This window comes from Coregonus lavaretus (assembly GCF_964263955.1).
Source record: "Coregonus lavaretus genome assembly, contig: HAP1_SCAFFOLD_1103, whole genome shotgun sequence".
Classification (NCBI taxonomy): domain Eukaryota; kingdom Metazoa; phylum Chordata; class Actinopteri; order Salmoniformes; family Salmonidae; genus Coregonus; species Coregonus lavaretus.
This window is the reverse complement of record NW_028158594.1, coordinates 1-72,089: the sequence shown is the minus strand read 5'-3', so window position 1 is coordinate 72,089 and position 72,089 is coordinate 1. Positions and strand designations below refer to the sequence as shown.

General features: G+C 44.9%; 2 protein-coding genes across 2 annotated transcripts; both read right to left on the bottom strand.

Annotated features, from left to right (window-relative positions):
- Positions 1–24,118: 24,118 nt before the first annotated feature.
- Positions 24,119–44,895, bottom strand: LOC311123785 (uncharacterized protein). Its single transcript, XM_084198017.1, has 10 exons — positions 44,799–44,895; positions 37,327–37,513; positions 36,215–36,693; positions 35,953–36,115; positions 28,419–28,712; positions 27,777–28,310; positions 27,313–27,723; positions 26,796–26,941; positions 25,950–26,124; positions 24,119–25,741 (listed from the first exon to the last, which is right to left on the bottom strand). The coding sequence occupies exons 2-10, from the start codon at positions 37,484–37,486 to the stop codon at positions 25,458–25,460; spliced, it is 2,646 nt and encodes an 881-aa protein (XP_084054143.1). The 5' UTR covers positions 37,487–37,513; positions 44,799–44,895; the 3' UTR covers positions 24,119–25,457.
- Positions 44,896–47,678: 2,783 nt separating this feature from the next.
- LOC311123787 (NACHT, LRR and PYD domains-containing protein 3-like) lies at positions 47,679–68,521 on the bottom strand. The gene is made up of 6 exons (XM_084198019.1): positions 68,349–68,521; positions 53,254–53,564; positions 51,106–52,963; positions 49,182–49,352; positions 48,669–48,842; positions 47,679–48,214 (listed from the first exon to the last, which is right to left on the bottom strand). The coding sequence occupies exons 2-5, from the start codon at positions 53,546–53,548 to the stop codon at positions 48,686–48,688; spliced, it is 2,481 nt and encodes an 826-aa protein (XP_084054145.1). The 5' UTR covers positions 53,549–53,564; positions 68,349–68,521; the 3' UTR covers positions 47,679–48,214; positions 48,669–48,685.
- Between the last annotated feature and the right edge of the window lie 3,568 nt (positions 68,522–72,089).

Here is a 72,089-nt window from a genome sequence, read left to right as displayed (position 1 = left end):
CTATATAGTGCTCTATGTACCAAATGGCACCCTATTCCCTATATAGTGCTCTATGTACCAAATGGCACCATATTCCCTATATAGTGCTCTATGTACCAAATGGCACCCTATTCCCTATATAGTGCTCTATGTACCAAATGGCACCCTATTCCCTATATAGTGCTCTATGTACCAAATTGCACCCTATTCCCTATATAGTCCTCTATGTACCAAATGGCACCCTATTCCCTATATAGTGCTCTATGTACCAAATGGCACCCTATTCCCTATATAGTGCTCTATGTACCAAATGGCACCCTATTCCCTATATAGTGCTCTATGTACCAAATGGCACCCTATTCCCTATATAGTGCTCTATGTACCAAATGGCACCCTATTCCCTATATAGAGCTCTATGTACCAAATGGCACCATATCCCCTATATAGTGCACTATGTACCAAATGGCACCCTATTCCCTATATAGTCCTCTATGTACCAAATGGCACCCTATTCCCTATATAGTGCTCTATGTACCAAATGGCACCCTATTCCCTATATAGTGCTCTGTGTACCAAATGGCACCCTATTCCCTATATAGTGCTCTATGTACCAAATGGCACCCTATTCCCTATATAGTCCTCTATGTACCAAATGGCACCCTATTCCCTATATAGTGCTCTATGTACCAAATGGCACCCTTTTCCCTATATAGTCCTCTATGTACCAAATGACACCCTATTCCCTATATAGTGCTCTATGTACCAAATGGCACCCTATTCCCTATATAGTGCTCTATGTACCAAATGGCACCCTATTCCCTATATAGTGCTCTATGTACCAAATGGCACCCTTTTCCCTATATAGTGCTCTATGTACCAAATGGCACCCTATTCCCTATATAGTGCTCTATGTACCAAATGGCACCCTTTTCCCTATATAGGCCTCTATGTACCAAATGGCACCCTATTCCCTATATAGTGCTCTATGTACCAAATGGCACCCTATTCCCTATATAGTGCTCTATGTACCAAATGGCACCCTATTCCCTATATAGTGCTCTATGTACCAAATGGCACCCTATTCCCTATATAGAGCTCTATGTACCAAATGGCACCCTATTCCCTATATAGTGCTCTATGTACCAAATGGCACCCTATTCCCTATATAGAGCTCTATGTACCAAATGGCACCCTATTCCCTATATAGTGCTCTATGTACCAAATGGCACCCTATTCCCTATATAGTGCTCTGTGTACCAAATGGCACCCTATTCCCTATATAGTGCTCTATGTACCAAATGGCACCCTATTCCCTATATAATGCTCTATGTACCAAATGGCACCCTATTCCCTATATAGTGCTCTATGTACCAAATGGCACCCTATTCCCTATATAGTGCTCTATGTACCAAATGGCACCCTATTCCCTATATAGTACTCTATGTACCAAATGGCACCCTATTCCCTATATAGTGCTCTATGTACCAAATGGCACCCTATTCCCTATATAGTGCTCTATGTACCAAATGGCACCCTATTCCCTATATAGTGCTCTATGTACCAAATGGCACCCTATTCCCTATATAGTGCTCTATGTACCAAATGGCACCCTATTCCCTATATAGTGCTCTATGTACCAAATGGCACCCTATTCCCTATATAGTGCTCTATGTACCAAATGGCACCCTATTCCCTATATAGTACTCTATGTACTAAATGGCACCCTATTCCCTATATAGTGCTCTATGTACCAAATGGCACCCTATTCCCTATATAGTGCTCTATGTACCAAATGGCACCCTATTCCCTATATAGTGCTCTATGTACCAAATGGCACCCTATTCCCTATATAGTGCTCTATGTACCAAATGGCACCCTATTCCCTATATAGTGCTCTATGTACCAAATGGCACCCTATTCCCTATATAGTGCTCTATGTACCAAATGGCACCCTATTCCCTATATAGTGCTCTATGTACCAAATGGCACCCTATTCCCTATATAGTGCTCTATGTACCAAATGGCACCCTATTCCCTATATAGTGCTCTATGTACCAAATGGCACCCTATTCCCTATATAGTGCTCTATGTACCAAATGGCACCCTATTCCCTATATAGTGCTCTATGTACCAAATGGCACCCTATTCCCTATATAGTGCTCTATGTACCAAATGGCACCCTATTCCCTATATAGTGCTCTATGTACCAAATGGCACCCTATTCCCTATATAGTACTCTATGTACTAAATGGCACCCTATTCCCTATATAGTGCTCTATGTACCAAATGGCACCCTATTCCCTATATAGTGCTCTATGTACCAAATGGCACCCTATTCCCTATATAGTGCTCTATGTACCAAATGGCACCCTATTCCCTATATAGTGCTCTATGTACCAAATGGCACCCTATTCCCTATATAGTGCTCTATGTACCAAATGGCACCCTATTCCCTATATAGTCCTCTATGTACCAAATGGCACCCTATTCCCTATATAGTCCTCTATGTACCAAATGGCACCCTATTCCCTATATAGTCCTCTATGTACCAAATGGCACCCTATTACCTATATAGTGCTCTATGTACCAAATGGCACCCTTTTCCCTATATAGTGCTCTATGTACCAAATGGCACCCTATTCCCTATATAGTCCTCTATGTACCAAATGGCACCCTATTCCCTATATAGTGCTCTATGTACCAAATGGCACCCTATTCCCTATATAGTCCTCTATGTACCAAATGGCACCCTATTCCCTATATAGTGCTCTATGTACCAAATGGCACCCTATTCCCTATATAGTGCTCTATGTACCAAATGGCACCCTATTCCCTATATAGTGCTCTATGTACCAAATGGCACCCTATTCCCTATATAGTGCTCTATGTACCAAATGGCACCCTATTCCCTATATAGTGCTCTATGTACCAAATGGCACCCTATTCCCTATATAGTGCTCTATGTACCAAATGGCACCCTTTTCCCTATATAGTGCTCTATGTACCAAATGGCACCCTATTCCCTATATAGTGCTCTATGTACCAAATGGCACCCTATTCCCTATATAGTCCTCTATGTACAAATGGCACCCTATTCCCTATATAGTGCTCTATGTACCAAATGGCACCCTATTCCCTATATAGTGCTCTATGTACCAAATGGCACCCTATTCCCTATATAGTCCTCTATGTACCAAATGGCACCCTATTCCCTATATAGTGCTCTATGTACCAAATGGCACCCTATTCCCTATATAGTCCTCTATATAGCGTGAGGCAGCTTGATGAACAAGTGCTAATTTAGTGGGACTATCATTTGTTTTTCAACAGGACAATGACCCAACACACCTCCAGGCTGTGTAAGGGCTATTTGACCAAGAAGGAGAGTGATGGAGTGCTGCATCAGATGACCTGGCCTCCACAATACCCCGACCTCAACCCAAATGAGATTGTTTGGGATGAGTCGAATGGAACAGTGAAGGAAAAGCAGCCAACAAGTGCTCAGCATATGTGGGAACTCCTTCAAGACTGTTGGAAAAGCATTCCAGGTGAAGCTGGTTGAGAGAATGCCAAGATTGTGCAAAGCTGTCATCAAGGCAAAGGGTGGCTATTTGAAGAATCTCCAATATAAAATATATTTTGATATGTTTAAAAAAAAAAATATTACTACATGATTCCATATGTGTTATTTCATAGTCTTCACTATTATTCTACAATTTAGTTTGAAAATAAAGAAAAACCCTTGAATGAGTAGGTGTGTCCAAACTTTTGACTGGTAAGCGTCATCTAATATTTATTTATTTTTAAAAATCTGGACACTTTCTGTTTACATGGAATTGTTCCTTATTGTAGGCTACTACTTTTACCACTTTTAGTCTTCATTTTTACTACACTACTCACTCTGTTTAGCACATGACCTCACATGTGAATCCTTAAAGAGATGGGTGGGGCTAACGCTTAAGAGGGTGCGAACGATGATGAATGGGTTTAGACAAAGAAGAGCGTAGGTGTACCAGAACATTCCAGGGCCATTTTTACATTTACATTTTACTCATTTAGCAGACGCTCTTATCCAGAGCGACTTACAGTTAGTGAGTGCATACATTTTTCATACTGTCCCCCCCGTGGGAAACGAACCCACAGCCCTGGTGTTGCAAGCGCCATGCTCTACCAACTGAGCTACAGGGAAAATATTATTTTTTCTCAAAAGTGGGCTTACAGATTTATCAACTTTCAAAGCAGAATTACTTTCCCATTGTTCCTTAAATGCAGTGTATGATATCCTATTTTCTAGCTCTGTGTCTCTGCTTTTATCCAATGGAAGAAAAAAAACACAATTTCAAATGTTGCTACATAAGACTGAATCAAGGCGGTCGGTCTCATTTTAGAGTGAGGCTGTAACTTAACAAAATGTGGAAAAAGTCAAGGGGTCTGAATACTTTACGAATGCACTGTATTTCTCAATGGAGGAGTCTATAGATGTAGTAAAGAGATCAACATAATTTGACTAAAACTATGAAAACGCCACACTCACCCGGTTGGGAAAGATTCAGAATATAGTGATTGCCGGCCATCCAAATCAGACTACATCTAGGCTGTGTATTGCACACTGTGACATTTTTTTTTTTTTTATCATAGTATATGTATGGATGTCAACCCCAATATTCATCATCACCAATCAACTGCATTACACTTAAAAATGGCTTTAACTACCACCACCGATTTCTATACCAGCTTACAGTATGAGCATTTAGCAGAATTTTTTTCTCATCTTGAAAAAGGTACACTTCTAAATGTTATGCAGCGAAAACAGCCAAATATATCCAAATCGGATATTAGTTAACACTGTGGGCCTGTTAGAACACGTAAATCATGACGTATTTAACTGTTAGATCAGATTTTTCAAATGATTTTTCGAATGTTAAAATACACATACACTACCTGTTTATAACTGGTGCAATTGGTATTCCATCGGTCTGATAGGCCTGTTCATTGGGCTAGTCACAAAGCAACACTTTGGTTGTCGGGATAAAGCTCTGTTTCAATGTATCCATAAGTATCCATTAGCTACTGACTGTTCATACTTGTTCCAACAGTGGCAGTTCACTTGTTATGTGGGAAAGACACAGCCACAGGGCAATAACCGCTCTAACCTGTTTTAACACAGATTCTCATTTAGGTGTTTTGCGTTGCACATGTTTACCTGAGCTACAACACTTCCTGAACTAATAGAAACTGGGAAGGGAAAAAACAACGTTGGAGCAAAAATACCTCAACTGATGTACAGTTGTCACGCCCTGACTCAGGGGACTCGTATATGTTGAGTCAGGGTGTGTATGTTCTATGTTGTATATTTCTATGTTGAGATTCTAGTATGTCTATTTCTATGTTGGCCGGTGTGGTTCCCAATCAGAGGCAGCTGTCGCTCGTTGTCTCTGATTGGGGACCATACTTAGGCATCCTTTTGGCACTAGTTAGTTGTGGGATCTTGTTCTGTGAAAGGTATGTTGTTTGTGTCTACCTTGGACTTCACGTTTCGTTTCGTATGTTGTTTTGGCGTGGTGTTTATTCAATATAGATAAACATGTATGCATATCACGCTGCGCCTTGGTCCGTCCCGTCTGTAAGCGATCGTGACAACAGTACACCCCCTGGACAGGACACTAGTCTATATCCTGTTTCTGTAGTGAGACAGCTTGATGTACAGTACACCCCCTGGACAGGACACTAGTCTATCTCCTGTTTCTGTAGTGAGACAGCTTGATGTACAGTACACCCCCTGGACAGGACACTAGTCTATCGCAGGGCCTGTGAACAAAACAGAAGGTAACAGTACCTTCATTGAAGAAACAAGGACAGTGATATAAGCCAAGTATATTCATCCAGTAGGATAACCTAATGGGACTGTACCAAATGGCACCCTATTCCCTATATAGTGCACTATGTACCAAATGGCACCCTATTCCCTATATAGTCCTCTATGTACCAAATGGCACCCTATTCCCTATATAGTGCTCTATGTACCAAATGGCACCCTATTCCCTATATAGTGCTCTATGTACCAAATGGCACCCTATTCCCTATATAGTGCTCTATGTACCAAATGGCACCCTATTCCCTATATAGTGCTCTATGTACCAAATGGCACCCTATTCCCTATATAGTGCTCTATGTACCAAATTGCACCCTATTCCCTATATAGTCCTCTATGTACCAAATGGCACCCTATTCCCTATATAGTGCTCTATGTACCAAATGGCACCCTATTCCCTATATAGTGCTCTATGTACCAAATGGCACCCTATTCCCTATATAGTGCTCTATGTACCAAATGGCACCCTATTCCCTATATAGTGCTCTATGTACCAAATGGCACCCTATTCCCTATATAGAGCTCTATGTACCAAATGGCACCATATCCCCTATATAGTGCACTATGTACCAAATGGCACCCTATTCCCTATATAGTCCTCTATGTACCAAATGGCACCCTATTCCCTATATAGTGCTCTATGTACCAAATGGCACCCTATTCCCTATATAGTGCTCTGTGTACCAAATGGCACCCTATTCCCTATATAGTGCTCTATGTACCAAATGGCACCCTATTCCCTATATAGTCCTCTATGTACCAAATGGCACCCTATTCCCTATATAGTGCTCTATGTACCAAATGGCACCCTTTTCCCTATATAGTCCTCTATGTACCAAATGACACCCTATTCCCTATATAGTGCTCTATGTACCAAATGGCACCCTATTCCCTATATAGTGCTCTATGTACCAAATGGCACCCTATTCCCTATATAGTGCTCTATGTACCAAATGGCACCCTTTTCCCTATATAGTCCTCTATGTACCAAATGGCACCCTATTCACTATATAGTGCTCTATGTACCAAATGGCACCCTTTTCCCTATATAGGCCTCTATGTACCAAATGGCACCCTATTCCCTATATAGTGCTCTATGTACCAAATGGCACCCTATTCCCTATATAGTCCTCTATGTACAAATGGCACCCTATTCCCTATATAGTGCTCTATGTACCAAATGGCACCCTATTCCCTATATGGTGCTCTATGTACCAAATGGCACCCTATTCCCTATATAGTGCTCTATGTACCAAATGGCACCCTATTCCCTATATAGTGCTCTATGTACCAAATGGCACCCTATTCCCTATATAGTCCTCTATGTACCAAATGGCACCCTATTCCCTATATAGTGCTCTATGTACCAAATGGCACCCTATTCCCTATATAGTCCTCTATGTACCAAATGGCACCCTATTCCCTATATAGTCCTCTATGTACCAAATGGCACCCTATTCCCTATATAGTCCTCTATGTACGAAATGGCACCCTATTCCCAATATAGTCCTCTATGTACCAAATGGCACCCTATTACCTATATAGTGCTCTATGTACCAAATGGCACCCTATTCCCTATATAGTGCTCTATGTACCAAATGGCACCCTATTCCCTATATAGTCCTCTATGTACCAAATGGCACCCTATTCCCTATATAGTGCTCTATGTACCAAATGGCACCCTATTCCCTATATAGTCCTCTATGTACCAAATGGCACCCTATTCCCTATATAGTGCTCTATGTACCAAATGGCACCCTTTTCCCTATATAGTCCTCTATGTACCAAATGGCACCCTATTCCCTATATAGTGCTCTATGTACCAAATGGCACCCTATTCCCTATATAGTGCTCTATGTACAAATGGCACCCTATTCCCTATATAGTCCTCTATGTACCAAATGGCACCCTATTCCCTATATAGTGCTCTATGTACCAAATGGCACCCTATTCCCTATATAGTCCTCTATGTACAAATGGCACCCTATTCCCTATATAGTGCTCTATGTACCAAATGGTACCCTATTCCCTATATTGTGCTCTATGTACCAAATGGCACCCTATTCCCTATATAGTCCTCTATGTACCAAATGGCACCCTATTCCCTATATAGTGCTCTATGTACCAAATGGCACCCTATTCCCTATATAGTCCTCTATGTACAAATGGCACCCTATTCCCTATATAGTGCTCTATGTACCAAATGGCACCCTATTCCCTATATAGTGCTCTATGTACCAAATGGCACCCTATTCCCTATATAGTGCTCTATGTACCAAATGGCACCCTATTCCCTATATAGTCCTCTATGTACCAAATGGCACCCTATTCCCAATATAGTCCTCTATGTACCAAATGGCACCCTATTACCTATATAGTGCTCTATGTACCAAATGGCACCCTATTCCCTAGATAGTCCTCTATGTACCAAATGGCACCCTATTCCCTATATAGTGCTCTATGTACCAAATGGCACCCTATTCCCTATATAGTGCTCTATGTACCAAATGGCACCCTATTCCCTATATAGTCCTCTATGTACCAAATGGCACCCTATTCCCTATATAGTGCTCTATGTACCAAATGGCACCCTTTTCCCTATATAGTCCTCTATGTACCAAATGGCACCCTATTCCCTATATAGTGCTCTATGTACCAAATGGCACCCTATTCCCTATATAGTCCTCTATGTACCAAATGGCACCCTATTCCCTATATAGTCCTCTATGTACCAAATGGCACCCTATTCCCTATATAGTCCTCTATGTACCAAATGGCACCCTATTCCCAATATAGTCCTCTATGTACCAAATGGCACCCTATTACCTATATAGTGCTCTATGTACCAAATGGCACCCTATTCCCTAGATAGTCCTCTATGTACCAAATGGCACCCTATTCCCTATATAGTGCTCTATGTACCAAATGGCACCCTATTCCCTATATAGTGCTCTATGTACCAAATGGCACCCTATTCCCTATATAGTCCTCTATGTACCAAATGGCACCCTATTCCCTATATAGTGCTCTATGTACCAAATGGCACCCTTTTCCCTATATAGTCCTCTATGTACCAAATGGCACCCTATTCCCTATATAGTGCTCTATGTACCAAATGGCACCCTATTCCCTATATAGTGCTCTATGTACCAAATGGCACCCTATTCCCTATATAGTGCTCTATGTACCAAATGGCACCCTATTCCCTATATAGTGATCTATGTACCAAATGGCACCATATTCGCTATATAGTCCTCTATGCACCAAATGGCACCCTATTCCCTATATAGTCCTCTATGTACCAAATGGCACCCTATTCCCTATATAGTCCTCTATGTACCAAATGGCACCCTATTCCCTATATAGTCCTCTATGTACCAAATGGCACCCTATTCCCTATATAGTGCTCTATGTACCAAATGGCACCCTTTTCCCTATATAGTCCTCTATGTACCAAATGGCACCCTATTCCCTATATAGTGCTCTATGTACCAAATGGCACCCTATTCCCTATATAGTGCTCTATGTACCAAATGGCACCCTATTCCCTATATAGTGCTCTATGTACCAAATGGCACCCTATTCCCTATATAGTCCTCTATATAGCGTGAGGCAGCTTGATGAACAAGTGCTAATTTTAACCAATTCAAAAATGTATATTGGGGCCTCCCGAGTGGTGCAGCGGTCTAAGGTACTGCATCGGAGTTCTGGAGGCGTCACTACAGACCCGGGTTCAATCCCGGCCTGTATCACAACCGGCCGTGATCGGGATTCCCATAGGGTGGCCCAGCGTCGTCTGGGTTAGGGGAGGGTTTGGCTGGGGAGGGGCTTTACTTGGCTCTTCGCGCTCTAGCGACCCCTTGTGGCGGGCCGGGTGCATGCAGGCTGACCTCGTCGTCAGGTGAACGGTGTTTCCTCAGACACATTGGTGCGGCTGGTTTCTGGGTTAAGCGGGCGGGTGTTAAGAAGCGCGGTTTGGCGGGTCATGACTCGCATGACTCGACCTTTGCCTCCCGAGCGTGTTGCAGCGATGATTCAAGATCGAAATTGGGGAGAAAAAAAGGGGATACATAAAAAAAAAAAAAAAAAAAAAAATTGGTTTGCATGTCAGATCCACTTATGGTAGTGTGGACTGTGAGAGTGTGGACTCCTGTAGCCTAATAACAGAGCCTGGCTGTCCTCCTGTAGCATAATAACAGAGCCTGGCTGTCCTCCTGTAGCCTAATTGCAGAGCCTGGCTTTCCTCCTGTAGCCTAATAGCAGAGCCTGGCTGTCCTCCTGTAGCCTAATAGCAGAGTCTGGCTGTCCTCCTGTAGCCTAATAGCAGAGCCTGGCTGTCCTCCTGTAGCCTAATAGCAGAGTCTGGCTGTCCTCCTGTAGCCTAATAACAGAGCCTGGCTGTCCTCCTGTAGCCTAATAGCAGAGTCTGGCTGTCCTCCTGTAGCCTAATAACAGAGCCTGGCTGTCCTCCTGTAGCCTAATAACAGAGTCTGGCTGTCCTCCTGTAGCCTAATAACAGAGCCTGGCTGTCCTCCTGTAGCCTAATAACAGAGCCTGGCTGTCCTCCTGTAGCCTAATAGCAGAGTCTGGCTGTCCTCCTGTAGCCTAATAACAGAGCCTGGCTGTCCTCCTGTAGCCTAATAACAGAGTCTGGCTGTCCTCCTGTAGCCTAATAACAGAGCCTGGCTGTCCTCCTGTAGCCTAATAGCAGAGCCTGGCTGTCCTCCTGTAGCCTAATAGCAGAGCCTGGCTGTCCTCCTAAATCAGATCAGTCTAGACGCAGTTGTGAAGGCTGAGTTTCTGTTGTTGTTCAACACTTTTTATAAGAATTAATATAAAGTTGATGGATGAGAGAGAGGACATTCTCTCTCTCTCTCTCTCTCTATTCTCTGTCGCCCTCTCTTTCATTCTCTCTCTCTCTCTCTCTCTATTCTCTGTCGCCCTCTCTTTCATTCTCTCTCTCTCGCTCTCTCTCTATTCTCTGTCGCCCTCTCTTTCATTCTCTCTCTCTCTCTCTCTCTCTCTCTATTCTCTGTCGCCCTCTCTTTCATTCTCTCTCTCTCTCTCTCTCTATTCTCTGTCGCCCTCTCTTTCATTCTCTCTCTCTCTCTCTCTTTATTCTCTGTCGCCCTCTCTTTCATTCTCTCTCTCTCGCTCTCTAAATTCAATTTCAATTTAAGGGCTTTATTGGCATGGGAAACGTATGTTAACATTGCCAAAGCAAGTGAAGTAGATAGTAAACAAAAGTGAAATAAACAATAAATAATAACAGTAAACATTACACTCAGAAGTTTCAAAAGAATAAAGACATTTCAAATGTCATATTATGTCTATATACAGTGTTGGAACAATGTGCAAATAGTTAAAGTACAAATGGGAAAATAAATAAACATAAATATGGGTTGTATTTACAATGGTGTTTGTTCTTCACTGGTTGCCCTTTCTCTCTCTCTCTCTCTGTCCCTCTCTCTCTCTCTCTCTGTCTCTCCATCTCTCTCTCCATCCCTCCCTCTCTCTCCATCTCTCTCTCTCTCTCTCTCTCTCTCTCATTCTCTCTCTCTCTCTCTCATTCTCTCTCTCCATCTCTCTCTCTCTCTTTATTTTTCTCCAGTCTGCTATTCTACCCATCACAGGAGCGGTGGTATTCAGTGTCTGACTCTGCATTCAGCCACCATTTCTCCCCAAAGGACAATGTACCGATAAAGTTGGATTGAATCAATCTTTCAGGGCTGTCGAAGTTACTCTGAAGGGAGGGTGGGAACTCATTGTGTCAAATCATTGTGTGCTATAAAACATTGTTTCTTTCCAAATCAAGGCTCAGACGGTGGTGAAACCTTAATGACTGATAGTGCTGACATATTACTATGAGCCATCTAACACATTTCTCCTGCATCCCAAATGGTGCCCTGTTCCCTGTTTAGTGCACTACATTTTGATCAGGGACAATGTGCACAATATAGGGAATATGGTGCCATTTGGGATGCAACCAGAGCTGTGCCCCTCCAGGACAGGATGTAAATATTAATGATTACTCATATTGGAAATATGGAGAAAAAAAAGTCATCATTTTAATGAATAAAAGTGTAATTTAAACCATTTAAATTGTTTTTTTATTAGATTTTGTTTTCATATTAATGCTGTTTCATTCTCATCAATGGACGGTCTGGAGAACCCTGTCTATGAATGAGGACTGGGAGTGTGTGAAGTCATGTGGGTAATAATGATTAGATATTTACTAACGGTTTCATGCGTAGCTGACTGCTTGAATAAAAGTGATTGTGTAAATGAATCCATTGGCTGTTTAATTAAACCCTGAAACATTGTAATAAACTATATTGAACGTAACGGAGCGAGAACACATCAGATCTGGCCAATGAGATTCATGTAATATTTGTGCACAGCCTGTAGGAAGAAACTGGAGGAGAAGAATATATATTTTTTCATACTGTGGCGTTTGGGTCATGGTGGACCGAAAGAGCTCTGTCTGATGAAGATCCACCATGACTGAAACATCCCAGTATTTTAGATTCATTCATAATAAAGTAGAGTTTTTTTATGGAGAAGAGTGTCGTCCACCACTTTCTTGAGATTCTGTTAAGATTTAAAGATGGAGTCCGATTTGGGGAAACAGCCCCACTGTGGTAAAAAAAAAAAAGATTGCACGTGTAAAAAACTGTGTTCGTTGTTTTCAGTAACTTCTTTGTTGTTGTAATATCTCAAACGGACGAGGCAGTTTCACCGTGAAGAAACATTTCACCATTAAGGATTCCAGATTAAAGGTAGCACCTCTTCACTTGTTGTTCAAGCACAAACCCTTATTTATTCTACAACAGCCTGTAGGAAATCTAGTGTGGAATAAACAGTCCACCTTTAGTGAGGAAATGAAATGCACAGGGATGTTCTGGATAGGGACTGGAGATTATCCTGCTTAGGTCACCTGTTTAGGAGAAACTCAGGGCCCTGCAGACAGACCAACCAGACTTTTGGCTGTCTGCAGTAGATCATGGTCAGGAGAAACTCAGGGCCCTGAAGACTGACCAACCAGATCATTAGCTGTCTGCAGAAGATCATGGTCAGGAGAAACTCAGGGCCCTGCAGAGAGACCAACCAGACGTTTGGCTGTCTACAGTAGAATATCTCACCTGCTGGGTGTTGACGAACGGTGGTGATTAAACATGTAGAATCGTCGGGAAATGAATAGAAAATGAAGGCCGATGTTCTGTGGCCCACTAGCCTTAAAATCCTTCATCTGCAGTTATGGACCGCCCTCTTCAATTCAAACCACAGGTTTTCAATGGGTTTCAAGTCCGGAGACTGAGATGGCCATTGCAAAATGTTGAATTTGTGACCAATTAACCATTCCTTTGTGGATTTTGATGTATGCTTGGGGTTATTGTCTTGCTGGATGATCCACTTATGGCCAAGTTTCAGCCTCCAGGCAGAGGCAACCATGTTTTTGGCAAAAACATACTGGTACTTGGTAAAGTTCATGATGCTGTTGACCTTAACAAGGGCCCCAGGACCAGTGGAAGCAAAATAGCCCCATAACATCAAAGATCCACCACCATATTTTACAGTAACTATGGGGTTTTATTCTGCTCATGCATTCTCATTTTGACGCTAAACCCACCACTGGTGTGCATGGACAAAGAGCTCTATCTTCTTGTCATCTGGCCTTAGCACCGGTTCCAATCCAACGCCGTTTAGCAAAACTCCAGGGGCCTCATGTATCAACACGGCGTACGCCAGCTTTCACGTTCACGGTCAGATGTACTAACAGTGAAATTAACGTAAGAATGTGCGTTCTTCCACGTAAACTTCAGGCCTGGCGTACGTACATTTTTGTGATGTTTGTCCGTTGGCGACTCATAGAGGCAATAAAGTGAAGTGGCAAACATTACACTACGAACTGTTCTATCGCACCTGCCAGATATTGCTTATAATTTGTAATTGATAAATGATTTGCCATATTATTGTCACACGAGTCTTATTAGAATATTCTATTAATTATGCAATTAAGTAAGAACATATATAAAGGATGTGAAAATTGATACAACCCGTCTAGCAATGGCAGCTTTGGCTTTATTAGAAGACATTTTCAATGGACAAATCCGGAGAGAACGAGTTTTTAGGGACCACGGTGATTTTCTGGCCCACGACGATGACTGGCTCATCAGCCTTTTCAGATTTCCAAGGGCTATACTCTTGGAGCTCTGCGCTGAGTTGGGTCCGAATTTGGAAAGAGAGACAGTGAGGAGCCACGCATTACCCGTTCCTTTACAGGTGCTTACTACACTTGGTTTCCTAGCAACCGGTTCTTTCCAAAGAGAACTGGCAGACCGCTCAGGAATAAGCCAGTCGTGTTTGAGCCGTGCAATGCCACCTGTATGGGACGGCATCATCCGCTTGTCTACCAGGTATATAACGTTCCCATACGATGCAGGTGACCAGCCAAACATCAAAGCGCAATTTGCAGCGATAGCCGGTTTTCCTAATGTAATCGGAGCGATCGACTGCACACATATTGCTATAAAGGCGCCATCTGAAGACGAATTTGCATATGTGAATCGGAAACATTTCCATTCAATAAATGTGCAGATTATATGTGATGCACAAATGCGCCTAACAAATATTGTGGCAAGGTAGCCTGGGTCAACCCATGATTCATATATCCTTACAAACAGCATGGTTGGGATGAGACTCCAAGCTGGCAGGGTGCGCGATGGGTGGCTACTTGGTAAGTTATGCATTTAAATGTATGGTTCTATCTAAAAGTAAAATGTTTGTGTCTGTAATTATTATTACTGCCCATCAGGAGACAGTGGTTATCCACTAAAGACGTGGCTGTTAACCCCCCTCACCAACCCACAAACTGACCGAGAGCGCAGATACAATGATGCCCATTCCCGCACTCGGTCAGTTGTGGAGCAGGCGATTGGGCAGCTGAAATGTCGGTGGCGCTGCCTTGACAGGACCGGGGGGATGCTGTTATACCGCCCTGACAAGGTTTGCCGCATCATACTGGCCTGTGGAGGGCTGCACAATGTCGCGCACAGGCATGGCATACCCCTTGGTGAGGTGGGGGCACCGCCAGATGACCCTGACCCAGGACCAGTATATGTGCAGCACAATCAACAAGCCATTCAGGCCCGTCAACGTGTAATTGCGACAATATAAATGGTACTCAGACACAAAGTTCATTTTTTGACCAATTCTTTTAATGAATGGCTTATTTCTGTGAGTGCGTCAGTGACATTTTTAAGGTGACTGTTCATTTCTTCAATGGCCCTAACAATTTGTTGTTGTGACTCCAGAACAGCATGCGTCAAGACACGGCCAGATGGACGGGCTTCAGCACTGGGGGGAACATTAGAGACACGGGAGACGCTGGACTGAATGGGCTCTGGCTGCTCAGGTGGTGCGGACTCTGAGTGCGTGCCAGTGGACGTTCCTGCGGTTCCTAAGTCCAATTAAACACAGGCACATCTTAACAGTAATTTGAGTCTGTTCCTTATTAATGGGTACACGCATTTGCAATAAAAGCAGTGGATACGTGAAATCTCTGGTGTACCTTTTGCTATATTGCATGCATTTTAAAATTAAACGGTGGCTGGCTATGTATATCAAAGTTAAGGAAATAAATCTGAGTCACCTTGCTGGCAGTCCTGTAGTATATCCGAGTCTCCTACATCAGCGGATACGATTCCAGAGATTAACGTGTCTCCTACAATAGAGGCAACTCTCTGATCAAAGGGTGCAAGTTCATCGGTCCCTGTACCACCGCCTGTTCTGCCCACACTTTGTCGGTGCGCAGCAGTTCTCCGCTTAACTTCCACCTTTATGTCTGACCATTTCTTCTTCAGTTCATTTACGGTGTGACTCTCAGATCCCACCGCGTTGACGGCATCAGACAAACTCGCCCACTCTTTTTTCTTTCTTTTGTTATTAATTCCAGAGGACAGATTTCCAAATAAAATATTTTTTCTTGTTTCTACCTCTGATAGTAGCACCTCTAATTCGTTTTCAGTGAAATTTCGTTTCTTGCTTGCTTTAGCCATGTTCTTGCAGGTTTCTTTTGCCAAATTGGACTAATTACCATATTTAAATTGATTTAATTGAGGGAGGAGACAGGGTGTGGTGTGGTGCTCGTGCATGTGCGCTCAATTTCGCGTTGATTGGGATGTACAAAGAGAATGTATGTGGAATGCTGCGTACGCAGAGATTCATACATCAGATTTTTTTGGTGCGTACGCACATTTATGGCTTTGTCCGTACGCAATGTTTTAGTATGAATTCAACGCAAGTCTTTGTACATGAGGCCCCAGGCGTTTACATTTGTTGGATGACATGAAGATAAAGCTCTTTGTCCATGCACACCAGTGGTGGGTTTGCATAAGCAGAAAATACCCTAACCCAGAATATTCAGCAACATCACAATCTTACCCCGAGTTAGGATGATGTCACTGTCTCGTCTACGGACATCGATCTAAGGTCAGTTTTGTGCTTCCCCACCGATGGATAAGGTTAGGATTTGGGGAGAATAAACTGACCCTAGATCTGTGCAACTTGTACTCAGAGCCTCTGACCCTGTCACGATCGTTGAGAGACGGGTCAGACCAAGGTGCAGCGTGGTATGTGAACATGTTTATTAAACTCAATAAACAAAACAAGAAACAACATAACGTGACGTGACGTCCTCAGGCTATACACATACAAGCCTAAACACAGAACAAGATCCCACAAACATAGTAGGCAACTGGGCTACCTAAGTATGATCCCCAATCAGAGACAACGAGCGACAGCTGCCTCTGATTGGGAATCACACCCGGCCAAACCTAGAAATACAATTCTAGAATCTAAACATAGAAAACATCACATAGATTCACACACCCTGACTCCACAAACAAGAGTTCCATACGTCAGGGCGTGACAGTACCCCCCCCCCAAAGGTGCGGACTCCGACCGCACAAACCTGACCTAACCGGGGTGGGTCCGGGTGGGCTTTCAACCTCGGAGGCGGATCCGACTCCGGTCGTGACGACCTCTCCCTCCCCGTTGCGCCCCTGGTCTGGTCCTCGACGCGATGCTTCCCCTCTCCTTCCTCCCACGATGCACCAAGCCCTGTCTGGACCCTGGTGGAGACCCCGAACCTGGAGAGGGGCTGACGTCTGGGTCTGGACTGGAGCCGCTGACCGGAGCTGAACTGGACCCCGGTGGAGCGGACTGCTCTGGCTCCGGAGTGGAACCGCTGACCGGAGCTGGACTGGAAACCGGTGGAGCGGACTGCTCTGGCTCCGGAACGGATCCGCTGACCAGGGCTGGACTAGAAACTGGTGGAGCGGACTGCTCTGGCTCCGGAATGGATCCGCTGACCGGGTGTGGATTGGGCACTGGTGGAGTGGACTGCTCTGCTCCGGAGTGGAGCCGCTGACCGGAGCCGAACTAGACCCCGGTGGAGCGGACTGCTCTGGCTCCGGAGTGGAGCAGCTGACCGGAGCTGGACTGGACCCCGGTGGAGTGGACTGCTCTGGCTCCGGAGTGGAGCAGCTGACCGGTGTTGGACCAGGCACCGGTGGAACGGGCATGGGCCGTGCCGGACTGGGAACACGCACCATTGGCTTGGTGTGAGGAGCAGGCACGGGCCGGACTGGGAACACGCACCACAAGTCTGGTGCGAGGAGCAGGAACGGGCCGGGCCGGACTGGGGACGCGCACCACTGGTCTGGTGCGAGGAGCAGGCACGGGCCATACCGGACTGGGAACACGTACCGGGCTGGCAACACGCACCACTGGTTTGGTGCGAGGAGTAAGGGATGGGCCGTACTGGACTGGGAACACGCACCACTGTTCTGGTGCGGGGAGCAGGTATGGGGCGTACCGGGCTGGCGACACGTACCACTGGTTTGGTGCGAGGAGCAGGCACGAGGCGTACCGGACTGGGAACCGGCACCGGAGGTCTACGACTGTACCAGTCCTTTACTCTCCGCGCCCGGTCCTCCTCCAGTGAGGACCCCTCCTTGAGCCGCCACGAGTTCAGTGGTCGGGGCTCTTCTCTATCGATCCCCGACCACCCTTTTAGCCCCCCAAAAATGTTTTATTGGGGCTGTCTCTCGGGCTTCCTCCTTGGGCCGACGCCTTCTGTGATCCTCTCCTGCCTGGGCCTCCTCCTTCGCCCAGGGTCCTTTTCCTGCCGAAAATCTCCTCCCATGTCCAAAAACTCTTCCCCACCTGTGTCCAGGGTGTCTGCTGCTCCTGGGCACGCTGCTTGGTCCTCGTTTGGTGGGATCTTCTGTCACGATCGTTGAGAGACGGGTCAGACCAAGGTGCAGCGTGGTATGCGAACATGTTTATTAAACTCAATAAACAAAACAAGAACCAACATAACGTGACGTGACGTCCTCAGGCTATACACATACAAGCCGAAACACGGAACAAGATCCCACAAACATAGTAGGCAACTGGGCTACCTAAGTATGATCCCTAATCAGAGACAACGAGCGACAGCTGCCTCTGATTGGGAATCACACCCGGCCAAACCTAGAAATACAATTCTAGATTCTAAACATAGAAAACATCACATAGATTCACACACCCTGACTCCTCAAACAAGAGTTCCATACGTCAGGGCGTGACAGACCCACTCTCAAGATTCGAGATTCAAGTTTATTAGAAACATCATTGCATGGAAATATAAAATGAAATGTCAAGTAGAGTAGAAGAAAATATATATATATCACAAAAATAATCCACTCTCTGTGGGAAGCCAACTCCCTGCCTCTTCCAGGCTGATTTGGGATCAGTCGTTACAACCCCGTCTAATATTAATGATGGAGAGCAGACCATTAAACTGACTCTGGAACATGGGTTAATAGCTTTGCTTTACAGCGCGCACACACAAGCACACACACACACACAAGCACACACACACACACACACAAGCACACACACACACAGAAGCACACACAAGCACACACACACAATGACACACACACACTCTTAAAGCACCTGACTGTCGATGGCCTTGTTGACTCAAGGTGAAAGCTGTAATGTTGAGTTACTACCTTTAACCGTAGCCCTGACAGGTGTGTGTGCGTGTGTGTGCGTGTGTGTGTGTGCGTGTGTGTGCGTCTGTGCGTGTGTGTGCGCGTGTATGTGTGCATGTGCGTGCGTGCATGTGCATGTATGTGTGTGTGTGCGTGTGTGTGTGTGTAGTTTAGAGTGGAGGTTGTTCTGCTGACGAGAGTGAGATGCCCCCATAAACCCGGATTGCGTCACAAACAGCACCCTAATTCAACCCAGGTTGCACCTTATTCCCTATAGTGCACTACACTTGACCTTTGACTTGACGGATGTGTTGGACAATAACAGTGTTTAACATAATTTTTTTATGACTACCCCATCTTTGTACTCCACACATACAATTATCTGTAAGGTCCCACAGTAGAACAGTGCATTTCAAGTACAGATTCAACCACAAAGACCAGGGAGGTTTTCCAATGCCTCGCAAAGAAGGGTACCTTTTGGTAGATTAGTGTCCTGTTCAGGGAATAAGGCCCTGTGGTAGACTAGTGTCCTATTCAGGGGATAAGGCCCTGTGGTAGACTAGTGTCCTGTTCAGGGGATAAGGCCCTGTGGTAGACTAGTGTCCTGTTCAGGGGATAAGGCCCTGTGGTAGACTAGTGTCCTGTTCAGGGGATAAGGCACTGTGGTAGACTAGTGCCCTGTTCAGGGGATAAGGCACTGTGGTAGACTAGTGTCCTGTTCAGGGGATAAGGCCCTGTGGTAGACTAGTGCCTTGTTCAGGGGATAAGGCCCTGTGGTAGACTAGTGTCCTGTTCAGGGGATAAGGCCCTGTGGTAGACTAGTGCCTTGCTCAGGGGATAAGGCCCTGTGGTAGACTAGTGTCCTGTTCAGGGGATAAGGCCCTGTGGTAGACTAGTGCCCTGTTCAGTGGATAAAGCCCTGTGGTAGACTAGTGTCCTGTTCAGGGGATAAGGCCCTGTGGTAGACTAGTGTCCTGTTCAGGGGATAAGGCCCTGTGGTAGACTAGTGTCCTGTTCAGGGGATAAGGCCCTGTGGTAGACTAGTGCCTTGTTCAGGGGATAAGGCCCTGTGGTAGACTAGTGTCCTGTTCAGGGGATAAGGCCCTGTGGTAGACTAGTGCCCTGTTCAGGGGATAAGGCCCTGTGGTAGACTAGTGTCCTGTTCAGGGGATAAGGCCCTGTGGTAGACTAGTGTCCTGTTCAGGGGATAAGGCCCTGTGGTAGACTAGTGCCCTGTTCAGGGGATAAAGCCCTGTGGTAGACTAGTGTCCTGTTCAGGGGATAAAGCCCTGTGGTAGACTAGTGTCCTGTTCAGGGGATAAGGCCCTGTGGTAGACTAGTGTCCTGTTCAGGGGATAAGGCCCTGTGGTAGACTAGTGTCCTGTTCAGGGGATAAGGCCCTGTAGTAGACTAGTGCCTTGTTCAGGGGATAAGGCCCTGTGGTAGACTAGTGTCCTGTTCAGGGGATAAGGCCCTGTGGTAGACTAGTGCCCTGTTCAGGGGATAAAGCCCTGTGGTAGACTAGTGTCCTGTTCAGGGGATAAGGCCCTGTGGTAGACTAGTGCCCTGTTCAGGGGATAAGGCCCTGTGGTAGACTAGTGTCCTGTTCAGGGGATAAGGCCCTGTGGTAGACCACAGCCAATCGCATGAAAGAAACAACACTAGTCTAGTTGGCTTGTCTAGCCAAGTTAGCGGCGTTGTTCCTTGCATGCGATTGGCTGTGGTCTTGTGGGCGGCACACAGCCTGGGAGACAGCACTGCCTGTCAGGCATCATTCAGGGCTTAATACCCCACGAGCGCGCAGCAAGCCTGTTTCCTCCTCGTTGCTTGGCAGAGATCTCAGAAAAGGCCAAATTGTGAACACGTGACCAAAATGTATCACATACAATGTATATGTTATATCTCACAATTGATTGGGCTTCCCGAATTTAGCATGTTCGCTGTGACAGAATGTTTATTTTTTTGTTTGATTTGCTGTATTCCACAAAGTTCTATCTAGCGCTGCATAGAGGGGCAGTGAGGGGCAGTGAGGGGCAGTGAGGGGCAGTGAGGGGCAGTGAGAGGCAGTGAGGGGGAGTGAGGGGCAGTGAGAGGCAGTGAGGGGCAGTGAGGGGCAGTGAGAGGCAGTGAGGGGCAGTGAGAGGCAGTGAGGGGCAGTGAGAGGCAGTGAGGGGCAGTGAGGGGCAGTGAGGGGCAGTGAGAGGCAGTGAGGGGCAGTGAGGGGCAGTGAGGGGCAGTGAGGGGCAGTGAGAGGCAGTGAGGGGCAGTGAGGGGCAGTGAGGGGCAGTGAGGGGCAGTGAGGGGCAGTGAGGGGCAGTGAGAGGCAGTGAGGGGCAGTGAGGGGCAGTGAGGGGCAGTGAGGGGCAGTGAGAGGCAGTGAGGGGCAGTGAGGGGCAGTGAGGGGCAGTGAGAGGCAGTGAGGGGCAGTGAGAGGCAGTGAGGGGCAGTGAGGGGCAGTGAGGGGCAGTGAGGGGCAGTGAGGGGCAGTGAGGGGCAGTGAGAGGCAGTGAGGGGCAGTGAGGGGCAGTGAGGGGCAGTGAGGGGCAGTGAGAGGCAGTGAGGGGCAGTGAGGGGCAGTGAGGGGCAGTGAGAGGCAGTGAGGGGCAGTGAGGGGCAGTGAGGGGCAGTGAGAGGCAGTGAGAGGCAGTGAGGGGCAGTGAGGGGCAGTGAGGGGCAGTGAGAGGCAGTGAGGGGCAGTGAGGGGCAGTGAGGGGGAGTGAGGGGCAGTGAGGGGCAGTGAGGGGCAGTGAGGGGCAGTGAGGGGGAGTGAGGGGCAGTGAGGGGCAGTGAGGGGCAGTGAGGGGCAGTGAGGGGGAGTGAGGGGCAGTGAGGGGGAGTGAGGGGCAGTGAGGGGCAGTGAGGGGCAGTGAGGGGCAGTGAGGGGGAGAGGGGCAGTGAGGGGGAGAGGGGCAGTGAGGGGCAGTGAGGGGCAGTGAGAGGCAGTGAGGGGCAGTGAGGGGCAGTGAGGGGCAGTGAGGGGCAGTGAGAGGCAGTGAGGGGCAGTGAGGGGCAGTGAGAGGCAGTGAGGGGCAGTGAGGGGCAGTGAGGGGCAGTGAGGGGCAGTGAGGGGCAGTGAGGGGCAGTGAGGGGCAGTGAGGGGGAGTGAGGGGCAGTGAGGGGGAGTGAGGGGCAGTGAGGGGCAGTGAGGGGCAGTGAGGGGCAGTGAGGGGCAGTGAGGGGCAGTGAGGGGCAGTGAGGGGCAGTGAGGGGGAGAGGGACATAACCCCTCTCGCTCTAGCTAACCCACTCTCCCTGAGTGAGAGAGGTGCACACTTTGACAAACAGTTCAATGCTAAATCGGAGAAGTTCAGGCACTTAAACAATTTCAGAAATGTGCAGTTGTTCCTCTTTAAAATGCACTCCGAAATAGCTTTACCGTTTCAAACACCTTTAAAGCTGGTTTTAGTTCCTGAATACATTTCAAATGTATAGAAACCAGGTTATCAAGCAATTTGACATGCCATGTCAGAATTGAAAACAGAACGTGTTAATCTTGTGTCAAATTTCCGCTAGTGATAGGGTGCATTTGGGACTAAGGGTTAGGGGTTTGGTTAAGGGTTTTGGTTAAGGTTAGTGTTCAAGTGAGGGTCTGTTTTAGGTTTTGGCTAGTTGGGCTATAAATATGGATTGGAAAAGTCCCCTTAGTCTCTCAATCTAGTAATCTACTTTTGACCAGAGTTAGTCCCTCAGTCCCAACTGCCTCATTGATGAACAACAGGGTTGTATTTTGACCAGAGTCAGTCCCTCAGTCCCAACTGCCTCACTGATGAGCAACAGGGTTGTCTTTTGACCAGAGTCAGTCCCTCAGTCCCAACTGCCTCACTGATGAACAACAGGGTTGTCTTTTGACCAGAGTCAGTCCCTCAGTCCCAACTGCCTCATTGATGAACAACAGGGTTGTCTTTTGACCAGAGTCAGTCCCTCAGTCCCAACTGCCTCATTGATGAACAACAGGGTTATGTATTTTGACCAGAGTCAGTCCCTCAGTCCCAACTGCCTCATTGATGAACAACAGGGTTATGTATTTTTGTGGCAAAAGATAAACAAACTCTTAGATACTATCATTCTTCTCACTCATCGGCAACGTCTCCTTATGGCAGTTTGGACTGTGAGAGCCACGTCAACACAAACTACTGTCTCCCCCATGTGGATTTACATAGCAACTACAACCTCTGCAGCTGTAGAGTTACCAGGGAAGGGGGTGCAGGGTTTAGTTCCATACTAGCCAGTGCTTGACTTGGACTGAAATAGGTGCCGGTACTCATGTTGTATGCAGGAACTCCTCAATACTGTTGAGTTAATATTCTATAAGAGGTGCCGGAACTCCTCAATACTGTTGAGCTAATATTCTATAAGAGGTGCAGGAACTCCTCAATACTGTTGAGCTAATATTCTATAAGAGGTGCAGGAACTCCTCAATACTGTTGAGCTAATATTCTATAAGAGGTGCCGGAACTCCTCAATACTGTTGAGTTAATATTCTATAAGAGGTGCCGGAACTCCTCAATACTGTTGAGTTAGTATTCTATAAGAGGTGTAGGAACTCCTCAATACTGTTGAGTTAATATTCTATAAGAGGTGCAGGAACTCCTCAATACTGTTGAGCTAATATTCTATAAGAGGTGCAGGAACTCCTGAATACTGTTGAGCTAATATTCTATAAGAGGTGCAGGAACTCCTCAATACTGTTGAGCTAATATTCTATAAGAGGTGCAGGAACTCCTCAATACTGTTGAGTTAATATTATATAAGAGGTGCAGGAACTCCTCAATACTGTTGAGTTAATATTCTATAAGAGGTGTAGGAACTCCTCAATACTGTTGAGCTAATATTCTATAAGAGGTGCAGGAACTCCTCAATACTGTTGAGTTAATATTCTATAAGAGGTGCAGGAACTCCTCAATACTGTTGAGCTAATATTCTATAAGAGGTGCAGGAACTCCTCAATACTGTTGAGCTAATATTCTATAAGAGGTGCAGGAACTCCTCAATACTGTTGAGCTAATATTCTATAAGAGGTGCAGGAACTCCTCAATACTGTTGAGTTAATATTCTATAAGAGGTGCAGGAACTCCTCAATACTGTTGAGCTAATATTCTATAAGAGGTGCAGGAACAACAACAAATGTAGGTGTCGGTACTCAAGTCAAGCACTGATACCAGCACTAACACACCTGATTCAAAAAACCAACCAATCATCATCAAGACCATGATTATTTTTATTTAACCTTTATTTTATCAGGGAGTCATACTGAGCCCAAGGTCTCTTTTACAGGTGAGCCCTGAATTACATAAATTACAGAAAATAAACGCATCAGAAAAACACGCTCATAAAAAAACAAACACATTCATCAGTAATAAGGTCCTCAATCAGCTTTCTAAATTGCCCTAGAGGCCCCAAAACATCAAATTTGAGAACATAAAAATTAGCTGGATAGTGTTTTTTAGTGCTGTGCTGGAACAAAATCCTGCCCTGCACAGACTCTACTAGGATTTTGCTAGAGCCATGAGGATTTTGCTAGAGCCATGGATTGTTAGGGAGGATGTAGACATTGAAATTATGCAAACAAACTACATATTTATTTACTTTCATAAATGTATACAGAAGAATTAGCTTTAATTGTAGCTTATTTCATTCAATACACCATTATAAGACCACCTCTCTCTCTCTCTCTCTCTCTCTCTCTCTCTCACTTGCTTTCGCTCGCTCGCTCTCTTTCTCTGCAGTCAGGTGAGTTCAGAATAAATGTTTTTTTTATCACACCAAGTTTTGTCCAATAAAAGCCTAATCTCAATTATAGAATTGAGAATGAATCCCCAGAATGTCAGAGCAGAGGGCTAAACTGTTTATACAGTTACAAATGATAGGGTAGAGTGGGGTAGGATAGGGTAGGGTGGGGTAGGGTAAGGCTGCAGGAATAGGGTTGGATGTGGTTTGGGTTAGGGTTATGGTTGAAGTGGGCCGTAGACATTAAATTAAGGTTAGGGTTGTGGTTCAGGTTAGGGTTAGGGTTAGGGTTAGGGTTAGGGTTCAGGTTAGGGTTAGGGTTGTGGTTGTGGTTCAGGCTAGGGTTAGGGTTAGGGTTATGGTTAGGGTTGTGGTTCAGGTTAGGGTTAGGGTTGTGGTTGTGGTTCAGGCTAGGGTTAGGGTTAGGGTTAGGGTTAGGGTTGTGGTTGTGGTTCAGGTTAGGGTTAGGGTTGTGGTTCAGGTTAGGGTTAGGGTTGTGGTTCAGGTTAGGGTTAGGGTTCAGGTTAGGGTTAGGGTTGTGGTTCAGGTTAGGGTTAGGGTTGTGGTTGTGGTTCAGGCTAGGGTTAGGGTTGTGGTTGTGGTTCAGGTTAGGGTTAGGGTTGTGGTTCAGGTTAGGGTTAGGGTTAGGGTTAGGGTTCAGGCTAGGGTTAGATTGAAACGGGTTACATTATAACCTGTAATGGTTACACTATTCAAATTAGGTCTTTTCCATGCAAAAGTGACATCAGTAATAACAATTTATAAGGCAGATAGTCCTAATCATAAGAAAGCCTTTTGACAGTTTACTCAGTAAACATTGCTTTTCTCTGCAGGGTCTAGAAGAAAGTGATCAAGTACTCGGGATATGCCTGATTGTCATGGAAAATGACAAACATAGATGGCCCTGATGGGTTGTCTGTCACGCTGTTGTAGAGTTCAACAGTTGTAGTGCTTTTAGTTGGAGGCACTTTCATCCCATGTCGTCCTACTGTGAAATCTCCAGTCAGAACCCGACATAGGTACATATACTTCTGCCCTTTGGGATCCGGTCTTGAGTATGTGTTACTGGCTGAGTAGCTGGCACCAACAGCAAAGTATGTTCCATTTCCATATGCTGCAGCTGAACAAAAATTATACATTGCTTAGGTTTTAGACTATTGCAGAGACTGAGTAAATGTCAAGCACAGGCTAAGTATACGATTTCTTAAAATCAAGAAAAACAGAATATTACATATAACTTTTTACCAATAACCATAGGAGTTGGCAGGACAGTAAAAAAAAATCTGGGACCAGGCGACTTGTCCATGGAACATACGTATCTATCTTACCGTTTTTCCCAGCGTAGCTCCGATTGAAGCCATGGTTGTTAATGTGATCGATGGTTGTGTGGCATGTTCCATGGAAGAGCCTCTTCTCATTCTTCTGGTGACCGTTCCTGAGCTCCATGTCCAGCTTCTTGATCTGGAGAGTCCTCCACAGGGTGGGGTTCTGGATCCTCTCAATCTGAGAACACACACACACACACTAACGGGCTAGACCGACACTAATCGAAGTACTCTTTTCACACTATGGGTTCTGGATCCTCTCAAACTGAAATAAATTTAGGGAAAATACTTTATAGGAGTAATTAATAGAATCTAAAATGTATCCTGAATACCTTCCATACATCTTAGATTATTATTGTGAGCTGAAAAAGATCCAGACAAACAAATATCTGGCTAGCTGACCCCTAGCTGACCCCTAGCTGAGCTGCGGTGCCTCATCATTATTTCAAGGCACCGCAGCTCAGCCAGGGGTCAGCTAGGGGTCAGCTTAACTAAATACTAACACACAAAGCCTCTAATAAACAAACCATTTAAAATGGCTGATCTCAAATCAAATTCAAATCAAATGTATTTATAAAGCCCTTTTTTTACATCAGCAGGTGTCACAAAGTGCTTATACAGAAACCCAGCCTGAAACCCCAAACAGTAAGCAATGCAGATGTAGAAGCACGCTGGCTAGGAAAAAAACTCCCCAGAAAGGCAGGAACCTAGTCAGAAACCTAGAGACCAACAGCTGAGTCTAAACTAATCAGCCCATTAGACACACACCCATGCAGAGAACGTCCAGAACATCCGAAGACATAAAAATAACTACAATGGGAAGTATCTTTTGGAAAACAGGTAGCCTACCTTTATAACGTTGTTGGGGCAGGTGGCTCGGAACAGGTTTAAGACTTCATTGTGCTCTGGGCTTCCTGTCTGGATGAGGCAGGACAGGCAGGAGGTGTTGGCTGGCACGGCGTCCCAATGCTGAGGGAGACTCTCAATGGGTTGACCTAGAGCAAACACGGTTATCACTAAGATGGTGAACAGTTAGCATTTCCCCATAAGAAACCATGTCACACTTAGCCATCATGCTAACACTAGCTGGGCATGTGTAGCTGTATACAGGATATGATAGTCAAGCAATCAATCAAACACATTTTATTTATAACGCCCTTTTTACATCAGCAGATGTCACAAAGTGCTATACAGAAACCCAGCCTAAAACCCCTAACAGCAAGCAATGCAGATGTAGAAGCACGGTGGCTAGGGAAAACTCCCTAGTTGCTAACAGACTTCCGGCTAATGGACATGTTGAACTTGAACTTGGCTTATTCCCTTGTTAACTAAGGTTAAAATAACAAATTAACTCTGTTTTGAGTACCTGCTAACTGGTCGATGCATCTGCTTTTTAGTCTGTTTCCACAGGTGTTGGTAGCAGCCCCGTCAGGCAGGATGACCTTGTGCATTTGCCCCCGGACAGAGACCTCCACACGGGGCTGCTTCCTCTCCAGCGCCTGCTGCAGATGGATGTTAAGGATGTGGCGGAAGCTCTGGGACTGCCCCCCTGGCTGCCGTGGAAGCTCTGGTACTGCCCCCCTGGCTGCCGTGGAAGCTCTGGTACTGCCCCCCTGGCTGCCGTGGAAGCTCTGGTACTGCCCCCCTGGCTGCCGTGGAAGCTCTGGTACTGCCCCCCTGGCTGCCGTGGAAGCTCTGGTACTGCCCCCCTGGCTGCCGTGGATGCTCTGGTACTGCCCCCCTGGCTGCCGTGGAAGCTCTGGTACTGCCTCCCTGGCTGCCGTGGAAGCTCTGGTACTGCCCCCCTGGCTGCTGTGGAAGCTCTGGTACTGCCCCCCTGGCTGCCGTGGAAGCTCTGGTACTGCCCCCCTGGCTGCCGTGGAAGCTCTGGTACTGCCCCCCTGGCTGCCGTGGAAGCTCTGGTACTGCCCCCCTGGCTGCCGTGGAAGCTCTGGTACTGCCCCCCTGGCTGCCGTGGAAGCTCTGGTACTGCCCCCCTGGCTGCCGTGGAAGCTCTGGTACTGCCCCCCTGGCTGCCGTGGAAGCTCTGGTACTGCCTCCCTGGCTGCCGTGGAAGCTCTGGTACTGCCCCCCTGGCTGCCGTGGAAGCTCTGGTACTGCCCCCCTGGCTGCCGTGGAAGCTCTGGAACTGCCCCCCTGGCTGCTGCTGATACTGCCAATCCACCATGTTGCTGGCCACTTTAATATTCCTGTCTGGATCTTTTAGGGTCAGGTCCTTGATCAGACGATTTACTTGACCCACTCTGGAAGAAATGTGGAAGACAGCCGGATCCACTTCCCGGTCCTCGATGGCAAAGTCCTCATTCTTTTGTGGCTTGTTAGCGATGCCCCAGTTGAACAATGCTGTGTGAACATGGGACACAAAACATTGTGTTTATGAAATAAATATATTTCTATATTCTAATAGGGTATTCTATAGAATGTCATATAGAATCAGTCTCTCCCTCTTACCGTGAGGTTTTACGTATGTAGGCTTTTTGCAGGTGATCAGATATTCAGGTAGAGCCTGGTGACCATTGAAGATGACCCAGGTGTCTCTGCCTCCTTTCACACTATGATACAGGGTGAGTGGGTCTCTGGCAAAGGGAGGTGGCACAATGAGACCAGGACAGCCAACAGTTGACTTGCCAGTCAGCACCTGTGCCTCAATGAAGTACAGGTACTCCTCGTCAGGTGAGCCCTTCCACAGTGTCTCTGCCCCATGCACGCTGCCACTGAAGTAGATCCCCTCTCCAAGCTTTGGCTCTGTGGATGAAACATATTATTGCACTATTGTAATACAATGTAAGAGAAAGTGGACTCCATTGCAACATAAAACCGTTTTGTGATGGTTGTGTGTTATTTTAGCTACACACCAGTAATAGGTATGTGCTTTGATTGAAAACGACTTGTGAAAGTTGCCAACCTGCATTTTATGATTTCGGTAGTTCCACGGATAGAGTAAATGTTGGCTAGCGTAACTATTAATTTCAACTAATTTTAACATTCTGTCATAAAAAGCACATGCTCAACTTCATAAAAAACATGTCTTCCCATCTCAAAGTTTTTAAATAATAAAACAACTAAAGTGCCATTAAAGTAACATGGTTGAGGTCATCATCTTAAATCAGCCATAAATATCTGTCAGGGTGTCAATGTGATGCGGTAGGACGAAGTCAGGCGCAGGACACAGAGCTAATCGAAAACGTACTTTACTCGTAGGTAACGTAAATAACATAACCTCCACGCAGGGAGGAAACAAACCCGCTCACCAGACGACAACCAAACAAGAACAAACATGCACAAAATACAGTGGGAGCCAGACGGTTAAATAGGGAAGTAATCAATACATAATGGGAACCAGGTGTGAACAATAAAGACAAGACAAGTAGAACACAGAAACATAGATCGGTAGCAGCTAGTACTCCGGCGACGACGAACGCCGAAGCCTGCCCGAGCAAGGAGGAGGAGCAGCCTCGGCTGAATCCGTGACAGTACCCCCCCTTGACGCGCGGTCCAGCCATGCGCCGACACCGGCCTCGGGGACGGCCAGGAGGATGCGGCGCAGGGCGAGTCGGATGACGACGGTGGAAATCCCTCAACATGGAGGGATCGAGGATGTCCCTCCTAGGGACCCAGCACCGTTCCTCTGGACCGTACCCCTCCCACTCCACGAGATACTGCAGCCCCCCCACCCGACACCTCGAATCCAGGATGGAACGGACCGAGTACGCCGGTGCCCCCTCGATGTCCAGTGGAGGTGGAGGAACCTCCCGTACCTCAGACTCCTTGAGTGGACCAGCTACCACCGGCCTGAGGAGAGACACATGGAACGAGGGGTTAATACGATACTCAGGAGGAAGCTGTAACCTATAACAAACCACGTTCAATCTCCTCAGGACTTTAAATGGCCCCACAAACTGCCGACCCAGCTTCCGGCAGGGCAGGTGAAGGGGCAGGTTTCGGGTCAAGAGCCAGACACCGGGGCCTCACTGCGGAGGCGGTCGGCGCTCGCCTTTTGTCGCCTGATGGCCCGTTGCAAGCGTACATGGGCAGCATTCCAGGTCTCCTCCGGGCGCCAAAACCATTCATCCACCGCAGGTGCCTCGATCTGGCTCTGATACCATGGTGCCAGGACCGGCTGATAACCTAATACACACTGAAACGGAGACAGGTTAGTGGAGGAGTGGCGGAGGGAGTTTTGGGCCATCTCTGCCCAGGGGATGAAAACCGACCACCCAGACGTTCCATGAACGCCCTCCAGACCCTTGAGGTGAACTGGGGACCCCGATCAGATACAATATCCTCAGGTACCCCGTAGTGCCGGAAGACGTGTGTAAATAGGGCCTCCGCAGTCTGTAGGGCCGTAGGGAGACCGGGCATAGGAATGAGACGGCAGGACATAGAAAACCGATCCACAACGACCAGGATCGTGGTGTTTCCTTGTGACGGTGGAAGGTCCGTATCGAAATCCACCGATAGGATTGTGGAACGGGGAGGGGTTGTAATTTCCCTCTGGGCAGGTGTCTAGCTGCCTTACACTGAGCGCACACCGAGCAGGAGGAAACATAAACCCTCACGTCCTTGGCTAAAGTGGGCCACCAGTATTTCCCACTAAGACAGTGCACTGTCTGACCGATGCCAGGATGACCAGAGGAGGGTGACGTGTGAGCCCAATAGATCAATCGATCGCGGACCTCTAACGGCACGTACATACGACCCTCTGGACACTGGGGGGGGGGAGTGGGCTCTGTACGTAACGCCCGCTCGATGTCCGCATCAAGCTCCCACACCACCGGTGCCACCAGACATGACGCCGGAAGTATGGGAGTGGGCTCAATGGACCTCTCCTCTGTGTCATACAGTCGGGACAGGGCGTCTGCCTTTGCGTTCTGGGAACCTGGTCTGTAAGAAAGTGTGAACACAAAACGAGTGAAAAACATGGCCCACCTTGCCTGGCGAGGGTTCAATCTCCTCGCCGCCCGGATGTACGCCAGATTGCGGTGGTCAGTCAAAATGAGAAAAGGGTGTTTAGCCCCCTCAAGCCAATGCCTCCACACTTTCAGAGCTTTAACCACAGCTAACAGCTCCCGGTCCCCCACATCATAGTTGCGCTCCGCCGGGCTGAGCTTCTTCGAAAAGAAAGCACAGGGGCAGAGTTTTGGTGGCGTACCCGAGCGCTGACACAGTAGAGCTCCTATCCCAGCCTCGGACGCGTCCATCTCTACTGTGAATGCTAAGGAGGGATCCGGATGAGCCAGCACCGGAGCCGAGGTAAACAGTTCCTTCAGGTGACCAAACGCCCTGTCCGCCTCAGCTGACCACTGCAGGCGCACCGGTCCCCCTTCAGCAAGGAGGTAATGGGAGCCGCTACCTGACCAAAGCCCCAGATAAACCTCCGGTAGGAGTTGGAAAACCCTAAAAATCGCTGCACCTCCTTAACCGTGGTTGGAGTCGGCCAATTACGCACGGCCGAAATGCGGTCAATCTCCATCTCCACCCCTGATGCAGACAGGCGGTGACCTAGGAAGGAGACAGACTTTTGAAAGAACAGACATTTCTCCGCCTTGACGTACAGGTCATGTTCCAATAGTCGACCAAGCACCTTGCGCACCAGGGACACATACTCGGCTCGTGTAGCGGAGTATATGAGAATATCATCTATATACACCACTACACCCTGTCCATGCAGGTCCCTGAAAATCTAATCTACAAAGGATTGGAAGACTGATGGAGCGTTCATCAACCCGTACGGCATGACGAGGTACTCATAGTGCCCAGATGTGGTACTAAATGCCGTCTTCCACTCATCTCCCTCCCGGATATGCACCAGGTTGTACGCGCTCCTGAGATCCAATTTTGCGAAGAAGCGTGCCCCGTGCAATGACTCCGTCATACTAGCAATGAGCGGTAGTGGATAACTGTACTTGACAGTGATCTGATTGAGACCCCGGTAGTCAATGCACGGGCGTAAACCTCCATCCTTCTTCTTCACAAAAAAGAAACTTGAGGAGACAGGTGAAGTGGATGGCCGAATGTATCCCTGCCCCAGAGATTCTGAGACATATGTCTCCATAGCCGCTGTCTCTTCCTGTGACAGGGGATACACATGACTCCGGGGAAGTGCAGCACCTACCTGGAGATTTATCGCATATTCCCCTGTCGATGGGGTGGTAATTGAGTCGCCTTCTTTTTACAGAAGACGAGAGACAAATCGGCATATTCGGGGGGAATGTGCATGGTGGAGACATGGTTTGGACTTTCCACCGTAGTTGCACCTATGGAAACACCTACACACCTCCCCAAGCACTGACTTGACCATCCCTTGAGAGCCCTCTGTTGCCATGAAATCGTGGGGTCATGAGAAGTTAACCAGGGAAGCCCCAACACCACTGGAACGCAGGAGAATCAATCAGATAGAGACTAATTTTCTCCTCATGACCCTCCTGCCTCTTCATCCAGAGTGGAGCTGTGACAGCCCTAATCAGGCCTGACCCTAAAGGGCGACTATCTAAGGCATGTACAGGGAAGGGCACATCAACAGGAACAATAGGAATCAGCAACTATGGGAAAACTGACGATCAATAAAGTTCCCAGCTGCGCCTGAATCTACGAGCGCCTTATGCTGGGAATGAGGGGAAAACTCTAGAAATACAATATCAACACACATATGCGCAACAGGGAGCTCTGGGTGAGTCGGGGGCCTACTCACCTGAGACGGTCCACCAGTGCTCTGGCTACTGCCTCGACTCCTTAAAGACCCTCCCCAGCACCGACCAGCAGTGTGTCCTCCGCGGCCACAGTTGGTGCAGGAGATGGCCCTTCTTCCGGTCTCCCTAAGCGCAGCACCTTCGAGCTCCATAGGGGGTAGGGTCGGAGGTGCTGGGGGATGGAATGGACGGCCCCTGATCCGGACGTCTGCGGGTTGCCAACAGGTTATCCAGCCTTATCGACATGTCCACCAGTTGGTCCAGGTTAAGGTTGGTGTCCCTGCAGGCCAGTTCCCGACGAACGTCCTCCCGTAGGCTGCATCGGTAGTGGTCGATCAGGGCCTTCTCATTCCATCCTCCGCTGGCAGCCAGAGTCCTGAAGTCCAGTGCAAAGTCCTGTGCGCTCCTCTTCCCCTGTCTGAGGTGGAATAGACGTTCCCCCGCTCTCCCCTCCGGTGGATGATTGAATACCGCCCGAAAGCGGCGGGTGAAATCTTCATAGCGTACTGACGCTGCGTCTATTCCTCCCCAGTCTGCGTTGGCCCACTCGAGCGCTCTTCCCGACAGACAGGAGATGAGGGCGGACACGCTCTCGTATCCCGAGGGAGCCAGGTGGATGGTAGCCAGGTAGAGCTCAACCTGGAGCAGAAAACCCTGGCACCCGGCAGCTGTACCATCGTATGCCCTCGGGAGCGAGAGCCGAATCCCACTGGACCCAGGTGACGAAGGGGTGGACAGCGGTGTGGGTGGTTGTGTAGTTGGAGGAGGTGTAGGATAACCACCTCTCTCCCATCGCTTCATAGTGTTCAACACGCGCTCTATTGCGGTGCCGAGAGTCTGGATCATGGTCGCCTGCTGTTGGACACGTTCCTCCATTGATCCGGACGAAATGAATGTACCTGCTGACTCCATTTACGGTGCGTGTTTCTGTCAGGGTGTCAATGTGATGCGGTAGGACGAAGTCAGGCGCAGGACACAGAGCTAATCGAAAACGTACTTTACTAATAGGTAACGTAAATAACATAACCTCCACGCAGGGAGGAAACAAACCCGCTCACCAGACGACAACCAAACAAGAACAAACACGCACAAAATACAGTGGGAGCCAGAGGGTTAAATAGGGAAGTAATCAATACATAATGGGAACCAGGTGTGAACAATAAAGACAAGACAAGTAGAACACAGAAACACAGATCGGTAGCAGCTAGTACTCAAGGCGACGACGTACGCCGAAGCCTGCCCGAGCAAGGAGGAGGAGCAGCCTCGGCTGAATCCGTGACAATATCCTTCACTACATTTCTAAAGACAATAATGTACGTTTTACTCCATACATTTTTCCTGACACCCAAAAGTACTCGGTACATTTTGAATGCTTAGCAGGAGAGGAAAAGGGTCCAATTCAGGCACTTATCAATAGAACATCCCTGGTCATCCTTATTGCCTCTGATCCGGCGGACTCACTAAACACACATGCTTCATTTGTAAATTATGTTTGAGCGTTGGAGTGTGCCCCTGGCTTTCCGTAAATAACAAAAACAAGAAAGTGGCGCCATCTGGTTTGCTTATTATAAGGAATTTGAAATGATTTGTACTTTTACATTTACTTTTGATACTTAAGTATAATTAAAACCAAATACTTTTAGACATTAACTCAAGTAGTATTTTACTGGGTGACTGACTTTTACTTGAGTCATTTTTTATTAAGTATCTTTACTTTTACTCAAGTATGAAAATTGGGTACTTTTTCCACCACTGGTGCAAACTCTGAATCTCTCTTACCATCAGGTGGTGTGAACTCCATCTGAATCTCTCTTACCGTCAGGTGGTGCAAACTCCATCTGAATCTCTCTTACCGTCAGGTGGTGCAAACTCCATCTGAATCTCTCTTACCGTCAGGTGGTGCAAACTCCATCTGAATCTCTCTTACCGTCAGGTGGTGCAAACTCCATCTGAATCTCTCTTACCGTCATGTGGTGCAAACTCCAACTGAATCTCTCTTACCGTCATGTGGTGCAAACTCCATCTGAATCTCTCTTACCGTCAGGTGGTGCAAACTCCATCTGAATCTCTCTTACCGTCAGGTGGTGCAAACTCCATCTGAATCTCTCTTACCGTCATGTGGTGCAAACTCCATCTGAATCTCTCTTACCGTCATGTGGTGCAAACTCCATCTGAATCTCTCTTACCGTCAGGTGGTGCAAACTCCATCTGAATCTCTCTTACCGTCAGGTGGTATAAACTCCATCTGAATCTCTCTTACCGTCAGGTGGTGCAAACTCCATCTGAATCTCTCTTACCGTCAGGTGGTGCAAACTCCATCTGAATCTCTCTTACCGTCAGGTGGTGCAAACTCCATCTGAATCTCTCTTACCGTCAGGTGGTGCAAACTCCATCTGAATCTCTCTTACCATCAGGTGGTGTAAACTCCATCTGAATCTCTCTTACCGTCAGGTGGTGTAAACTCCATCTGAATCTCTCTTACCGTCAGGTGGTGCAAACTCCATCTGAATCTCTCTTACCGTCAGGTGGTGCAAACTCCATCTGAATCTCTCTTACCGTCAGGTGGTGCAAACTCCATCTGAATCTCTCTTACCGTCAGGTGGTGCAAACTCCATCTGAATCTCTCTTACCGTCAGGTGGTGCAAACTCCATCTGAATCTCTCTTACCGTCAGGTGGTGCAAACTCCATCTGAATCTCTCTTACCGTCATGTGGTGCAAACTCCATCTGAATCTCTCTTACCGTCATGTGGTGCAAACTCCATCTGAATCTCTCTTACCGTCAGGTGGTGCAAACTCCATCTGAATCTCTCTTACCGTCAGGTTGTGCAAACTCCATCTGAATCTCTCTTACCGTCATGTGGTGCAAACTCCATCTGAATCTCTCTTACCGTCATGTGGTGCAAACTCCATCTGAATCTCTCTTACCGTCAGGTGGTGCAAACTCCATCTGAATCTCTCTTACCGTCAGGTGGTATAAACTCCATCTGAATCTCTCTTACCGTCAGGTGGTGCAAACTCCATCTGAATCTCTCTTACCGTCAGGTGGTATAAACTCCATCTGAATCTCTCTTACCGTCAGGTGGTGCAAACTCCATCTGAATCTCTCTTACCGTCAGGTGGTGCAAACTCCATCTGAATCTCTCTTACCGTCAGGTGGTGCAAACTCCATCTGAATCTCTCTTACCGTCAGGTGGTGCAAACTCCATCTGAATCTCTCTTACCATCAGGTGGTGTAAACTCCATCTGAATCTCTCTTACCGTCAGGTGGTGTAAACTCCATCTGAATCTCTCTTACCGTCAGGTGGTGCAAACTCCATCTGAAAGCCCACTCTGCTGAGCAGGTCACAGAATTGCGCAGGCAAGCGCTGGTACATTCGCTGAGAAGAGCTAGACACCTGCAACTGCCTCTTCATGAGGTCAAAGACCTGCTTCAGAGCTTTGTTCTCCACCTTCTCAACCTGTAACGCATCAGCCATGGACATATTTGATGAATTATCAGGCAGTAAATATCACAGATTGCACCTTTAATGTTATTTGTTGTTTCTTGTGACACTCACCCTGACAATTTGAAGCCCGGGAAAATGTTGTTGTCTTTCTTTATAGTCAGAACTGTTGTCATCCACAGGCTTCCTTGGGGAACTGGTGGGAGATTGCGTGCCCATGAAACTCAACTCTTCTTTTGCAAAATCCTCTTGGACTTTGCAGCACAGGGCTTCCACCTCTAACACAGCAGCTTTTAACCATCTAGAAGCCCCCTTGATGGTCATTCCAAAGCGGCCATCTTTAAAGTTCTCCTCGATGGAAACTTCCCTCTTGGTCTGAAGAGAAAGAAGCTCTTCAAACTCCCTCTGGCCAAAGTGCTGGATGAAATTGTTGTGAATGGTGATTATGTTCTTCGAGGCAGGGTTCAAAACATCAAAATACCAGCGTCTGGCCTCCCTCAATGTCTCATGATAGGCACTGCAGAGCTTGATAAACGGTTGAATACTTTTCCTTGCATCTCTGGAGTCGGAATGGACCGTTGCATGCTTAAATCCTTAAAGATGAGACATAGAAGAATAATTGAATTCAAAATACTGTAAGAAACACTAAGAAACACTGTAAGAAATACTGTAAGAAATACTGTAAGAAATACTGTAAGAAATACTGTAAGAAATACTTTAAGAAATACTAATAATCCCGATCATGGTACTCTTGTTTTAACAACTCTCAGTGTTTTAACAATGACGTCTGCACAGAGAGGCAAGGGAAAGTTGAACAGGCCAGAACTGATGGCCACAGACTGCAGCTTCTCTTGATTTACCATCTTTAGAATGCTCATTGCAGTCTTTGTGAGTTCTGGCACAGCATCATCAATATGATATTGCATTGGTTTGTATGGAAAGCATGGACCCACAGCATGAATTATCTTCTTGCACGGTAAGCGTCCAGGTTCGGCAACGATGGCATCTCCCGTTGACAACTTTCCGTAAAAGCTTTGTGTACTGGTCACTCTCTCGCTGGATATCTGGGCCACCGGCATCACACAGCGCCCTGGCGAGACCTCCCGCATGGTGGAGATTCACATTGGCAGAATTGACCACAGCATCTGCTTTATGAGTGGTAAAGTCATATTTCCATACTGATACTTTGAGGCCCTTTGACAGCTGGGCAGAAAACCTTTCCTCACCTGGCATCTTGAACTTCCTTGCACCTGCACCGGCATCAACACCATGGAGCACAGCAGTACATCCGAACTTGCTTTGCAGGACATATGTCAGAGCTGGCCCGCATTGGTCCAGGATGCTCACCATCTCCTCCTCCAGAGGAATAGTCTCCGACCTGGCCATTGCTCACACAGAAAAGGGAATATTGATCTGAGGAATGAGGAGAACATTTCAGATCGATTAAAGATGGACGCTGCGCCACTGTGGTTGTTTTTGTTATTGTTTTGATGACCAAGCGGAGGTGAGGAGGTGAGGAGGTGAGGAGTGTGAGGAGGTGAGGAGGTGAGGAGCGTGAGGAGGTGAGGAGGTGAGGAGGTGAGGAGCGTGAGGAGGTGAGGAGGTGAGGAGGTGAGGAGCGTGAGGAGGTGAGGAGGTGAGAAGGTGAGGAGCGTGAGGAGGTGAGGAGGTGAGGAGGTGAGGAGCATGAGGAGGTGAGGAGGTGAGGAGGTGAGGAGCGTGAGGAGGTGAGGAGGTGAGGAGCGTGAGGAGGTGAGGAGGTGAGGAGTGTGAGGAGGTGAGGAGGTGAGGAGGTGAGGAGCGTGAGGAGGTGAGGAGGTGAGGAGGTGAGGAGCGTGAGGAGGTGAGGAGCGTGAGGAGGTGAGGAGGTGAGGAGCGTCGTGCAACGTGGTGAAAGAAAAACATGTCCCATGATGCAATGATGTCTGAGGGGGGGGAAACACAGCGTTGGTTGTTTGAAGTAACTTTCTTTGTAGTTGTTATACCACAAACGGACGTGGCAGTTTCACCATTAAAGTATTCTAATAAAATAAAATAAAATGTTATTTGTCACATGCGCCGAATACAACAGGTGTAGACCTTACAGTGAAATGCTTACTTACAAGCCCTTAACCAACAATGCAGTTTTAAGAAAAATAAGTGTTAAGTAAAAAATAGATAAGTACAACTTTTTTTTACTAAAATAACAAAGTTTATAATTAAAGAGCAGCAGTAAAATAACACTAGGGGGGCTATATACAGGGGGTACCGGTACAGAGTCAATGTGCGAGGGCACCAGTTAGTCGAGGTAATTGAGGTAATATATACAATACCAGTCAAAGCTTTGGACACACCAACTCATTCCAGGTTTATTTATTTTATTTTTTTAACTATTTTTTACATTGTAGAATAATAGTGAAGACATCAAAACTATGAAATAACACATATGGAATCATGAAGTAACCAAAAAAGTGTTAAACAAATCAAAATATATTTTCTATTTGAGATTCTTCAAATAGCCGGCCCTTTGCCTTGATGACAGCTTTGCACACTCTTGGCATTCTCTCAACCAGCTTCACCTGGAATGCTTTTCCAACAGTCTTGAAGGAGTTCCCACAAATGCTGAGCACTTGTTGGCTGCTTTTCCTTCACTCTGCCATTCGACTCATCCCAAACCATCTCAATTGGGTTGAGGTCGGGGGATTGTGGAGGCCAGGTAATCTGATGCAGCACTCCATCACTCTCCTTCTTGGTCAAATAGCCCTTACACAGCCTGGAGGTGTTTTGGGTCATTGTCCTGTTGAAAAACAAATGATAGTCCCACTAAGCCCAAACCAGATGGGATGGCGTATCGCTGCAGAAATGCTGTGGTAGCCATGCTGGTTAAGTGTGCCTTGTATTCTAAATAAATCACAGACAGTGTCACCAGCAAAGCACCCCCACACCATAACACCTCCTCCTCCATGCTTTACGGTGGGAAATACACATGTGGAGATCATCCGTTGACCCACACCGTGTCTCACAAAGCCATGGCAGTTGGAACCAAAAATCTCAAATTTGGACTCCAGACCAAAGGACAAATTTCCACCGGTCTAATGTCCATTGCTCGTGTTTCTTGGCCCAAGCAAGTCTCTTCTTCTTATTGGTGTCCTTTAGTAGTGGTTTCTTTGCAGCAATTCGACCATGAAGGCCTGATTCACGCAGTCTCCTCTGAACAGTTGATGTTGAGATGTGTCTGTTACTTGAATTCTGTGAAGCATTTATTTGGGCTGCAATTTCTGAGGCTGGTAACTCTAATGAACTTATCCTCTGCAGCAGAGGTAACTCTGGGTCTTCCATTCCTGTGGCGGTCCTCATGAGAGCCAGTTTCATCATAGCGCTTGATGGTTTTTGCGACTGCACTTGAAGAAACTTTCAAAGTTCTTGAAATGTTCCTTATTGACTGACCTTCATGTCTTAAAGTAATGATGGACTGTTGTTTCTCTTTGCTTATTTGAGCTGTTCTTGCCATAATATGGACTTGGTCTTTTACCAAATAGGGCTATCTTCTGTATACCCCCCTAACTTGTCACAACACAACGGATTGGCTCAAACGCATTAAGAAGGAAAGAAATTCCACAAATTAACTTTGAACAAGGCACACCTGTTAATTGAAATGCATTCCAGGTGACTACCTCATGAAGTTGGTTGAGAGAATGCCAAGAGTGTGCAAAGCTGTCATCAAGGCAAAGGGTGGTGTCACGAGTGTCAGTGTAATGTGGTGGGTCGAAGTCAGGCGCAGGACACAGAACTCGAAGAAACGTACTTTACTGGGAAATGAGTAAAGAATACAATACAGAAATATCTCCACACAGGGAGGAACTAACCCGCTCACCAACGACACACGAAAACGAAAAACAACCACGCACAAAACACATTGGGAGCCTCTGGGTTAAATAGGGAAGGAGTAATCAGATAATGGGCAACAAGTGTGTGACAATCAGACAACAGGTGCAACATAGAAACAGAGAACATAGATCAGCAGCAGCTAGTATTCCGGTGACGACGAACGCCGAAGCGTGCCCGAGCAAGGAGGAGGGGGAGCCTCGGCTGAATCCGTGACAGGTGGCTATTTGAAGAATCTCAAATAGAAAATATATTTTGATTTGTTTAACACTTTTTTGGCTACTACATGATACCATATGTGTTATTTCATAGTTTTGATGTCTTCACTATTATTCTACAATGTAAAAAATTGTAAAAATAAAGAAAAACCCTTGAATGTGTAGGTGTGTCCAAACCTTTGACTGGTAGTGTATATGTAGGTAGAGTTAAAGTGACTATGCATAGATAATGAACAGAGAGTAGCAGCAGAGTAAAAGAGGGGGTGGGGGGGTGGGGGGGGATAATGCAAATAGTCCGGGTAGCCATTTGATTAGCTGTTCAGGAGTCTTATGGCTTGGGGGTAGAAGCTGTTAAGAAGCCTTTTGGACCTAGACTTGGCGCTCCGGTACTGCTTGCCGTGCGGTAGCAGAGAGAACAGTCTATGACTAGGGTTGCTGGAGTCTTTGACAATTTTGAGGGCCTTCCTCTGACACCGCCTGGTATAGAGGTCCTGGATGGCAGGAAGCTTGGCCCCAGTGATGTACTGGGCCGTACGCACTACCTCTGTAGTGCCTTGCGGTCGGAGGCCAAGCAGTTGCCATACCAGGCGGTGATGCAACCAGTCAGGATGCTCTAGATGGTGCAGCTGTAGAACCTTTTGAGGATCTGAGGACTAGCTTTATGGCATACATTATACAAATCAAATGAGCTTCTTATCAACATAATGCAGCCTTTCATATAGCCTATTGAGGTAGTTTGCTAGTAACTGCCATCTTATCAACAAAATACAGCCTTTCAAATAGCCTATTGAGGTAGTTTTCTAGTAACTGCCTTCTTTTCATGTCACGACTCCCTCCGCATTGCTGCGGACTGCTGTATTGGCCGAATAAACCAGATTCTTTGATTCATACCTCCTGCGCCTGGCTCCGTCCTACTCACCTTGTTATAGAATAACACACCTCAAACAGCATGGAGTCATTAAGCAGGTCCGGGAGCATTCCACCATTTTAGGCAGCTTGGGCGAAGCGATGGATCGGGTTCTCCAGGCCGTCCAGCACCTGGAGAAGAGAGGATCCGACCCTGCGGAACCAGCTGAGCGACCGGATCCAGCCACCCACACACCAGCAACCAGAGGTATTCACCTGTCTCTACCGAGGGAATGCGACGGGACAGCTGCCCGCTGCCAGGGTTTCCTCCTGCAGTTGGACCTCTACTTCAATACCATCAGCCCTGCTCCATCGGATCAGGAGAAGGTGTCCGCATTTCCGATGCAGCCTGCGTGAGGATGTGCGAAGGGAGCTAGCCTGCCGGGATACCACTCTGACCTTCGACCAATTGGTAGACATGGCCATCCGGTTGGACAACCTGCTGGCTTCGAGAGGACGTCCTGGAAGGGGCCTGCCCGTTTCACCCCCCCTCACCCCGGCTCACGTTCCGATGGAGCTGGGTGGTGCAGCATTCCGGGAGAATGGAGGACGATAGATCCAGTGTCACTCTTGTGGCAGAAGAGGACATTCTGCTGCACGATGTCGTCAGAGTTCTTCTGGTTCTGGAGGCGGCAGGCAGGGCACTCTCGCGTCACCCCAGGTAGCACAAACCCACACGCATTCAGAGCCCTGTGCTGCGCATTTAACCATCCACGTCAACCTGATTACACGGTAGTTCCCCAGTGTAAGGCGCTGGTAGATTCATGCGCAGCTGGGAACTTTATGGACAGGTCTTTAGCTCTTAGTCTACGTATTACATTGGTTCCATTGCCCGTCAAAGCACTTCACAATCGACCATTAGGGTCAGGTTTTGTGAGGGAGGTTACAGCACCAGTCACTATAATTACGCAGGAGACCCATAATAGGCAAATTATTGAGTCCCTTGATTTCCCTGTTGTGTTGGGCCTTCCCTGGCTAGCACCACACGACCCCACCTTTTCATGGCCACAGAGGGCTCTCACGGGGTGGTCGCGAGAGTGTCAGGGTAGGTGTCTAGCTGTTTCCGTTGGTGTGACCACGGTGGAAAGTCCAGACAATGCCTCCACCGTGCACATTCCCCCCGAATACCTCGATTTGGCGCATGCCTTTTCCAAAATGCAGGCGACCAAATTACCACCCTATCGCTCGGGAGTCATGTATATCCCCTGTCGCAGGCTGAAACAGAGGCTATGGAATCATACGTCTCCGAGTCCCTAAGTCAGGGGTTCATACGTCCCTCCACTTCATCTGCCTCCTCAAGTTTCTTTTTCGTGAAGAAGAAAGACGGGGGGTCTGCACCCTTGCATTGATTACCGTGCACTTAATAACATTTCAATTCGCTATAGTTATCCTCTACCCCTAATTTCCTCTGTGATCGAATCAATGCATGGGGTGCGCTTCTTCACGAAATTAGATCTCAGGAGTGCGCACAACCTGGTGCGTGTCCGGGAAGGAGACGAATGGAAGACAGCATTTAGCACCACCACGGGGCATTATGAAAACCTGGTGATGCCGTACGGGTTGATGAATGCTCCATCAGTCTTCCAGTCCTTTGTGAACGAGGTGTTTCGGGACATGCTTGGTCGCGGTGTGGTGGTCTACATCGATGACATCCTGGTGTATTACGTTACGTGCGCCGAGCATGTGTCCCTGGTTCGCAGAGTGCTTGGGTGACTGTTGGAGCATGACTGTTGGAGCATGAACTGTATGCCAAGGCAGAAAAATGTCTGTTCTTCCAACAATCCGTCTCCTTCCTCGGATACCACATCACCACCTCTGGTGTGGAGGTGGAGGGAGACCGCATTTCAGCCGTACGTAATTGGCCGACTCCGACCACGGTAAAGGAGGTGCAGCGCTTCATTGGCTTTGCCAATTACTATCGAAGGTTTATCCGGGGCTTTGGCAAGGTTGCAGCTCCCATCACCTCTCTGTTGAAGGTTGGGCCGTCCCTGCTCTGCTGGTCTGCTGAGGCTGACAGGGCTTTCAGTACCCTGAGGGCTCTGTTCACCTCAGCCCCGCTGTCCTATCCCAACCCTCGGGCACGCCACCCAAGCTACGCCCCTATTCCTTCTTCTGTAAGAAGCTCAGCCCGGCGGAGCAGAACTATGACGTTGGTGATCGGGAGCTGTTGGCTGTTGTCAGAGCACTGACAGCGTGGAGGCACTGGCTCGAGAGGGCTAAACACCCTTTCCTCATCTGCACTGACCACCGTAACCTGGAGTACATCTGGGCAGCGAGGAGGCTGAACCCTCGCCAGACCAGGTGGGTTTGATTTCATGCTGTTCTATATACCAGGCACTAAGAACGTGAAGGCAGATGCACTGTCACGGCTGTATGACACAGAGGCCCATTGATAACACCCCCATACTCCCGGCCTCCTGTATTGTGGCACCGGTGGTGTGGGCAGTGGACGCGGACATAGAGCAGGCATTACGCACAGAGCCATCTCCACCTCAGCGCCCAGCTGGGCTTCGGTACGTGCCGTCTAGTGTCCGTGATCATCTTATCTGTTGGGCACACAAGTCCCCCTCCTCTGGTCACCCAGTAATCGGCCGTACAGTGCGCTGCCTTACCGGGAAGTACTGGTGGGCTACCTTGGCTAAGGACATGAGGGTGTATGTCTCCTCCTGCTCTGTGTGCGCCCAGAGTAAGGCACCTAGGCACCTTCCAGCGGGTAAGTTACATCCCTTACCAGTTCCACAAAGGCCATGGTCCCACTTATCGATCGATTCTCTAACTGAACTAACCCCTCTCTCAGGGTAACGCCACCATCCTGGTCGTTGTGGACCGCTTTTCTAAAGCCTGCCGCCTCCTTCCTCTGCCCGGTCTCCCCACGGCTCTGCAAACTGCGGAAGCCCTTTTTACTCACGTCTTCTGGCACTACGGGGTGCCAGAGGACATAGTGTCTGACCGGGGTCCCCAGTTTACGTCTAGGGTCTGGAAGGCGTTCATGGAACGTCTGGGGGTCTTGGTTCAGCCTGACCTCTGGGTTTCACCCCGAATCTAATGGGCAGTTGGAACGGGTGAATCAGGATGTGGTTAGGTTTCTGTGATCCTACTGCCAAGACCGTCCGGGGGAGTGGTCGGTGTTCTTGCCATGGGCCAGAACTCTCTCCGCCACTCCTCCACTAACATGTCACCATTTCAATGTGTTTTAGGGTATCAGCCGGTCCTGACAGACTAGATCTAACTTGTTAAGTAAGGACAGACTAGATCTAACTTGTTTAGTAAAGACAGACTAGATCTAACTTGTTTAGTAAGGACAGACTAGATCTAACTTGTTTAGTAAGGACAGACTAGATCTAACTTGTTTAGTAAGGACAGACTAGATCTAACTTGTTTAGTAAGGACAGACTAGATCTAACTTGTTTAGTAAGGACAGACTAGATCTAACTTGTTTAGTAAAGACAGACTAGATCTAACTTGTTTAGTAAGGACAGACTAGATCTAACTTGTTTAGTAAGGACAGACTAGATCTAACTTGTTTAGTAAAGACAGACTAGATCTAACTTGTTTAGTAAGGACAGACTAGATCTAACTTGTTTAGTAAGGACAGACTAGATCTAACTTGTTTAGTAAGGACAGACTAGATCTAACTTGTTTAGTAAGGACAGACTAGATCTAACAGACAAGATGACAAAAAAGCACATCATAAAATGTGTTTACAGTACCTGGTGTCTTAAAATAAATGTAATCTCTTTTTTCTGGTGCTCGATGTCCGTCTAGATCTGTACGAGGCCGTGTGAAAGGTTGATTGGATGTATGTGTGTGTGTGTGTGTGTGTGTGTGTGTGTGTGTGTGTGTGTGTGTGTGTGTGTGTGTGTGTGTGTGTGTGTGTGTGTGTGTGTGTGTGTGTGTGTGTCATCATATACTCTGGGGGCAGGACTAACCATGAAGATCCCAGAGTATTCAGGAAATGAAACTGAAAGTAATCCAGTCCTGGGCTGAGCTGGGCTGGGCTGTGTTTCTGCCTCTTCGATTCATAAAGAGCAGAACATGATCTAGGATCAGTTTTAATCCTTATAATCATAATGAATAAGATTACATGGACAGGGGGACCTGATCCTAGACCAGCCAAGGGCTCCGGTGAGCTATGGTTTCTCCTCCTTGGGGGACTGCTTACATTAAAACTAGCACTGTAGAACTGACTACATTAGTGTCAGTGAATCATCTCAGGGAGTGGCCAGCAACATCCCACTGACTGGCGCAGGTCCACGGAACAGAGGTTGAGAAACACCGTACTAAATCTCTTGCAACGCTTTAATGGTAGAAAAGTTGTGTGTGAAAAAGATGTTGAGTGACTCCATCCACACTGTGTTGCCATGGACACAGAACCCTTAAAACATGTCAGCTGTTCTTAACTAATAATACTGACAATCTCAGATGGGCAGTAGGCCTATTTCTGTTACATGTATTTCAAATATATTACTGCTGAGTATTTAGTAATTTGTATTACACTGGGCTGAACTAGTAACACGATATTTTAGAGAGCTGTAATTTGTATTACACTGGGCTGAACTACACTCCAATGTATTTAGTAAAAATATACTTTAGAGAGCTGTAATTTGTATTACACTGGGCTGAACTACATTCCAATGTATTTAGGAACAAGATACTTTAGAGAGCTGTAATTTGTATTATACTGGGCTGAACTACACTCCAATGTATTTATTGCAGTTCATTTTGGTATGTTAATTTTCACTAATACATTTTGGTCATTTAGCAGACACTCTTATCCAGAGTGACTTCAGTACACTAAACTAAGGTAGATAAACAACAACAGACTGTATCAGTCATAGCAAGTAAAACGTTTCTGTAACCGTTACTGAGAATGTTGTTGCTGTTGGGGCCGGCTACTTGCAAATGTATTTCTGTATTTTAAGATTTGTTAATTGAATAATACATCTAATTGACAGATGTTGTGGAAAATTCATCCTTATACTTATTAAAAAACCAAAGTACTTTCAGAGTTTTTGTAGAATCAAGATAGACTTTATTACACAAGCAACAGAGCCGAGGTGGTCTGCAGAGCATCTAATTTTCCACCTCTCAGCACTCAGCTTATATAGTCATTTTACATACATTTTAGCTTAATTCCTCCCTCTTTGGTTCCTCCACCACTGTCTCCAGTTTTTCACCTCTTGACCGCTCCGCCCACTTCTTTATTTGATTACAGTGCCGATATCTGACTTCTCTCCCCTCTATATTCAGTGTCTGGAAACAATAGTGGTGGGACCAAGCCCTGTCATGCAAAAATAACAGCCCTGTCACGTAAAAATAACAGTGCCCTTTCCTGGCTCCGTTCCGACCCCCTAATTGATTCCCAAACCTATCAATCGATACTTAACATGGCTTAAAACATGGCAGGTCCATAATCAATTTCTCAATCATATTCAAGCTCCCCCCTCTGTCCCATTCAATCCCAATGCCAGTCATGCTGTGATTAACCATGTTTAGTTTGAACTCTGTTCAACCCTGGCTCCGTTCCAGGTATTTGCCTAAGGATAGAGGCAACGGGCAACAGTCTGGTTTCAGTCACTGATAAGGTAGGACAGCCGTGGATTAGGGAGGAGCGAGGAATTTGACCCGAAGACAGGTCAGATAACAAGAGAACAAACAGCTCTATTTCACACACATGTAACCCAGTGAGAGGAACCAATTAAGTTCTTGCCTAGCAACAGAGATGTACCCATGTTTAACCCTGGCTCTGTGTTTCATGTTGTGATTAACTATGTTTATCTTATAGTCTACTGAGTGTGAAGAGATGTAACTATAGTCTACTGAAAAATCATCATCACAGACTGCACTGGATGGAATTAAATAATTAAATATTGATGAAATATTGAGTATATTGAATATGTACTGTACTGACACAATAAAAAGCAGTTAAAAAGAAAAGAAAAGAGAGAATACTTGTAAATAATGTTTTTTAGTGTTTCAGTTAAAAAGAAAAGAGAGAATACAGTGGGGGGGGGGGGGAAGTATTTAGTCAGCCACCAATTGTGCAAGTTCTCCCACTTAAAAAGATGAGAGAGGCCTGTAATTTTCATCATAGGTACACGTCAACTATGACAGACAAAAAAATCCAGAAAATCACATTGTAGGATTTTTTATGAATTTATTTGCAAATTATGGTGGAAAATAAGTATTTGGTCACCTACAAACAAGCAAGATTTCTGGCTCTCACAGACGTGTAACTTCTTCTTTAAGATGAAAATTACAGGCCTCGCTCATCTTTTTAAGTGGGAGAACTTGCACAATTGGTGGCTGACTAAATACTTTTTTCCCCCACTGTATGTATGTATGTATGTATGTATGTATGTATGTATGTATGTATATATATATATATATATATTTGTATATATGTATGTATATGTGTATGTATATATATATATGCATATATATATATGCGAGAAGAAAAAACATATGGGGGATTGGAAGTGATGCAGACAATTACACTGATGGAAGTTACAATCTATCTGCAATATTAAAGCTGATCTACCCAAAAAAAAAAAAAAAAAAGAGAATACTTGCAAATAATATGTTTTTTTGTATTTCATTTATCGTCTTTTAATCTAAATTCTAAACTTTATATGACCTTTGTATTCAAGCTTATACAGTACATTCCACTGGGCAAAAACTGGTTGAATCAACATTGTTTCCATGTCATAAAAAAAACAAATGTCTGTGATGACATTGAATCAATGTGGAAAACAGTTTGGATTTGCAAAAAGTCATCGACGTAAGGGAAGTTTGTATTTTTTCACCTAACTTTGAACCTAAATCCAATGACAGGGTGACATTTTTTGTTGAATTCAGTTTGAATTCAGGTTAGTAGCTCAACCAAATGTAAATCAAACAAGACGTTGAACTGATGTCTGTGCCCAGTGCCCAGTGGGAATAGTGTCTGATTCTACTTCCTTAAAATGGTAGCTTATATTTAATTTGACCAGTTGAGTAACTTGACAAAGACTCTTAGTGAGGTTATGCTATTTCCTGTTTCATCACTAATAACACATTTCACATTTCTTCACAGCAGTCAACATTACATTTTTTCAGCTGCCAGTACTCTCCACAGTGGTCAACACTGTAAGAGAAGCAGAACAGTGATTCAGTAAAACACACACATACACACACTGATATCAGTTCAAATATTGTTTGTTGGATATTAAATGCAAGGGAGCAACTTTGGTTTTAGAAGTGGGGGGGGGCAATTTAAAAAAAAAATCCCAGTTGGATAAACACTCCAAAGAGCCTACCCGACCGCTCGGAGGCATCTGCATGGTCCTAAAGCACACCGTTTTGTATACCGTTTTGTATACACCGTTGCCTCATTTTGTATCACATTCCAATTATAAATCGGGGGGGGGGGGGGGGGGGCACAAAATGCCATTTCAGAATGTGGCTGGGACATGTCCCCCCAGTCCCCAGTGAAAGTTGCGCCCCTGATTAAATGGTTAGAACTAACCCAGGAAACCTGAACCAAAATTGTCCATGTCACACATGCATTGACACAAACTCCACAAACCCTCACCACATACTTGAGTTTCTCCAATCTCTAGTGTGGATCCTCCAGTCCAACAGAGAGCTGCTTCGCTCCGGACTCTCCTGGGATATTGTAGCTCAGGTCCAGCTCTCTCAGGTAGGAGGGGTTTGACCTCAGAGCTGAGGCCAGAGAAGCACAGCCTTTCTTTGTGACCAGACAGCGTGACAACCTGCAGATTTTATCACATATTTACACCCTCTAGTGGTGAAAAGGGAAATGGCAGGTGACATTTGCATGTAAAAATGACCTCATAACAATAATACTACAATCACATAATTCTATAACTAAAAACATTTGACTTCAATAAGTAAAGCATCTTGAAAATAAAAATAAACAATATCAAAAGATTGTGTATTTCTTCCTCTTCCAAACATTAATTTGCAGTTAGGTAACTATGACATTTAAATTCAGCTGAGACCAAACTCATTAGTCTGATATTGTCCTCTATAAATACTTGTAGATCACATAATTAACTATCCCCTTTAGTGAACTAATACAGACTACTGACCTCAGTGTCTGCAGTTTGCAGTGTGGATTCTCCAGTCCAGCACAGAGCAGCTCCACTCCTGAATCCTGCAGGTTGTTGTCACTTAAGTCCAACTCTCTTAGGTTTGAGGTTGAGTTGAAAGCTGAGGCCAAGGCTTCACAGCATTTCACAGTGAGGTTACACCCATTAAGCCTTTGAAAAGTAAAACACAATGAACATGAATTTAGACAACTGTGTGTACATGTAGCAGAACATTTGAGAATCAACAATGAATATGTAATTTGCTCATGTGGATTCTAACTGATGATATATACAGTACCAGTCAAAAGTTTGGACACACCTACTCATTCAAGGGTTTTTCTTTATTTTTACTATTTAATAGAATAATAGTGAAGACATCAAAACTATGAAATAACACATACGGAATCATGTAGTAACCAAAAAAGTGTTAAACAAATCGAAATATATTTTATATTTGAGATTCTTCAAAGTAGCCACCCTTTGCCTTGATGACAGCTATGCACGCTCTTGGCATTCTCTCAACCAGCTTCATGAGGTAGTCACTTGGAATGCATTTCAATTAACAGGTGTGCCTTCTTAAAAGTTAATTTGTGGGATTTATTTCCTTCTTAATGCGTTTGAGCCAATCAGGTGTGTTGTGACAAAGTAGGGGTGGTATACAGAAGATAGACGTATTTGGTAAAAGACCAAGTCCATATTATGGCAAGAACAGCTCAAATAAGCAAAGAGAAACGACAGTTCATTACTACTTTAAGACATTTACATTTACATTTTAGTCATTTAGCAGACGCTCTTATCCAGAGCGACTTAAGACATGAAGGTCAGTCAATACGGAACATTTCAAGAACTTTCAAAGTTTCTTCAAGTGCAGTCGCAAAAACCATCAAGCGCAATGATGAAACTGGATCTAATGAAGACCCAGAGTTTTCTCTGCTGCAGAGGAAAGTTCATTGGAGTTACCAGCCTCAGAAATTGCAACCCAAATAAATGCTTCACAGAGTTCAAGTAACGGACACATCTCAACATCAACTGTTCAGAGGAGACTGCGTGAATAAGGCCTTCATGGTCGAAATGCTGTAAAGAAACCACTACTAAGGGACACCAATAATAAGAAGAGTCTTGCTTGGGCCAAGAAACACGAGCAATGGACATTACACTGGTGGAAATCTGTCCTTTGGTCTGATGAGTCCAAATTTTAGATTTTTGGTTCCAACCACCGTGTCTTTGTAAGACGCAGAGTAGGTGAACGGATTATCTCTGCATGTGTAGTTCCCACGGTGAAGCATGGAGGAGGAGGTGTGATGGTGCTTTGCTGGTGACACTGTCAGTGATTTATTTAGAATTCAAGGCACACTTAATCAGCATGGCTACCACAGCATTTTGCAGCAATACGCCATCACATCTGGTTTGCGCTTAGTGGGACTATCATTTGTTTTTCAACAGGACAATGACCCAACACACCTCCAGGCTGTGTAAGGGCTATTTGACCAAGAAGGAGAGTGATGGAGTGCTGCATCAGATGACCTGGCCTCCACAATCACCCGACCTCAACCCAATTAAGATGGATTGGGATGAGTCGGACCGCAGAGTGAAGGAAAAGAAGCCAACAAGTGCTCAGCATATGTGGGAACTCCTTCGAGACTGTTGGAAAAGCATTCCAAGTGAAGCTGGTTGAGAGAATGCCAAGAGTGGGCAAAGCAAAAACATTTAGATGAAAACATCTGAAATATATTTTCATTTGTTTAACACTTTTTTGGTTACTACATGATTCCATATGTGTTATTTCATAGTTTTGATGTCTTCATTATTATTCTACAATGTAAAAAATAGTAAAAATAAAGAAAAACCCTTGAATGAGTAGGTGTGTCCAAACTTTTGACTGGTACTGTATATATATATATATTTTTTTTAAACATGTATTTACAGAACAGTTGTGGAGGCTTTGACCACTTGCAGCAGCCTCAGAAGACCTTCCTCTGATCTGGAGTATTTCTTCAGGTCAAACACATCCAGCTCCTCTTCTGAAGTCAGCAACACAAAGACCAGAGCTGACCACTGTGCAGGTGACAGTTTGGTTTTGGACAGATTTCCTGAATGCAGGTATCTTTGGATCTCCTCCACTAGAGAATGGTCATTCAGTTCATTCAGGCAGTGGAACAGATTGATGCACCTCTCTGGAGAGGGAGTGTTCCTGATCTTCTTCTTGATGTACTTGATTGTTTCCTCATGGCACAGTGAGCTGCTTCTGGTGCTTCTTGTCTTTGTCAGTAGACCTTGTAAGTGCTTCTGATTGGACTCCAGTGAGAGGCCCAGAAGGAAACGGAGGAACAGGTCCAGGTGTCCATTCTCACTCTGTAAGGCTTTATCCACTGCAATCTGGTGGAAGGTGAAAGCAGGGTTCAACGTGAACTTCATTTTAATATTTCTGATGAAGAATTGGTCTTTGGTCATTGGGTTTTCATTGCTGTTGTTGAAGGAGAGGAAAACGTATAACGCAGCCAGAAACTCCTGAACGCTCAGATGCACGAAGCAGTACACCTTGTCCTGGAACGGCCCATAGTCCTCCCTAAAGATCTGTGTGCACAGTCCTGAGTACACTGAAGCTTCAGTGACATCAATACCACACTTTTTCAGGTCTGCCTCATAGAAAATGAGGTTGCCATTTTCTAGCTGGTTAAAAGCAAGTTTCCCCAGTGCCATGAAGCTCTCTTTATACAAGTGTGGATCTCGCTCACCTTTCTTGTGATATTTCTCATTCTTCTGTTTGATCTGAAATACCAGTAACCCAATAAATAATTGAGTCAGAGTCTTGGGCATCTCCTCATTCTTATCTGTACTCAACACATGCTCCAGAACTGAAGCTAAGATCCAACAGAAGACTGGTATGTGACACATGATGTGGAGGCTCCTTGATGTCTTTATGTGTGAGAGGATTCTGTTGGCCAGGTCCTCATCCCTGTATCTGTTCCTGAAGTACTCCTCCTTCTGTGGCTCATTGAACCCTCGTACCTCTGTCACCTGGTCAACACACTCAGGAGGGATGTGATTGGTTGCTGCAGGTCTGGAGGTTATCCAGAGGAGAGCAGGTGGAAGCAGATTCCCATTGATGAGGTTTGTCAGCAGCACGTCCACGGAGGTTGGCTCTGTGACATCACACCAGCTCTGACAGTTGTCGTAGTCGAGTGTCAGTCGGCACTCATCCAGACCATCAAGGACAAACAAAACTTTGTACTCGCTCTCATTGTAGTTTCTTGGTTTTTGCAATTTTGTTAAAATGTGATTCAAAAAGTCCCTCTCAATCACTCTAGTCTCTCTGACACATTTATGTAGAAGTTCCACTAAACTGTACTTTTTCCCCCTCAGCAAATTCAGCTCCCGAAAAGGGAGTGAAATTATGAATTGGATATCCTGATTGGCTTTCCCTTCAGCCCAATCCAGAATGAACTTCTGCACAGCAACTGTTTTTCCAATGCCAGCGACTCCCTTTGTCAGCACAGTTCTGATAGGTTTGTCTTTTCCAGGTGATTGTTTGAAGATGTCATTGCAGATGATTTTAGCCTCTGGTCTTGCTGGATTCTTGGATGTCATCTCAATCTGTCTCACCTCATGTTCATTATTGACCCCTCCACTTCCTCCCTCTGTGATGTAGAGCTCTGTGTAGATCTCATTGAGAAGTTGCTTATCGCCCTGCTTTGCCACCCCGTTGAATACATGCTGAAACTTCTCTTTTAGTTTCAGTTTGAGTTCTTGTTGGTACTTCTCAACAACTTCATCCGAAGGACCTGACAATGGTTATAGAATAGTTAGCAAGTAGGCAAGCATATGCTGTTCTCTAGATGCTCAACAATACACAATAAACAAATATATTTTTAGTTTATTTTACATTATATCTGGTTATTGGAAAAATCTAAGCACATGAAATTAATGCACATTTAAAAGAAAGGGGTAGTTTTACAGGGTTAGCCAATAACAAACTGTATATAACTTATTTTAGAATGTATATAGAATTTCTTATTTCAACAATACAGTATAATGTATATTTATTTGCTCAAAACCTTAGAGACACACGCACCTATGAATTCTGAGTTTCCTGTTGGACAGTCTCTTTTTAGCTTCTCAGCGAGATCGTTACGGCTCATCTTCTTCAGGACCTCCAGTGTGATCTTCACAGCCCCATTTTCCCTGTATTTCTGCACCATCTGATCCACTGTGTCCTGTCTGTCAGATTTCTCCAGCTGGCCCATCTTGGACTGAAGGAAGCCATCCAGCAGGTTATCTATAGTTAGATGCCACTTAAAGTTCTTCAGCTCCTCAGAGCCAAGATCATCCAGAATGGCCAGGAGCCGCTCTTTAATAGATGGGGTCATTGTAGGTCAGTGGAAACTGTTAAACAACAGAGCATGTAGCATCATAATCTACACCCCCAGACCAAGGCCCCAACATCTGCACTATTGTGAGAAACAGTACTATTATTATTTGCTATGACTTACATTACTACTATTTTCCACTTAATATTTAGTAAAACATTTAGATCTACCCCAGTAGAAAATAGGACAAACCATTTAAAACTCAGATGTCCTCTGGTGGCATTTACACATATTGTAAACTACCATTAGATACATTTTGATTTCAAACACATACTTAGTCCTGTTAAAAAAAGGTAAGAACCGTGGGATTCTGGTACAACAACGTGACTATGACAGAGCAACAGCCGGTAAAGAAAAGCTATTAAAAAAAATAAGTGTTTACTGTATTTTTGGAATTGGTTCCAAAATTGTCCCCATGTTGGGGAATAAGAGGTTTGAAAGTCTAGGTTTGAAATAAAATACGTGTTACCAATTACCATTCCAAAAGGATATAAAAAATATATAAATAAATAATTGTCATATCTTTTATCTAATGGTGGTGTTCTAAACATGTGTAAAAGCCTTTTTAACCCCTGTAGGTCTGAGCCTTTAGATCGCAATATCTACTAAGCTAACATATGGATTTGTATTAAGATGGTCATAAAATTGATCATTTAGCTATTTGATTTTGAATTTTAGGATCCCTGTAGGTACATTTTTTTTATAAAACAATTTGATGAAACATTGAATTTGGCCTTTACTGCTATAGCCCATAGAAGCGCATTGAATAACACATTCATAAATGGCAAAACAGACAGTCAAAAAATAAATCATAAGTGTCTGTCCGGAAGATGGCGGCCGTTTTATGGACTCTTAACCAACCGTGCTATTTTGTGTGTTTTTTCGCACTGTTTGTAACTTATTTTGTACATAATGTTGCTGCTACCGTCTCTTATGACCGAAAAGAGCTTCTGGACATCAGAACAGCGATTACTCACCTTGAACTGGACAAATAATTTTTCTTTAATGAGTCGGACGAGAGGGATTTTCTCCAGACACCCGACAGGGCTCTCATCCCCGTCATTCGCAGTAGAAAGAAAAGGAGATATTGCGGAAGGAGATTGGGGTGCCTGGTAAGGAGCCGGTGACGAGTGGCTAATCTGCCTTTGCCATCAATACTATTGTCCAATTTACAATCACCTGATAATAAAGTGGACGAATTACAGGCACGAATATCCTACCAACGGGACATTAAAAACTGTAATATCTTATGTTTCACCGAGTTGTGGCTGAACGACGACATGGATAACATACAGCTGGCGGGTTATACACTGTATCGGCAGGATAGAACAGCAGCCTCTGGTAAGACAAGGGGTGGCGGTCTATGCAAAGGAAATCTCAAGGTTTTGCTCGCCTGAGGAAGAGTATCTCATGATAAGCTGTAGACCACACTATCTACCAAGAGAGTTTTCATCCATTGTCTTCGTAGCTGTCTATATACCACCACAAACCGATGCTGGCACTAAGACCGCACTCAATTAACTGTATACGGCCATAAGCAAACAGGAAAACGCTCATCAAGAGGCGGCACTCCTAGTGGCCGGGGACTTTAATACAGGGAAACTTAAATCAGTATAACCTCATTTCTACCAGCATGTTAAATGTGCAACCAGAGGGAAAAAAACCTCCAGACCACCTTTACTCCACACACAGAGACCCGTACAAATCTCTCCCTCGCCCTCCATTTGGCAAATTTGACCATAATTCTATCCTTCTGATTCCTGCTTATAAGCAAAAACGAAAGCAGGAAGCACCAATGACTCGTCAATAAAAAAAGTGGTCAGATGACGCAGATGCTAAGCTACAGGACTGTTTTGCTAGCACAGACTGGAATATGTTCCGGGATTCTTCAGATGGCATTGAGGAGTTTACCACATCAGTCACTGGGTTCATCAATAAGCGCATCGATGACGTTGTCCCCACAGTGACTGTACGTACATACCCCAACCAGAAGCCATGGATTACAGGCAACATCCACACTGAGCTAAAGGGTAGAGCCTTCGCTTTCAAGGAGCGGGACTCTAACCCGGAAGCTTATAGGAAATCCCGCTATGGCCTCCGACGAACCATCAAACAGGCGAATCGTCAATACAGGACTACGATTGAATCGTACTACACCGGCTCCGATGCTCGTCGGCTGTGGCAGGGCTTGCGAACTATTACAGACTACAAAGGGAAGCACAGCCGCGAGCTTCGAAGCAAGTAACACTGAAACATTACATTTACATTTAAGTCATTTAGCAGACGCTCTTATCCAGAGCGACTTACAAATTGGTGCATTCAACTTAGGATAGCCAGTGGGACAACCACATCTCGATCACATGCATGAGAGCATCAGCTGTTCCGGACGACTGTGTAATCACGCTCTCCATAGCCGATGTGAGTAAGACCTTTAAACAGGTCAACATTCACAAGACCGCAGGGCCAGACGGATTACCAGGACGTGTCTTCACTGACATTTTCAACCTCTCCCTGTCTGAGTCTGTAATACCAACATGTTTCAAGCAGACCACCATAGTCCCAATGCCCAAGAACACTAAGGTAACCTGCCTAAATGACTATCGACCCGTAGCACTCACGTCTGTAGCCATGAAGTGCTTTGAAAGGCTGGTCAAGGCTCTCATAATCACCATTATCCCAGAAACCCTAGACCCACTCCAATTTGCATACCGCCCAAACAGATCCACAGATGATGCAATCGCTATTGCACTCCACACTGCCCTTTCACGCCTGGACAAAAGGAACACCTATGTGAGAATCCTATTCATTGACTACAGCTCATTGTTCAACACAGGGGATGTAGCTCAGTTGGTAGAGCATGGCGTTTGCAACGCCAGGGTTGTGGGTTCGATAAAATAATGTATGCGCTAACTGTAAGTCGCTCTGGATAAGAGCGTCTGCTAAATGACTAAAATGTAAAAAATAGTGTTCCTCATCACTAGGCTAAGGACCCTGGGACTAAACACCTCCCTCTGCAACTGGATCCTGGACTTCCTGACGGGCCGCCCCCAGGTGGTAAGGGTAGGTAACAACACATCAGCAAAGCTGATCCTCAACACGGGTTCCGTCAGGGGTGCGTGCTCAGTCCCCTCCTGTACTTCCTGTTCACCCATGACTGCATGGCCAGGCACGACTCCAACACCATCATTAAGTTTGCCGATGACACAACAGTGGTAGGCCTGATCACCGACAACGACGAGACAGCCTTTAGGGAGGAGGTCAGAGACCTGGCATGTGGTGCCAGGACAACAACCTCTCCCTCAACATGATCAAGACAAAGGAGATGATTGTGGACTACAGGAAAAAGAAGAGGACCGAGCACGCCCCCATTCTCATCGACAGGGCTGTAGTGGAGCAGGTTGAGAGCTTCAAGTTCCTTGGTGTCCACATCACCAACAAACTAACATGGTCCAAGCACACCAAGACAGTCGTGAAGAGGGCACGACAAAACCTATTCCCTCTAAGGAGACTGAAAAGATTTGGCATGGATCCTCAGATCCTCAAAAGGTTCTACAGCTGCACCATCGAGAGCATCCTGACTGGTTGCTTCACTGCCTGGTATGACAACTGCTCGGCCTCTGACCGCAAGGCACTACAGAGGGTAGTGCGTAAGGCCCAGTACATCAATTGGGCCAATTTTCCTGCCATCCAGGACCTCTATACCAGGCGGTGTCAGAGGAAGGCCCTAGTCATAGACTGTTCTCTCTGCTACCGCACGTCAAGACGTACCGGAGCACCAAGTCTAGGTCCAAGAGGCTTCTAAACAGCTTCTACCCCCAAGCCATAAGACTCCTGAACATCTAATCAAATGGCTACCCAGACTATTTGCATTGCCCCCCCCCCCCTCTTTTACGCTGCTGCTACTCTGTTTATTATCTATGCATAGTCACTTCAATAACTCTACCTACATGTACATATTACCTCAATTACCTTGACTAACCGGTGCCCCCGCATATTGACTCGGTTAGGGTTAGGGTTAGTGTTAGGGTTAGGGTTAGGGTTAACCCTGTATATAGCCTCGCTATTGTTGTTTTTACTGCTGCTCTTTAATTATTTGTTACTTTTATTTCGTATTATTTCATATTGTATTTTTTGTGATTTTTTTTGGTATTCTTTCTAAAAACTGCATTGTTGTTTAAGGGCTTGTAAATAAGCATTTCACTGTAAGGTCTACACCTGTTGTATTCGGCGCATGTGATCAATACAATTTGATTCGATTTGATTTTTATATCTAGGAGACATAGTCTAAGAAAACTCAGGGGGAAAAAAAGATTTCGATTTTGGTCACGTTATTTTTGGCACATTTGACCCCCTATGCACGTTTTGCCTGAGGCTTGCAGATGTCATAGAGCCAAACAACTGTCATGTTCATGAGAGTCTCCCCTTTCGATATTGGTGACATTCGTTTGTAGCTCACACGGTTCGGGTTTTACTCTCTCATGTGTAGAAAAAATATCAGTTACACAAGCCCCATGTTCTAGAATAGGCGCAAAACTTCACATCGGCGGAAAGAGGGGATTGAGCTGAAGCCACCACACATACCGGTAAATCTCTAGTATAAACACACGGGGAGCTATTCAATATTCAAAATGACAGTGCAGGGCTTTCAAAAACAACTGGGAACTCTGAAATCTCCCACTTCCGACTTCAGTGCTTTCGCGACAACTGGGAAGTCAAAGAAAATGAGCTCTGACTGGGATAAAATCATTTTGAATGGTCATCCTACTCGGAATTCCAAGTCTGGAACTCTGGCCTCTTTCAAGAGGTCCGACCTGAAGATCACTGATGTCATGATTTGACCTCGTTTTTTTCCAAGTCCCCAGTTGTCTTGAAAGCACCATGTGCAACGTGCCATGGGTCTGCCATGCCTTCATTTATCGTTTTACAGGAACGATATGCAGTACGTATGAGGAGAAAGCTGAAGTCGTAACCCTTTCACTGATGTAATCCGATCTCATGTCTGATTCCCAGTTCATCCACTAGATCACGGTAGAAGATCAAATGACGTGACTTGGCCAATTGAAACCAGATGCGTCTAGTTTGATCTGGTTTGGGTAGTACCTCACTGTCCGAAAATGACTGAACGGATTTTCAAGCCTGACATCTTAAAATGACCCTAGCAATGGTTCTTTATATAACTTTAATGATGTTTCTCGAAATCTTTACACATTAATACAAAATTTAATGTCTTGAGTCAATAAGTATTCAACCCCTTTGTTATGGTAAGCCTAAATAAGTTCAGGAGTAAAAATGTGCTTAACAAGTCACATAAGTTGCATGGACTCACTCTGTGTGCAATAATAGTGTTTACCATGATTTTTAAATGACTACCTCATCTCTGTACCCCACACATACAATTATCTATAAGATCCCTCAGTTGAGCAGTGAATTTCAAACACAGATCCAACCACGTAGACCAGGGAGGTTTTCCAATGCCTCGCAAAGAAGGGCACCTATTGGTAAACAAACGATACGTGACGTCCAAGGCAGCACAACACAACATACCTTAACACGGAACAAGATCCCACAACCCACTAGTGCCAATAGGCTGCCAAAGTATGGTCCCCAATCAGAGACAACGAGCTACAGCTGCCTCTGATTGGGAACCACCCAGGCCAACATAGATCTACACGATCTAGATCTAAACATAGAAAATCAACATAGCAAAACACAACACAGAAAATACACACCCTGACTCAACAAATACGAGTCCCCAGAGTCAGGGCGTGACAAAAATATTTGTTTACTGGAATTTGTCTTTCAGCATCAGTAGAACACACCTGACTGTCCTCCACCAGTCATACAAGGAGAATGGTCCTGTGCCTCCCATCAGAAAGAGAGCCGGCCCAAGCAAGAACAGGTTACACCTGAAGCACGAGGACTTGCAGCGAGTTGTGAACTTCATCAACAACTACGCAGAGGATAATGCAATAGTATTACCAGGACGCCACCCAGGACACAAACCCTTTGGTGGAAAGCTGCTGCCATCTCATGTGACAGAAGCAGCGGTGTGGCATCTCTACAAGGAATCGATGACAACACTTGGTATGTAAAGCATAAACAACACGTCTTTTGATTATTTTAATTTACCTCCAACATGATTGGCACTACTTTTATTGATCTCACATTATTTGTGTATTTTCCAGAGGTTCGTGTAGTCGGGCTGTCTTCCATCGGGAATCTGTGGAGAAAATTGCTGCCCCACATCTCAAGCACTAAGCCCAGGACAGACCTGTGCTGGCAGTGCCATAGGAATAACTATTAGGTCTTCAGATCTGCCAGTCTGCCAGAAGATGTTAAATCAGCCAAGCTGAAGAAGCAAGAGAAGCATCTCCTGCTTGTTCAGAGTGAACGGTCTGTCTACCAGAAGATGGTTGCTGACTGCAAGACCACCTGTCAAGACCTGCAGTTGTCTCTGGAGGGCCCTACTGAACCAGCAAGCAAAGACATCAGGATGCATTACTGCTTTGATTTAGCTCAACAAGTAAGCAACATTTCCTCCTTCATACTGATTAAGGACATATATACACTACTGTCACATCTCCTCCTTCACATTGCCTCTTCATATCCTCAGTACTCGTCACAACTACCAGTCAAAAGTTACTCATTCCAGGGTTTTTCTTTATTTTTAGTGTTTTCTACATTGTAGAATAATAGTGAAGACGTCAAAACTATGAAATAACACATATGGAATCATGTAGTAACCAAAAAAGTGTTAAACAAATCAAAATATATTTCAGATGTTTTCATCTAAATGTTTTATTTGAGATTCTTCAAAGTAGCTGTCATGATCATCGTTACAGGAAGCGGACCAAGGCGCAGCGTGTGATACAAACATGACTTTATTTTAATTAACGAACAAACCAAAACACGACTCGTGAAGTCCAACGGTTAAACATACCGAAACGGAACAAAAACCCACAACACCCACAGGAAAACATACAGATTAAATATGGCTCCCAATCAGAGATAACGAGCCGACAGCTGACACTCGTTACCTCCGATTGGGAGTCATTGACCAAACATAGAAATAAACCCAACAGAAATACAAACATAGAAATACACCCAACGAATGAACACACCCTGGCTCAAATTACAGAGTCCCGGAGCCAGAGCGTGACAGTACCCCCCCCCTAAAGGCGCGGACTGCGACCGCGCCTCAATACGGGCTAAACAAGGGAGGGCTGGGTGGGCATACCTCCTCGGCGGTGGCTCTGGCTCTGGCCTTGATCCCCACCTCCTCTCCCACCCCCCAAAGTACCCCTGGTCCTGTCTAGCCCCGCTGGCCGGAGCCGGACTGACGACACGCGCCCCTGGCTTGGTGCGTGGAGGACGAACGGGCCTTACCAGGCTGACGACGCGCACCACTGCCTTGGCGCGGGGAGCAGGAATGGGCCGGACCGGGCTGACGAAGCGCACCCCTGACTTGGTGCGGAGAGCGGAACCGGGCCGGACAGGGCTGACGAAACGCACCACAGACTTGGTGCGGGGAGCAGGACTGGGCCGGATAGGGCTGACGAAGCGCACCACAGACCTGGTGCGGGGAGCAGGAACGGGCAGAGCCGGGCTGACGAGACGCACCACAGACTTGATGCGGGGAGCAGGGACAGGCCGGGCTGAACTGGCGACGTGCACCACAGACCTGGTGCGGAGAGCAGGAACGGGCAGAGCCGGGCTGACGAGACGCACCACAGACTTGATGCGGGGAGCAGGAATGGGCCGGACTGGACTGACGACGCACACCACTGGCTTGGTGCGGGAAGCTTGGATGGGCCGGACTGTACTGGGGACACACACCACTGGCCCTACACCGGGATCTGGAACGGGCCGGACCGGACTGGCAACACACGCCAGTACCTCTCGCCGTGCCTCTACTTCCTCCATCCCCTCTTTGACCAGTGGCCCCCGTAACCCGGCGGCCTTCTCCGGCAACCCACTGGACCGCTCTATCGCGGCCTCCTGCTGGTCCGCCGTCGTGAGCCCCCCCCTAAAAATTTTCGGGGCGTCTCTCCTACCCGTGGCCCAGGTCTCCATGTCCCTCGCCAGCTTCTCGCCCTTCTGCCATAATGTCAAGCCCCTCTCTTCCTCACTCGGCTTGACCCAGTCCAGGAGGCGAAGGAGATCTGTGAGGGATCTCCCCGGCGATGGCTCCTGGACACGCTGCTTGGTCCCATCTTGGTGGGTTTTTCTGTCACGATCGTCGTTACAGGAAGCGGACCAAGGCGCAGCGTGTGATACAAACATGACTTTATTTTAATTAACGAACAAACCAAAACACGACTCGTGAAGTCCAACGGTTAAACATACCGAAACGGAACAAAAACCCACAACACCCACAGGAAAACATACAGATTAAATATGGCTCCCAATCAGAGATAACGAGCCGACAGCTGACACTCGTTACCTCCGATTGGGAGTCATTGACCAAACATAGAAATAAACCCAACAGAAATACAAACATAGAAATACACCCAACGAATGAACACACCCTGGCTCAAATTACAGAGTCCCGGAGCCAGAGCGTGACAGTAGCCATGCCTTGATGACAACTTTGCACACTCTTGGCGTTCTCTCAACCAGCTTCATGAGGTAGTCACCTGGAATGCATTTCAATTAACAGGTGTGCCATGTTAAAAGTTAATTTGTGGAATTTCTTTCCTTCTTAATGCGTTTGAGCCAATCAGTTGTGCTGTGACAAGGTAGGGGTGGTATACAGAATATAGCCCTATTTGGTAAAATACCAAGTCCATATTATGGCAAGAACAGCTCAAATATGCAAAGAGAAACGACATTCCATCATTACTTTAAGACATGAAGGTCAGTCAATCCGGAAAATGTCAAGAACTTTGAACGTTTCTTCAAGTGCAGTCGCAAAAACCATCAAGCGCTATGATGAAACTGGCTCTCATGAGGACCGCCACAGGAAAGGAAGACCCAGATTTACCTCTGCAGCAGAGGATAAGTTCATTAGAGTTAACTGCACCTCAGATTGCAGCCCAAATAAATTCTTCACAGAGTTCAAGTAACAGACACATCTCAACATCAACTGTTCAGAGGAGACTGCGTGAATCAGGCCTTCATGGTCGAATTGCTGCAAAGAAACCTCTACTAAAGGACACCAATAATAAGAAGAGACCTGCTTGGGCCAAGAAACACAAGCAATGGATATTAGAACGGTGGAAATTTGAGTCCAAATTTGAGATTTCTGGTTCCAACTGCCATGTCTTTGCGAGACGCGGGTTTATTTTACGGTGTATTTCCCACCGTAAAGCATGGAGGAGGTGTTATGGTGTGGGGGTGTGGGGGTGCTTTGCTGGTGACACTGTCTGTGATTTATTTAGAATTCAAGGCACACTTAACCAGCATGGCTACCACAGCATTATGAAGCAATACGCCATCCCATCTGGTTTGGGATTTAGTGGGACTATGATTTGTTTTTCAACAGGACAATGACCCAACACACCTCCAGGCTGTGTAAGGGCTATTTGACCAAGAAGGAGAGTGATGGAGTGCTGCATCAGATTACCTGGCCTCCACAATACCCCGACCTCAACCCAATTGAGATGGTTTGGGATGAGTCGAATGGCAGAGTGAAGGAAAAGCAGCCAACAAGTGCTCAGCATATGTGGGAACTCCTTCAAGACTGTTGGAAAAGCATTCCAGGTGAAGCTGGTTGAGAGAATGCCAAGAGTGTGCAAAGCTGTCATCAAGGCAAAGGGTGGCTATTTGAAGAATCTCCAATATAAAATATATTTAGATTTGTTTAACATTTTTTTGATTACTACATGATTCCATATGTGTTATTTCATAGTCTTCACTATTATTCTACAATTTAGTTTGAAAATAAAGAAAAAACCATTGAATGAGTAGGTGTGTCCAAACTTTTGACTGGTACAGTAGATTCCCTTGTTCATGCGTGGTTTGGATGGACCAGTTCATCACCGGGGGCGAGTTCCCAGTCATCAGCACTATCTGCAGTGCCTCTATTCACATCACTGTCTCCTAACACACACGTCAGACGTTGCTGCTACTATTTATTTGTTTATCCTGCTGCTCAGCCACTTTACCCCTGATTGTATGCATGTAACTACCTCATCTGTCAACAGTATCACTGATATTGTTATTGATAATGTTCTTGTACATACTGTATATTATTTATTAATATATTATTATTATTTATTACTGTATATTATTTCTCTACTGGCATTGACACTATCTATTTTTGATATTGCTACTATGCATGTAACCATTTGGCTGTACCGTTTACACCTTCTGTAGGGACCCATCCACTTAGCGAGATGTGGCTGGGGGTTATAGCATTTCTTTAACATGACCCCATCAATTTAGACAAGTGTGTCTGGGTAAGCGTCATCTAATATTTATACAATATTTTTTAATCTGGACACTTTCTGTTTACATGGAATTGTTCCTTATTTTAGGCTACTACTTTTACCACTTTTAGTCTTCATCTTTACTACACTACTCACTCTGTTTAGCACATGACCTCACATGTGAATCCTTAAAGAGATGGGTGGGGCTAAAGCTTAAGAGGGTGTGAACGATGATGAATGGGTTTAGACAAAGAAGAGCGTAGGTTTCTTTGTCTAACATAACATAGGTACAGCGAATCCCCTTATTGTATGGGACACCTTTAAATGTGCCTTTAGAGGCCATGCAATTCAGTACTCATCTCGAAAACAAAAGCAATTTAGGTCAAAAGAGTTTATACTAAGAAAGGAAATAGAAAGTCTAACAGAACAGATAGATGGCAATAAAAACTGTAACATAGAGGCTCAGAATAAATTAGAGGAAAAACAAAAAGAAATGGAAAAACTTATTCAAGAAAGATCAAGTGTAATATATTATAAAAATAAAGCAAACTGGATGGAATATGGGGAAAAATGCACAAAATTCTTTTTTAATCTTCAACATAGGAATGCTACCAAAAAGAACTTAATGAAACTGGTTACAATTGACGGAGTCACCCATAATTCACCTAATGATATTTTGAAGGAAGAAACAAAGTACTTTAAGCATATGTTTTCTTTTCAGTCGCCTCCATCTCCTCTAACTGAAGCTAATTGTAGAGATTTTTTTTCTATTGATAATGTCAAATTAACAGCCACACAGAAAGACTCATGTGAAGGTGAAATTACAGAGGAGGAACTTCTGGATGCAATTAAAGACTTTAAGTCCGGGAAAACTCCAGGGTTGGATGGCATACCAATCGAGGTATACCAAACCTTTTTTGATATACTAAGAGGACCGTTATTAGCATGTTTTAACCACTCCTATGTAAATGGTAGATTATCTGACACTCAAGAAGAAGGTCTGATCTCATTATTACTGAAACAGGATACAAGTGGAAAATATAAAGATCCAGTCCATTTACAAAATTGGAGGCCCCTTACACTTCAGTGTTGTGATGCAAAAATCCTAGCAAAATGTATAGCGCATAGAATTAAAAAGGTATTGTCGGATATTATTCATTCTAATCAGACAGGGTTTTTACATGGAAGATACATTGGAGATAATATAAGGCAAGTATTGGAAACAATAGAACACTATGGAAAATATGGGAAACCAGGCCTGCTATTCATAGCAGACTTCGAAAAGGCATTTGATAAAGTTCGACTGGGATTTATATATAAATGCCTGGAGCATTTCAATTTTGGAGAATCTCTTATAAAATGGGTCAAAATCATGTATAGTAACCCTAGGTGTAAAATAGTAAATAATGGCTATTTCTCAGAAAGTTTTAAACTGTCAAGAGGAGTGAAACAAGGTTGTCCACTATCGGCATATCTATTTATAGTGGCCATCGAGATGTTAGCTATTAAAATCAGATCCAATAATAATATCAGAGGATTAGAAATACAGGGCTTAAAAACAAAGGTGTCATTGTACGCAGATGATTCATGTTTTCTTTTAGATCCACAACTAGAATCCCTCCACAGCCTCATAGAGGATCTAGATACATTTTCTAACCTCTCTGGATTAAAACCAAATTATGACAAATGTACTATATTACGTATTGGATCACTAAAAAATACAATTTTTACATTACCATGTAGTTTACCAATAAAATGGTCTGATGGTGATGTGGATATACTCGGAATACATATCCCAAAGGAAATAAATGATCTCACTTCAATACATTTTAATAGAAAGTTAGCAAAAATAGATAAGATCTTACTACCATGGAAAGGAAAATACCTGTCAATTTGTGGAAAAATCACCCTGATTAACTCTTTAGTATTATCCCAGTTTACCTATTTGCTTATGGTCTTGCCTACGCCTAGCAAACAGTTTTTTAAATTATATGAGAAAAAAATATTCAATTTTATTTGGAACGGCAAGCCAGACAAAATTAAAAGAGCATATTTATATAATGAATATGAATTCGGAGGACAGAAATTATTAAATATTAAAGCATTAGACCTATCACTAAAATCTTCAGTCATCCAAAAGTTATACTTAAATCCGAACTGGTTCTCAAGCAAATTTGTAAGACTGTCTCACCCACTGTTCAAGAAAGGCCTTTTTCCCTTTATTCAGATTACAACCTCTCACTTTCAGTTATTTGAAAAGGAAATAATCTCCCAAATGTCACTATTTCTAAAACAAGCCATAGAAAGTTGGTTGCAATTTCAATTTAATCCTCCAGAAACGACAGAACAAATAATGCAACAAATATTGTGGTTAAATTCAAATATACTAATTGACAAAAAACCTTTATTTTTTGACAGAATGTTTAAAAAATTTATAATCTTCGTAAATGATATCATCGGTAGGACTGGTGGAGTTATGTCGCACATGCAGCTAACAAAAACATATGGAAATGTCTGCTCTACCCAAAATTACAACCAAATAATTGCAGCCTTACCGCAAAAGTGGAAGAGGAAAGTTGAAGGGGGAGAAAGTAAGGAACTTGGCTGTCGGCCTTGCATTAAAGAACATAATTTGTTAAGGAAAACTGTGATAAATAAAAAAGTATATCAGTTTCACTTAAGGACCAAAGGATTGACAGCCGTCCCATATAGATTGCAAAATAGTTGGGAAGAGATCTTTGACGTACCGATCCCATGGCATAGTGTTTATGAACTGACACGCAAAACGACACCGGATTCAAAAATTAGAATCTTTCAATTTAAATTATTATATAAAATTCTTGCTACCAATAGAATGTTATTTATATGGGGGATACAATCTTCCCAGCTCTGCAGATTTTGCTGTGAAGAGATAGAATCATTAGATCATTTGTTTTGGTTCTGTCCATTTGTAGCTTGTTTTTGGACACAGGTCCAGGAATGGCTAAAGGATTGCAATATTTACCTGGAACTAACCTTGCAGATAGCATTACTGGGTGATCTGAAAAGTCATAGTCAATCAATCAATAATATAATAATACTTTTAGCAAAAATGTTTATTTTTAATTCACAATCTGTAGAAGCAATGAGAATAGAAAGGTTCAGAACTTTTGTAAAACATCACAGTACGGTTGAAATATATATGGCAAATAGAAATCCTATATGGATGGTGTTAAGAGATAGATGGGAGGTATTGAATAGAGTTGAAGGATGGGACTAATAACAAATAACAACAAATAATAACAAAGATAGCTAATAATGTAAGCCTACTGTGTCCATAATAAGTATATAGGTTGTATGTTGGGAGCTTTTGGGAAAGAGCACAGTTAGAAAGATATGGCATTTAGAAGCAAACCGGATGGACATCATGAAAATGATCGGAGTGGTTGAGAGTAGAAGAAGTTCAGGAGCAAAAAAATAAATAAATATATATATATATATATATATAGAATTATTGTAAAATTAACTCTGTCCATAAGGTGTAGATAGTAAGTATAGACCGGAAGTAGAGGCCTGGGCGTTGTTGTTCACTAATTTACTCCAAGTAGGGAAAGGATGGTGGGGTTGAAAAGTAATAAAGGGGAATATATATATAAAAAATAAAATAAAACATGGGGATTTGAAGTGATGCAGACAATTACATTGATAGAAGATACAATCTATCTGCAATATTAAGCTGATCCATTCCCCCCCCCCCCAAAAAAAAAAAAAAAAAAAGAGATTGTATCTTCTATCAATGTAATTGTCTGCAATTCTTCTTTTCTCAGAAGTGGGCCTACAGGTTTATCAACTTTCAAAGCATAATTACTTTCCCATTGTTCCTTAAATGCAGTGTACGATGTCCCATTTTCTAGCTCTGTGTCTCTGCTTTTATCCAATGGAGAAAAAAAAAAACACAATTTCAAATGTTGCTACATAAGACTGAATCAAGGCGGTCGGTCTCATTTTAGAGTAAAACTATGAAAACGCCACACTCACCCGGTTGGGAAAGATCCAGAATATAGTGATTGCCGGCCATCAAAATCAGCCTACATCTAGCCTATGTATTGCACACTGTGACATTTTATTTTTTATTTTTTTTATCATAGTATATGTATGGATGTCAACCCCAATATTCATCATCACCAATCAACTGCATTACACTTAAAAATGGCTTTAACTACCACCACCGATTTCTATACCAGCTTACAGTATGAGCATTTAGCAGAATTTTTTTCTCATCTTGAAAAAGGTAAACTTCTAAATGTTACGCAGCGAAAACAGCCAAATATATCCAAATCGGATTTTAGTTAACACTGTGGACCTGTTAGAACACGTAAATCATGACGTATTTAACTGTTAGATCAGATTTTTCAAACGATTTTTCAAATGTTAAAATACACATACACTACCTGTTTATAACTGGTGCAATTGGTATTCCATCGGTCTGATAGGCCTGTTCATTGGGCTAGTCACAAAGCAACACTTTGGTTGTCGGGATAAAGCTCTGTTTCAATGTATCCAAAAGTATCCATTAGCTACTGACTGTTCCAACTTTACAACAGTGGCAGTTCACTTGTTATGTGGGAAAGACACAGACATAGGGCGATAACCGCTCTAACCTGTTTTAACACTGTTGGGTTCTATTTTCTAAATAATTGGATTGATGGGATGACTAACTTAGAAAGAATGCATTCTTGACTGGGCTAATGTAGGTTGTGACACCTGGCAAGCTGTGATTGATGTGAAGAGCTGTTTTAGGGGGTAAAGGGAGATAGGGATTTGTGTCTCCAGATGCTGGAATATACTGGTTCTTTGTGATCTGTGAACCTTCCTTGGACGTAGGAATGGTGTCTAAGGGAGCTGGCTCTTCTCACTATGACAGGTTGTTATGATATGGACATATGCCTGGTAACAGAGATGCATCAACGGATTGACTGAGTAAGTCTAAACCACGCTCAAGTCTCTACTCTAATTGGCCAGCAGAGAAGTGGGAAATTCTCTCTGTCAGAGTATTTGAGCAACAATCTGGAACAATGGATTAGTTCTCTGGGGTGCCCTGCGAGGTATCTCAGAGAGCCCGTATATACGAAACATCATATTTACCATTGAAGGTTTTTTGCATTAATTAAAATAACTAGTATATCTTAGAAGTCGTGTTGACCTCTTTTGTTCCTAATACAAGATTTGAATTGACGCGACTTTGACAATTGGTGACCCCGACGTGATCTGGTAGAAGGGACTTCGCTGGGTAAATGTCCGGGACAAACTTAAAAGTAAGCAGATACCTATTGTTAAATAACTAAAGATCTGCAAATTGGCTTTATTAAAATTTATTTTGTGAAACACCTGTCTGATGTAAGTGAACTAAATTATGAAACTATTATGAGTAGATAAGCACAATATTGTGACATGCAAACCTGTGATGAATGTGATGTTAAAACCTTGGTACCGTAGAGTATTGTTTCACCGGCACGTACCAGAAGCCTAGGTACGGATAGGATCGGGAAATAGTACTGAAGTCTCCAGGCTAGGATCACCAGGGGTGAGAACTGGAGACACAGGGAATTATTGGCTAAGGGCGTTGGCTACTGACACATATCCATCGAGATATGGCTAGGATCAGAGGAGCGGCAAAATTTTAGTTGAGTATTGTTTTACCGACACATATCCAGAGAGATATGGCTAGGTTCGGAGAAAATACTGAAGTCCCCAGGCTAGGATCACCAGGGGTGAGAACTGTGGACACAGGGAATTATTGGCTAAGGGCGTTGGCTACTGACACATATCCATCGAGATATGGCTAGGATCAGAGGAGCGCCAAAATTTTAATTGAGTATTGTTCCTTTGACACATATTCAGAGAGATATGGCTAGGATCAAGGAAGATACTGAAGTCTCTGGACCACAAATGGTGGAACTGTGAGATACAGGGATTAATTGATCAAAGTGTAACGTTGTGGCACATATCCACTGAGATATGGCTAGGATCATAATGGCCACTTAAATGTTAGATAGTGTTACGCTACTGACACGTATCAGAAGGCTAGATACGGTTAGAGTCAGGGGGACACTGGGTGTTGTTGTATGCATGAGTGCACGAATGATCACAGACGAAATAAAATAGTGAATAGGGGTTATTAAAAATAATAAACCTGTATATTAAGATGTCTGTGGCTGTCCAAACTGTATAATTTGGGGATAACTGTTGGGTTTGTGGTTGCTTAAACCATATAACCCGTTAAAAACAATTGGGAACATAAAACTAAAGTGATGAATTGTGTGACTGAACTGAAACGGTTGAGCTGATATGTTTGAACTGTGCCGTTTGGTGTTAGACATAGCATAATTCTGGTTATAGGTGCTTGGGTTGAGGCTTTTTTGTTGATTATTTGATGTAATGTTTGACGTTTGACCCTGCAAAATACTGGTTAAACAATTAGACCAAAATAATTTGGTTTATCGTTGAGATATAGATATGCACCGACTTTGACTAATTAGGTGGGAATTATTTGATTTAAATAAATAGACTAAAGTTCTTTGAATAACGGCAGAATATTGGAAACGCGCTAAAACGAGAAACAGCTCCTCACAGCTCCTCACAAAGTCTGTTCCCCCTGGACAAGAAAAAGGTAGAGTTGCGAGGGGAGGGGCTGGAGAGAGCGAAAGTGTGGCGTTTGGAGCCAGAAAAGACTGGGAGATGGCTGGGAACGCATGTGGGTATCTGACGAGAGAATGTTCTAAACTTGCTCACCCGAGCGTCATGGGTGAGAAAGTAGAGAATGTTTACATTTTTGGTAATTTGGCAGACGCTCTTGTCTAGAGCGATTTATTGGAGCAATTGGGGTTGAGTGCCTTGCTCGAGGGCACATCGGCAGATTTTTCGCCTGGTCGGCTCGGGGATTGGAACCGGCGACCTCTCGGTTGTTGGCGCGGCGCTATTGGTCACTAAACTGCCTGCCGCCCAATATGAGTTTAAGATTGTGGCGTTGTTGGATAATGTGATTGGAATAAACTGACCATAAGTAATGTTGTTTTAGACGTAATGTATAATATAGTACAAAGCAGATGGAGGGTTCAATTGAACTAATTATAATGGTAGAGCTATCGTAGTACAGTGAGGGAACTTCATTTTGTGTCAGAGGGTAAAATGAGAAATCAGTAATATGCTATTGGTGGAGATCTATTTATCATTTCAAGGCATGGAGTAACAATCTGCATTTATGAGTGTAAATTCCACTGCTGATGTGTTGATCGAATGGGTACGATGGAGTAGTTGGTTTGGTAATGTTGAATGGACTATTTGTAGTGTGTTTTGGGGTTAAATAGAAAAAACTCACTTATTCAATAGGGAATGGGTGGAGAGAGAGAGTTTTTACGTGTATTAAAAGTTGCATAAGATAGGTCTATGAAAATATGTTACAGGTATGAATGACATTATTACCTAAGAAGGAAGATTGTAGGGACATTTCCGCGCCTCCCCATAATGCAGGAAGGAGCAGGAGAGGGGGAGGAGATGTAAGAGACAGGACATAGTTCAGATGGTAGGAATGTCATTAAGCGTATGCTGATAAACGATAGCAAGTATTTGTTTTATTAATTAGGGCCTAATCAGAGAGAACAGTTAAAGAAATTGAATAGCGAACTGAAATGGGTTAGCGGGAAAACACAAAATAGTTGGACAATTTTAGTACGATAATTTATTTTGGTTAGGATGCAAGTATGCATTGGCTGTTGTGCTGGGGAAATAGCGCCAGCCTGTGGTGGGTCCTGGATTGGTAAAACAGGGGGGACAGGAACAATAGAAGGGGAGACAGATTTTCCTAGGGGGTTGAACAAATAATTGATAATGGATCATTTGAGATGAGATCACATGTAGCAGAGTTAGGGTAATCAATTAAATAATAATTGTATACTCGAGGAATTTTGAGTGGTTTTATGGATTAGTTATGAGCAATTAGATTGATACAAACAATTATTGATGGGTTAAGACTGGGGATATATCTATCATGTTTTGTGTGTACTACCATCTTTAGATTATAACCAGGAGAAAGAGATTAGCTCATCTCAGTTAGGCAGTATTTAGGTCAAAAGAGGGAGCTGCCAAATTAAATTGAGCCTAACTATCTCTGATTGTTATTTTTCAATTGGGTT

Excerpts from the sequence above, each read along its gene's own strand:
- LOC311123785 (XM_084198017.1), bottom strand. The coding sequence starts at position 37,486 with ATGGCCAGGTCGGAGACTATTCCTCTGGAGGAGGAGATGGTGAGCATC. Across the intron at positions 27,724-27,776 it reads CCACGGCAGCCAGGGGGGCA|CCAGGGAGGCAGTACCAGAG; the intron begins GTACCAGAGCTT and ends CTTCCACGGCAG. Across the intron at positions 25,742-25,949 it reads GAGCTACGCTGGGAAAAACG|CTGCAGCATATGGAAATGGA; the intron begins GTAAGATAGATA and ends ATTTTTGTTCAG.
- LOC311123787 (XM_084198019.1), bottom strand. The coding sequence starts at position 53,548 with ATGACCCCATCTATTAAAGAGCGGCTCCTGGCCATTCTGGATGATCTT. Across the intron at positions 52,964-53,253 it reads AGGAAACTCAGAATTCATAG|GTCCTTCGGATGAAGTTGTT; the intron begins GTGCGTGTGTCT and ends AACCATTGTCAG. Across the intron at positions 48,843-49,181 it reads TGCAAACTGCAGACACTGAG|GTTGTCACGCTGTCTGGTCA; the intron begins GTCAGTAGTCTG and ends TAAAATCTGCAG.